This window comes from Salvelinus alpinus, chromosome 6 (genome assembly GCF_045679555.1).
Source record: "Salvelinus alpinus chromosome 6, SLU_Salpinus.1, whole genome shotgun sequence".
Lineage (NCBI taxonomy): Eukaryota > Metazoa > Chordata > Actinopteri > Salmoniformes > Salmonidae > Salvelinus > Salvelinus alpinus.
The window spans coordinates 46,827,222-46,898,497 of NC_092091.1; the positions used below are offsets into that span (position 1 = coordinate 46,827,222).

At 43.3% G+C, this 71,276-nt stretch overlaps 1 protein-coding gene across 1 annotated transcript; it reads left to right on the top strand.

Moving 5' to 3' along the window:
* The first annotated feature begins 17,837 nt into the window (after positions 1–17,837).
* Positions 17,838–60,640, top strand: LOC139579699 (protein crumbs homolog 1-like). Its single transcript, XM_071408533.1, is given in 13 exon segments — positions 17,838–17,871; positions 17,874–18,068; positions 18,990–19,185; positions 19,346–19,485; positions 24,001–24,183; positions 36,424–37,398; positions 48,034–48,584; positions 51,068–51,233; positions 51,630–52,539; positions 54,835–54,879; positions 55,375–55,494; positions 55,704–55,830; positions 60,458–60,640. Coding segments are annotated over 13 exon segments (3,825 nt in total).
* The last annotated feature ends 10,636 nt before the right edge of the window (positions 60,641–71,276 follow it).

The following is a 71,276-nucleotide window of genomic DNA, read 5'->3' on the forward strand; positions in this document are numbered from 1 at the left end:
AACTATGGTGAGTGTTGCTAATATAGCCTAAGCTTTTAAGTACCTTGTTCCGGGCTCTAGATTGTAGGAAGTGAATGAGAACCATTCTCGGGGGCCCATTCTCATCAGGCATGTCGAATGAGCTTCAATGGGTTCGTTCAATTTCGAATTCGTGCCAGTAATTTTCTGCCCACACAAGATTAGTCCACAGCCAGCCTCACTCCCCTCTTTCAGATTAACCAATCTCACCTACTTCTGTTCTGATGTTCTTCGACACGACACAATATGATTCCACAATATGTCCACCTTAATCTCGTGATTCGCATTACCCTTCCCCAGACTGGAGAGGGCATCCTCCAATGTCAAAATCCATCCTCTCTTGTATCGCATCAACTTTTTCCTTTAGCTCAGTAGTTGTTGTTTTTATCGTACAGAGACATCGGATACAACACTCAACAAAGTCTTATTCATCTTTCCCATTTTCTCAAATATATCCTTCAGATTTACCTATTTCTCCGTGCTTACGTGTTTATCCATGTCTTGGTGGGGAGATTCAGGAGGACTTTCTGTTTGTTTGCTAGTCGATGTGGCCTTCTGTGAATACAGCGTGTGAGCTTGGAGAAGTTTTTAGCGTGTCGACATTCCAATAACGGCACTTTATATTAAACTGTACTTCAAATCAATATATTAACACAAAAATGAAAGTGTATGCTGTTGCATTTCAATATTTACATGTGGGTTTTAGGAGCTCGCTGAAGTCCTGACATATTTTTCGGTGGTCCCACGTGACTCAAATGACCAGTATTTTAAGTCTTAACCATCATAACCATTACACTTTACCCCTCAGTGGCGATTTTAGCATGTAAATCTTGGTGCGGCAAACTAGTGGCATGCCAGCAAAGCCACTACACAACACAAAACCATACATTCATTGCACTATAACAGTGACGAACGGTTCCCACAAACTGTTAGGGCCTACTTAAAGCTGTCCCAACAGCAGAGATTTATTTTCAGCACCATGGAGGGAATCCTTACCACCGCTACACTTGGCTATCAGCAGAGCCTTGTCTGGCAGCAAAACAATTCATTCAGCCTCATTTACTGCATTTAAAAAAAAAACATGGCTGACTTGCTTAAACAAATGTGGTTTCTACTGACAATTGAGATGTACAAACTATGGCATATGGGAACAACGAGTGGATAAGAAGCAATCCGAGTCAGGATGGATGTAGTCAATATAACTATTGTTCAGCACTTTTGAAATGTACAGCGACAGAATTCAGAACAAGGGCCGTTCTTACAGTATTACACCAAGTCAGAACAGTAGGATAATTAAAGAGGGCATATAAGCAGACAATATTTAATGATTACATTTCTCTTAAACAGGCTATATATATATATACTCCCTCTGTCATTGGTCTTTGTCGGTCATTGCAAATGTTACTTGTTTTTCTGAGAGGAATCTCTCCTACTATTTCCTGAGCACTTTATATTTTGCACTTTGGGTTCGCCCTGTGCCTTTTTGTTTATGAAGATATATTTTGAGCACAACAGCTTTTGGGTTTCGTCCCGCTTTGATCTGTGGTGCTTAAATAAACTCAGTAGTTCTAAACCTGCGACTGCCTCCTGCCTACTCCTCTCTACACCAGCGACAGCGGCTTTATTAACTCTGCCCCACCTGCTCTGAATGACACGTCGCCACTGGACCCCGTAGCCCTTTACACGTGTACCCATATACGCGTTGAAAACATCAGATTTGGACACTGATAAGTGCCTAAATTGGAACGCAGTAGCTGTACAGTAGCATGCTATAAATAGCGTCAGAGCTCAGGCTCTGCGCTTCACAGCGATGTATGGGTTTTGACTGACAGCCATTCTGAAATTGGGCACTGCATGCAACAAGCATCCGTTCCGCTAATTGGGCAACCTTTACACATTTGTTGTCTGAGTTAGGGAAATGCTGTAAATTAAGAGGACCTGAGGTGTTTTTAAAGATGAGACCCTGAGCATGGTAATAAATACTGGTTTAAATGCCATACAAGCAAGCCAAACAGCCGTTCACGTTTCCTTTTCATAAAACGTATGTTATATACAGTGTCAATATTTTCGATCGCTATGTTTTGATGTACAGTTACAAGATGACATGGCGTCATACTCCGGGTTGTTCTGAACAGAATGAGCCTGTTTGTCTATTGTGAAGAAAATCTTACTTAGAACACGTACCTCATTAATCCTTTCTATGCGCACCAAAATTACGATCCAATTCTGTGAATTGACTTGTGAAAGCCTAACACTAAGATCGTATTTTATTTTAGATCGTATCGAGCTAGTCATGTTGGCATTAGATAAGCTTTCAAATAAAGCCCATCTGACCCGGATTGCGTAAACAACAACAGTAATTGTGTGATAGCGGGGATGCAGGGTTGTGTTCCAAACAAAACTAGGTGTGCTTGCTCTAGTTCATCAAAGGCAAAGCTACGAGAGCTCAAAAATGAACTTTTTTGGTCATAAAAGTGCATTGAACTGTATATAAACTTGTGAATACGTATATGACTTATGTATGTGTATACACCTTGGAGAAGTGTGTGGCCAATTGGAGACACCAGTTAGTCCTCTCACTCAAACCCTTGTCATTTTTTATCTTATGTTACATGATAAAAAATATTCCTGGAAAATGTGCGGTAGGTGCACCTACCCCACATTTTCCAGGAATATTCTTATCATGTTACTGAATGTATCCAGATATTTTTTGAGTTTGTTAACAACAAATGTGGCAAAAAGTAAAGTAAATGTAAAATGCACATAAAATCAACAGTGTTTGGATTCAGTCTTGTTTCAGGTGAACTGCTGTGTCCTCGACTGTGGTCTAATAATTTTCCCGTAATCTCCAAACTGTTTTCTTGCTTCATCAGTCACGTCTTTTTCATGAGTTTCATCTTATTACCAATGTTTTGTTTTAGTTGTATGACAAGCTCTTCCAAAATAAAGTAATTATACTGATCATGATGTTCTGGTTGTTGTTGTAGTAGTAGTGCCATACCAGAGCCCTGTTCTGGTCCTGCAGCAGAATGACCAGGAGAAAGCAGGCCTTAGTGAAGATGTTGCCTCCCTTGTCAGCCACCTTGTCTCCTGCTTCTCCCTGTAGATCTGCAGCAGATCCAGCAGCGTGTCCACAGAGTTCTCTACCTCATACACCGCCTTGATTGTCTTATCATACTGGTGGAGGGGGTGGGGGACACTCTTAGGGAAGGAAGGTAGCCACGAAGGCAGAGAAAGTTCATGTTTGGTAAAAATTGCTATGAAAAAAACATTTGACATTCTGAACATGGAAATAGTGAAAGTAATAAGAATTATATTTTTTTACCTGTATGGGATTGATATGGGCCTGGGCACAACACAACACAGTGGCTGTATGAAAGCACTGCATGAGTATGTGGAGAGGAGAGGTTGAGGAGGACCTGGATGGCATAGGTAATGACCCCCATACAGGGGATGCTCCGGTTGCATCTACGGATGAGCGCCGAAGATGACCAGCGTGGCGCCGCTCGTCACCAGACGCTCACAACACTCTGGGGACAGCCAGTATGCGCTCACGCACACAATCCGTCTACTGCCAATCAGTCTCCCTAACACAGAGTTCATCATATCAGTAGTCCAATAGCACCATCCAGTGTACTACTCTTGCTCACATAACTTGCTGCAACCATTCATAAAGTAAAGAGAAACATTTTATGTACACCAAGTGTACAAAACATTAGGAACACCTTCCTATATTGAGTTGCACCCCTTTTGCCTTCGTCGGGGCATGGACTCTACAAGGTGACGAAAGCATTCCACAGGGATGCTGGTCCATGGGGTGGTGTGGTCTGCCCAACGCATCACGGGAGCAAACTACCTGCCCTCCAGGACACCTACAGCACCCGATGTCACAGGAAGGCCAAAAAGATCATCAAGGACAACAACCACCCGAGCCACTGCCTGTTCACCCCCGCTATCATCCAGAAGGCGAGGTCAGTACAGGTGCATCAAAGCTGTGACCGAGAGACTAAAAAACAGCTTCTATCTCAAGGACATCAGACTGTTAAATAGACATCACTGGTTATGTAACCTGCACATTAGAGGCTGCTGCCCTTTAAACATATTCTTGAAATCACTGGCCACTTTAATAATGGAACACTAGTCACTTTAATAATGTTTACATATTTTTGCTTTAGTCGTCTCATATGTATATACTGTATTCTATTCTACTGTATTTTAGTCTATGCCACTCTGACATTGCTCATCCTAATATTTATATATTCAATAATTCCATTCTTTTACTTTTAGGTCTGTGTGTATTGTTAGATATTACTGCACTGTTGGAGCTAGAAAAACAAGCATTTTGCTACACCCGCAATAACATCTGCTAAACGTGTATGTGACCAATAAAATTTGATTTGAGGACAAAACAAAGACAGTGTTTCAATCTCGTTGTTTCTGAGACCACATTATAGAAGAGAAGTGATAGTTGGCCTCAGACAACAAAACACACTGATCCAAGGTCAGTTGACTTCATCCATCCTAATAGGAACAGTACTTAACTGTCATCTTAACTGATCCTAGATCAGCAGTTAAAGGTACAGTTGAAGTCAGAAAGGTTAGCCAAATACATATAAACTCAGTTTTTCACAATTCCTGACATCTCCTTCCTGACTCACATTAAGAATCTCCAATCCAAAATGTAATCTACAATTGGCTTCCTATTTTGCAACAAAGCCTCCTTCACGATGTAATTTACAAAATAGCCTCCAACACTCTACTCAGCAAATTGGATGTAGTCTATCACAGTGCTATCCGTTTTGTCACCAAAGCCCCATATACTACCCACCACTGCGACCTGTATCCTCTCGTTGGCTGGTCCTCACAACATATTCGTCGCCAAACCCACTGGCTCCAGGTCATCTTTAAGTCGTTGCTAGGTAAAGCCCTGCCTTATCTCAGCTCACTGGTCACCATAGCAACACCCAACCGTAGCACACGCTCCAGAAGGTATATTTCACTGGTCATCCCCAAAGCCTACACCCCCCTTGGCCGCCTTTTCCTTCCAGTTCTCTGCTGCCATTGACTGGAACGAATTTCAAAAATCACTGAAGCTGGAGACTTATATAGCCCTCTCTAACTTTAAGCATCAACTGTCAGAGCAGCTTACCGATCACTGTACCTGTACACAGCCCATTTGTAAATAGCACACCCAACTACCTCATCCCCATATTGTTATTTATTTTTTGCTCTTTTGCACCCCAGTCCCCAGTATCTCTACTTGCACATCATCATCTGCACATCTATCACTCCAGTGTTAATGCTAAATTGTAATTATTTCGCCTCTATGGTCTATTTATTGCCTTACCTCCCGAATCTTACTATATTTGCACACACTGTACATGGATTTTTCTATTGTGTTATTGACTGTGCGTTTGCTTATCCCATGTGTAACTGTGTTGTTTTTTGTCGCACTGCTTTGCTTTATATTGGCCAGGTCGTAGTTGCATATGAGAACTTGTTCTCAACTGGCCTACCTGGTTAAATAAAGGTGAAATAAAAAATTTAATTTAAAAAACAGTCGCGTCAAACAGCGTAGCCAGAATAACAGCAAAGTAGCTGCATTTGCGTTTGTTTAAGCTGTTTTCTTGTGACATTTATTTGGATACATCCATAACAATGAGCTAATGATGCACAATTTCACCTGGCATAGAAAATGTGCTCTCTCGTCAGGACACTGTTGTTCAGAGCAGAGGAGTTAGCCAACAACACAGCTAACACAATCACTTCAAACTGAAGCTGGAAAGACAGCTAACTAACTGCATTTCTATTGACATTTCTTTATATATATCTATAAAAATGATGCCAGCTGATTCATGATTTCGACGGCTGAGAAAAGCTGCTTGCCTGTCTCGTCCCGACTGCTGACACGTTCATTACTATGGGACAGCTGGACATCGAATTGAAATATTGAAACAATGTTGCAAATATCGGCGAGACAGACAGCAAGGTTTATAGAAATCTCCGCTGTTGAAAACTAACTGTTAGTTTAAAAGAAACGTGAGATAATGTCTAGATGATTTTTATAGTGGAGAAGTTTATAAAATGCCTGGTTGGGCTGATGAGACAATGGATTGCGCAGTCAGATGGAACAGTGTAAATAGGCATTTTAGCCATTGGTAACTTGTGGAATAGACACCAGCTGGAATATGGTTTTAACCAATCAGCATTTAGTTTCCCAAAGGCTGACGCTTCACCTTTCTCGCCAGCTCCAATTCCGCTCAATTCATGAGCTCAGAGCATACCCGGCCCAGCATGCATTTGTAGGCCATTTGTTGCTATAGCCCCTTGCTTTAGCTACTGTCATGGAGTTAGCTAAATATTTTCATAAAGAAATGTAACCTTTATTTAACTAGGCAAGTCAGGTGCAAAATCAAGGTGACTTACAAAAATGAGGAACAAGAGCAAGAGAGGGAGTGCTGTGATATAGTGTCCACAACTAAGGAATAATTCTGGAATCTGAAAGGACACCTATCCTGAAAGCATGATGGTGTTCTTACGACACTGATCAAAAATATAAACGCAACATATAAAGTGTTGGTCCCATGTTTCATCTTAATCAATAAGATTAAACAGCATGATCATTACACAGGTGCACTCTGTGCTGGGGACAGTAAAAGGCTACTCTAAAATGTGCAGTTTTGTCAAACAACACAATGCCACAGATGTCTTATGTTTTGAAGGACCATGCAATTGGCATGCTGACTGACTGCAGGAATGTCCCTCAGAGTTGTTGCCAGAGAATTGAATGTTAATTTCTCTAGCATAAACTGCCTCCAACGTCATTTTAGAGAATTTGGCAGTACGTCCAACCACAGACCAAGTGTATGGCGTCGCGTGGGTGAGCGGTTTTCTGATGTCAATGTGCCCCATTGTGTCGTGGGGTTATGGTATTGGCAGGCATAAGCTACGAACAACGAACACAAAGGAATTTTATAAAATGGCCGTTTGAATGCACAGAGATACAGTGACGAGATCCTGAAGGCCCACAAAACCGGGGGCTCAGCTTCCGGCGGAGCGGGAGGTTCCTGCCGTCTGGAAGAGAGTTGAATCTTGTGAGGTGTTATTTTGTAACGTACACGCCAGGAGTTAGAAAGCAGGTTCAGAAGGTGAGTTTAAAACGGTACAGATACAATTATGTTAGCACAGCTGAAAAAAGGTGGGCTGATTAAAGAAGCAATACAACTGGCCTTCTTTAGACGAGTTGAGTATCTGGAGCATCAGCATTTGTGTGTCCGATTACAGGCTCAAAATGGCCAGAAACAAAAACCTTTCTTCTGAAACTCGTCAGTCTATTCTTGTTCTGAGAAATGAAGGCTCTTCCATGCGAGAAATTGCCAAGAAACTGAAGATCTGGTACAGCGCTGTGTACTACTCCTTTCACAGAAAAGAGCAAACTGTCTCTAACCAGAATATAAAGAGGAGTAGGAGGCCCCGGTGCACAACTGAGAAAGAGGACAAGTACATTAGTGTCTAGTTTGAGAAACAGACGCCTCACAAGTCCTCAACTGGCAGCTTCATTAAATAGTACCCGTAAAACACCAGTCTCAACATCAACAGTGAAGATGCAACTCGTGGATGCTGGCCTTCTATGCAGAGTTCCTCTGTCCAGTGTCTGTGTTTGAGTACGGGGCAGTTTAATTTGGGCACGATTTTTTACAAAGTGAAAACAGCGCCCCCCTATTGAGAAACGGTTAACTTCTTGTGAATCCAACCACGGTGTCAGATTTCAAAAGGCTTTACGACGAAAGCATACCTTACGATTATTTGAGAACATCGCCCAGCAGACTAATCATTACAAACAGTAACCAGCCAAGTAGAAGAGTTGCACAAGTCAGAAATACAGATAACATTAATCACTTACCTTTGATGATCTTCATATGGTTGCACTCAGAAGACATTCATTTACTCAATAAATGTTCCATTTGTTCGATAAAGTCTCTCTTTATATCCAAAAATCTCAGTTTTGTCCGTGCGTTTTCTTCAGTAATCCACAGGCTCAAACGCAGTCACAACAGGCAGACAAAAAATCTAAATTGTATCCGTAAATTCATAGAAATTTGTCAAATGATGTTTATATTCAATCCTCAGGTTGTTTTTAGCCTAAATAATCGATAATATTTCAACCGGACAATAACGTTGTCAATATAAAAGTTACACAAGAAAGGCACTCTCTCGGCCGCGCGCATGAGAAAGCTCTGTGACACTGCAGGGTCCACTCATTCAGACTGCTCTTACTCCCTCATTTTTCAGAAAACAAGCCTGAAACAATTTCTAAAGACTGTTGACATCTAGTGGAAGGCATAGGAACTGCAATTTGAGTCCTAAGTCAATGGATACTTTAATGGTATTGAATAGAAAACTACAAAACAAAAATAAATCCTACTTTCTGGATGGATTTTTCTCAGGTTTTCGCCTGCCAAATCAGTTCTGTTATACTCACAGACACTATTTTAACAGTTTTTCCAATTATATGCATATCCTATCTTCTGGGCCTGAGTAGCAGGCAGTTTAATTTGGGCACGCTTTTCATCCAAAATTCCGAATGCTGCCCCCTACCATAGAGAAGTTAACCCTCCTCAGGACTTTAAACATCCCCACAAACCGCAGGCTCAGCTTCCAGAAGGGCAGGCGGAGAGGCAGGTTCCAGAGCCAGACCAGGTCGCCTGGAGAGAAAACAGGCGCCTCACTGCGGTGGCGGTCAGTTTGTTCCTTGTGCCGATGTACTGCCCGCTGGAGACGAGTGTGCGCAGAGTTCCGAATCTCCTCAGCATGCTGAAACCACTCGTCCTCGGTCTGGCTCGGATGCCAAGTTGCCAGGGCCGGCTGATATCCCAACACGCACTGGAAAGGAGTGAGGTTAGTGGAGGAGTGGGGAAGGGAATTCTGCGCCCACTTCCCCGGCCAGTCCTGACTAACACCTCGGAAACCTGCCCACTTCCTGATTGACCCTCTCCACCTGCCCATTTGCTTGAGGATGGTACCCGGAGGGGAGACTGACCGTGACCCACAGGCGTTCCATGAACGCCTTCCATACGCGTAAGGTGAGTGCCACGGTCTGACACAATATCCTCCAGGATCCCGTAGAGCCAGAAAACGTGCGTAAAAACACCCTCTGCAGTTTGCATGGCCGACAGGAGCAGAGGCAGAGGAAGGAGTCCACAAGCTTTGGAAAACCGGTCCACAACGACAAGAACGGTGGTGTTCCCCTGGGAGGGGGGAGGTCAGTGACAAAGTCCACCGAGAGGTGAGACCAGGGTCATTGTGGAAGGGGAAGGAGCTTTCCATAAGGGTGGTTTCTGGGTGTCTTAGACTAGGCACAGATGGAGCTGGAAGAAACCCGGACGTCGCTTGCCAAGGTGGGTCACAAGTTCTTCTTAGTCAGGCAGGTGATGGTACGGCCTATCTCATGATGACCCGACACAGGCACCGTGTGCGCCCAGGTAAGGAGGCGGTCCCGCACACCCGTGGGCACGTAGGCACGGTTCTCCAGGCACTGTGCAGGTGTGGGTTCCGTACGCAGGGCCTGCCGTATGTCAGCGTCCACATCCACCACATTCTGGGGGTGATCAGCAGACTAGACCAACATGTTGTATATGTAAACCACAACGCCCCGTCCCAGCATGTCCCAAAACACTTTGTTAATAAAGGCCTGGAAGATTGAAGGAGCAATAGACAGGCCAAAGGGCATTGCGAGATATTCGTAATGCCACGTGGTCATGGAAAAGGCTGTGTTCCTTTTGTCGCCTGCACGAATGCTCACCAGATTGTAGGCGCTCCTCAAGTCCAGTTTCGTGAAGTACTGCGCCCCGTGCATTTGTTTGATGATGGTTGGGATGAGGGGTAAAGGATAGCTGAACTTAACAGTGGCTTTATTCAGCGTTCGATAATCAGTGCATGGGCGCAGTCCCCTATCTTTCTTCTTAACAAAAAATAAGCTCAAGGAGGCTGGTGACGTAGAGGGGTGGATAAAACCCTGCTGGAGGCTCTCCTGTACGTAGGTCTCCATGGCCTCGGTCTCCACATAGGAGAGGGGGTAGACGTGTCCTTTATGGAGGGCTGCTTCAGACAGCAGGTCAATGGTAAAGTCCCAGGGGTGATGAGGCAGGCGTGTAGCCTGGGTCTTTGAGAAAACCCAGTGCAGATCCTGGTAATCCTCCGGTAAATACACTTGAGGGGCGTGGTCCGAACTTTCCACCGTAGTGGTGTTGACAGACATCGCGAGACACCTCCCCTGACACTCCTGCGACCAACCCAGCAGTCTCCTCTCACACCAGGAAGTAACAGGGTTATGCCAACTCAACCAGGAGAGACCTAAAACAGCGGAGCGTGGGGGTGTCTATAATCAAAAAGGTGATCTGTTCTAATTGAGTGTCATGGGTCAGCAGAGAAAGAGGAACAGTGATGTGATGTACGAGCCCTGTCCCAATTGGACGATTATCCAGGGCTCGAACCGGAATGGGTGCGTAAGCAATAGCCAGTCCCGGCAGCTCCAGAAATCAATCAGAGCTAACGGGAGTGAGCGGCTAGGATATTCATGGCATTTAATGAGAAAACACACTGGTTGAGTTGACAGAAAAGGAGAGTAGATCTTGCATCCTCCCTGGGTTGGAGCAGGGGAATTCCCAGGCTTGTCACCTTCTCGTCCTATTAGTGGATAGAGGGCAGGTCGGGGAGAAATGACCCTTTTCTCCACAATAGGAGCAGAGGCCCAGATTCCTCCTTCTCCTACGCACTGCCTCTGGCAAACGTGCAGAGCCCACCGACATCGGCTCTGACCACGGTGCAGGTGTAGCCATGGGCTCCGGATTCTGCGCAGGTCTTCGTCGGGACCGCAGCAGGTTGTCCACCCAGATTGCCATGCTGATGAGCTGGTCAAGTGACAGGTTGTCATCATGGCAGGCTACCTCCATCTGTACATCCTCCCGCAGTCCGCTGTGGAAAACGGTGACCAAAGCCGACTCGTTCCATCCGGTGGAGGCCCCGATGGTCCAGAACTCCAGGGCAAACTCCAAGGCGGTCCTAGATCCCTGGCGTAGTCAGAGTAGGCGCTCATTCCCCTCAGCCCTCCACAGGATGATCAAACAACGAGCGGAAGAGGAGGGTGAAGAGCTCGTAGGACTCGACCTCGGGTCCGCCCATTTCCCAGACCGCGCACCCCAGTCCAGGGCCGTCCGGTCAGTGCCGAGATGATGGTGGCAACCCTGTTTCTCCCGGAGACAGCCTCGGCTTAGCGAGTGAGGTACAGGTCGCACTGCAGAAGGAATCCCTTGCATCTCACTGGCACACCGTCAAAGCGCTCCGGGAGGGACAGGGGTATTCCGCTGATGGGATCAGATGGGACGGAGGCAGATAGTGGTGGTGTGGGGGCTGGTGCTGGAACCTGCAGACTGGAGGGACTGCACATTCCTCTCCAAACGCACGATGGTAGAGACAGTCCTCTTGATGCTGTTCCTGTCCCTACAATCGTCGCCAACTCGTCCTTTCTTGCTGTCTCCATTAGATGGGTTGATTATTCTGTCACGATGTATAATGATAGGAGACAGGTGCAGGAATAAGAAAAACATATTTTTATTTCCCTACCCAAAGTAGAGTATGTCATGAACATGACGGGGATGAAGCCCAAAACAAACACGTGTATGTATGTATGTAGGTATATATATACAGTGGGGAGAACAAGTATTTGACAGAATCCAGAAAATCACATTGTATGATTTTTAAGTAATTAATTTGCATTTTCTTGCATTAAATAAGTATTTGATCACCTACCAACCAGTAAGAATTCCGGCTCTCACAGACCTGTTAGTTTTTCTTTAAGAAGCCCTCCTGTTCTCCACTCATTACCTGTATTAACTGCACCTGTTTGAACTCGTTACCTGTATAAAAGACACCTGTCCACACACTCAATCAAACAGACTCCAACCTCTCCACAATGGCCAAGACCAGAGAGCTGTGTAAGGACATCAGGGTTAAATAAAACGTCCTAGGCTACAGCACAGTGCATTGAGGAATGTATTGTTGTTAGTACACAAATATTGTCCAACTGCAGTGATGTATGCTAATTTGAATAACCGCTCAAACGTCCTTTCACTTTTCATGCCGAAATAAAGCCCTGATTTAAACCCATCAGTTATGGGTTTATTTTCGACAGTTTGCAATGTCCAGAAAACTACATTAGGCCACTCATATGGTGTATTTTGTTGGGATGTATCAGCGTTTACAGATAGGCCTAGCATAGAAAAATAGGCTATAGCCTATGACACTGAGATGTGCTGTCTGTCGTGGATCATGTATCCCAAGTCTTCATATAATTAACGTTGCCACCAGCATATGCCTAAAATAATTCTAAATCCCAATCCTTCAAACAAGTGTTATGCAGTGCACACCCACAACATGACAGTCCATTCATCGTTTAGTGTCATATCCATCTTTGAGAATGGCCCACTGGAATGTACTAAAATTAAAACAGGTGTGCACTTCACACCCTGTGTGTTAAATGCTGTGGATCCCTTCATATGCATTCCACTCATTACATGGCATGCCACTGCTGGTGATCTGGTCCCATTGATTCTGCTGGGGGTGTTATGGTAAGTTTGGGTTGCCATGTTTGGGGAGATGCCTCTCTGTGATATCAACTCCCGTTGGTGTGTGTCCTAGAGCTAGACATGGCATGGTATCAACGGAGGGTATCTGAGGTATTGGGAGCATTAGGGTGAGGGTTACTTTGGTAACTTGAGGGTTAGTTTGGATGCACCTTTGGCAGCGATTACAGCCTTGAGTCTTCTTAGCTGTGACGCTACAAGCTTGGCACTCCTGCATTGTCTTGGCTGTGTGCTTAGGGTCGTAACCCTGTTGGAAGGTGAACCTTAGCCCCAGTCTGAGGTCCTGAGATCTCCTGATCTTCGTCAAGGATCTTTCTGTTCTTTACTCTGTTCATCTTTCCCTCGATCCTGACAAGTCTCCCAGTTCCTGAAAAGCATCCCCACAGCATGATGCCGCCACCACCATGCTTCACCATAGGGAAGGTTTCCTCCAGACGTGACGTTTGGAGTTCATTCTTGGTTTCATCAGAACAGAGAATCTTGTTTCTCATGGTCTGAGAGTCTTTAGTTGCCTTTTAGCAAACTCCAAGTGGGCTGTCATGTGCCTTTTACTGAGGGGCTTCCGTCTCGCTACTCTACCATAAAGGCCTGATTGGTGGAGTACTGCAGAGATGGTTGTGTTACTGGAAGGTTCTCTCATCTCTACAGAGGAACTCTAGAGCTCTATCAGAGTGACCATCGAGTTCTTGGTCACCTCCCTGACCAAGGCCCTTCTCCCCTGATTGCGCAGTTTGGCTGGGCGGCCAGCTCTAGGAAGAGACTTGGTGATTTATAACTTCTTCCATTTAAGAATGCCACTGTGTCCTTGGGGACCTTCAATCCTGCAGAAATGTTTTGGTACCCTTTTCCAGATCTGTGCCTTGACACAATCCTGTCTCGGAGCGCTACAGACAATTCCTTCAACCTCGTGGCTTGGTTTTTGCTCTGACATTTACTGTCAACTGTGGGACCTTATATACACACAGGTGTGTGACTTTCCAAATCATGTCCAATCAATTGAATTTACCACAGGTGGACTCCAATCATGTTGTAGAAACATCTCAAGGATGATCAATGGAAACAGGATGCACCTGAGCTCAATTTCAAATCTCATGTTTAATACATTTGCTAAAAAAATGTAAATCCTGTTTTCACTTTGCCATTGTGGGGTATTTTGTGTAGATTGCTGAGGAAAACATTTAATTCAATCCATTTAGAATAAGGCTGTAACGTAACAAAATGTGGAAGATGTCAAGGGGTCTGAATACTTTCTGAATGCACTGTATTTGTAAGCAGGGATTGTTTTTATGAGCTCGAGAGAACAATTAGAATTGGCTGAGTTTTTTTTCCCCACAAAAGGGCTTCATTACAGACCGAAATACTCCTCAGTTTCATCAGCTGTCTGCTTGGCTGGTCTCAGATGATTCTGCAGGTGAAGAAGCCAGATGGGGAGGTCCTGAGCTAGCATGGTTACATGTGGTCTGTGGTTGTGAGGCCTGTTGGACGTAATGCCAAATTTTCTGAAACGACATTGGAGGTGCCTTATGGTGGACAAATGAACATTAAATTCTCTGGCAACAGCTCTGGTGGACATTCCTGCAGTCAGTATGCCAATTACACACTCCCTCAACTTGAGACATTGTGTGGCATTGTTTTGTGACTGGCCTTTAATTGTCCTCAGCACAAGGTGCACCTGTGTAATGATCATGCTATTTAATCAAATGTCAGGTGGATGGATTCTTTTGGCAAAGGAGAAGTGTTCACGATCAGGGATGTAATTACATTTGTGCCCCAAATTTTAGAGAAATAAGCGTTTTGAGAGTATGGACATTTTCTGGGATCTTAATTTTTTTCAGCTCATGAAACATGGGACCAACACTTTACATGTTGCTTTTATATTTTTGTTCAGTATAAATGTGGTCAAGTACTGCAAAAAAATACCTAGTTAAGCTACAGCTGGCCAAGAACAGAGCAGCACATCTTGCTCTTCACGCCCTGACCTCAGAGAGCTTTTTATGTCTCTATTTTGGGTTTGGTCAGGGTGTGATTTGGGTGGGCATTCTTTTTTCTATGTTTTTGTATTTCTTTGTTTTGGCCGGGTATGGTTCTCAATCAGGGACAACTGTCTATCGTTGTCTCTGATTGGGAACCATACTTAGGTAGCCCTTTTCCCTCCTTTCTGTGTGGGAAGTTAACTTTGTTTGTGGCACATAGCCCTTAAGCTTCACGGTTGTTTTGTATTGTTTATTGTTTTCGTTGGCGTCACCTAAATAAAAGGAATATGTACGCTCACCACGCTGCACTTTGGTCCAGTTCTTTCAACGGCCGTGACATCTTCATTGTAATCAGAGGGAAAATATAAATACTATGCATGCCAGTCTCTCTTGGCTAAGAGTTGAGGAGAGACTGAATGCATTACTTATTTTTATAAGAAACATTATGGTGTTAAATTCCGAATTGTTGCATAGTCAACTTACACACAGCTCTGACACACACACTTACCCTACCAGACATGCCACCAGGGGTATTTTCACAGTCCCCAAATCCAGAACAAATTCAAGAAAGCGTTTAGTATTATATAGTCATTATGGAACATAATGGAACTCCCTTCCATGTCATATTGCTCAAATGAGCAGCAAACCTATTAAAAGAAAAACAGATAAAGCAACACCTCACAGCACAACACCTCTCCCCTATTTCACCAATATATTTTGTGGGTATGTATTAATAAGTGTATGTGTGCTGTATTTAAATTCATGTAGTTCTGTCCTTGAGCTGTTCTTGTCTATTAATGTTCTGTATTATGTCATGTTTTGTGTGGACCCCAGGAAGAGTAGCTGCTGCTTTCGCAACAGCTAATGGGGATCCTAATAAAATACAAAACAAAAAATGTGGAGGTATCATCAGCATACAAGTGCAGGTAAATTTTTTTACAGACAAGTCAATATTGTTAATGTAAACAGTAAATAGTACAGGACCCAGAATCGACCCCTGTGGGACACCTTTCCTTATGTCCAGAAAACCTGATCTAACACCATCAGTAGTTACACATTGAGTTCTATCTGTCAAGTATTTTTTTTACCAGTTATATGCAGCCTGGTCTAGGGCATTTGAGGACAGCGTCTGAATTAGCAGGGAGTGATTAACAGTATTGAAGGCTTTTGACAGGTCAATGAAGAGGGCAGCACAATGTTGCCTTTTATCCATACAGTTGACAACATAATTCATACTGTAGCTAGGGATGCAACAGAGATAGTGTTATGATCTGGTCTAAAACCAGACTGATGTATGTTTAGAATACATTTCAAAGTTAAGAAAGATCTTAGCTGAGAATTAATCAAGGATTCTACAATTTTAGCTAGATAAGAAAGTTTAGAAATAGGTCACAAGGGTCACAACCTTTGTGAAGGGGGAGTATATGAACCTACTTCCAAACCCAATTTTTTTATTAAGGTTTTTAGCCCATATATATTGTTGTAACTTTTTCAAATATCGCATGAATGCACATTAGACATGGCAAAATACATACAATTACAAGACAATTTTCTTTAAAACTGCAACATTTTCTTTCACCCCATGACAAAATGTGTAGAATTGCAGGTAATAAGCTTTAAACCTGCAAAATTCTCTCCACCAACAAGAGGCGTTTGAACAGTTTGGGTCATGAACAGTGCTTGTGCCCATAGAAATAGACGTGGTGCGTGCACGCGCAGGTGTGGCGCGGGATGTTCCCCAATGCTAGAAGGAGGGCCCCCGAGTGAAAAAGTTTGGGAACCCCTGAGCTAGAGAGAAAAACAATCGATTGACTGACCAGTGTCAAATAAACCACCATTTCTCTCAAATAAAAAGTCTGCCGAGATAAAATTATGATTAAAAGCAACACTTATGCCAGAGTCAGACAGAACTTGCTTAGGCAGAGAAGAAGATGAATTTGTATGTGCATTTACTAATGTTTTCCTAAATGTAAAAGGATCTGCAGCAGAGTCAGAGCTTAAAGTAGTAGCTTGATTTAGCTTACTTAATCGAGATAGTACATCTGCAATGTGCCGGGATGGGTGGTGCATGCATGTTTACTAACCTTCCGCTCCCATAGAAAGCTTTTGTTTGTTTAGTAAATGACATGGGTGCTATAGCATCTACAGCAGGGGTAGCCAATCCTCATCCTCATGGAGACCTACTGGGTGTAGAGGCTTTTGCTCCAGCCCTACTCAAAACACACCTGAGGTAACATTATCTCTCCAGGAGAAGGGTTGGCCATCCCCGATCTACAGTATGCATGATGCCAGCTCATCTGAGTGGAAGTTCTATATTCCTGTAAGCTGGGCATTAGGAGCCATGCTGTTCATTCCTCCCTCCCTCCCTCTAAGATGTGTTTTGTAAAAACAAATGAATGGATTAATCCACTAATTAGTATTGGAGGCAACATGTTTACAGCCAAACAAATGAAAAGAGGAAAAACATAACTGTGACTGACTGGCAGGCCAGGTGGTGTGTCATTAAGCTCTGCTGTGCTGTGTGATTAAGTAGACCCACAGCAGCTATGAGGCTGTGCTTCGAATGAATGGAATGATAAATACCTCAAATGAGTGACTTCTGTCTGCCTGCGGTCGCTATGGCAATAGAGGCAATGCAGAAATGGAACTGTGGAATTGGTTGCCATGGAGGCACGCTGTGATGCTTTGTGAGGCTCTTAAGTTTGCAAATGTCCTTGTACTGCAATGGATAATGGTAGGATACTTTTTTTCACAGGTGGAAAGAGAACCTTTTGTGTCATAGGCTATTATAGGACACAATGGTTGTGTGGGACAATGCAAAGCATGACTCATTGTAACACACTGCTAAGAGAATAAAATATGGATACCTTTCAGTTCACCCTCACTAAACACTTACCCTTTTCAATATCAATACAATTTTCTGGTGGTACTGACATATTGGTACGAGAATGTAATAAAGAGAAAGAGAATGTATGAAAGACCTATTCAAATAATATATACCAGAAAAGTCTGCTGTGACATTTCAATTTCCCCCTGGGGATCAATCAATATTAGTTGTATCAGAAATGTTAGTGCACGGACAGAACAAAAGCCAGAAAACCCTTGGCCCTCCAGATCTGGAGCGTCCCACCCCTATGCTAACAGAAACACGTCAGTCAGACAATCAATCAAACTATATTTCCTGTCTCCAGGTGCGTCTCGCCTGATGGCGAGGTCAGCGGTAACGGTAACGGACCAGTGTTCCCCAACCCCTGCTACAGCCAGGCCATCTGTCATAGCCGTGGTGATGGCTACTCGTGTTTCTGCGTGCCTGGGTTCCAGGGTGTGTGCTGCCAGATAGAGGTGAACGAGTGTGTGTCACAGCCCTGCAGGAACGGAGTCACCTGTATAGACAGGGTGGGCAGGTACGACTGCCTCTGCAGCCCAGGGTTTACAGGTAAGATGAGAAGAGACAGCTCCTTCAGGGCTTTGTTCAGTAGTTACCAAATGGGAGAAAATGTTTTGAAACAGGCATGTGTTATGTGAATTTAGGTCGCAAACCCCCTTAAATGGTTTAGATTCAAGGGGTGGCCAATCTTACCTGCAGAGGTCCGGAATGTGAGTGCAGGCTTTTGCTCCAGCCAAGCAGTAACACATCTCTTAATAAACTAGTTTTTAATTATAACTTTGATAAGTTGTATCATGTGTGTTCCCGGTCACAGGATGAAGATTGCGCACCACTGACCCAATGAGTAAAACAGATGCCATCTAGTGGCAATTTGAGTTATGTACTCTAGTCCTCAAATCTAACCCTCTGTTCTATAGCCTCTTCTATGCTATAGCTCATACATTTAAAAATAGAAATACAAAAACATAAAATCAGGATATCTATAGCCTTTCCATGCTTGATAACATCCAGTTATAGAAATAGAGATTTGCTCATTAAAGATAATCTACAGGTAATCCTAGCTCGTTAGAACATTTTAGGAAAGATTAAATACACACTTAGAAAATATTTTGCTATGTAGTCCATCGCCCTGTGTTCTGGTTTACAGTATGATTGATCTGGGATTCAGAATAACATGGTAGAACACAGATGAAAGCCACACAGGGGGGCTTATGTCAAAACTGACACAGAAACAAACAATAACAACAACACGAGTAAAGGAAACAGAGCCTCTAATAATCAGTACATGATGATCAGTAAGCCAGTCACACATGAAAGCATTTCACATTGAGTATTATCTCCACAGGTGCATGTTGATATTCCCCTTCGTGTTTCCCTAAACTGACCTGTCCAGATGGTTTGGCCAGTGTGTATTATACGACCAGAGCCCTGTGACTGACTGTCGGCCATATTGGATGTTTGATGTTCCAGATGCCACCTGTGAGGTCCAGATTGACAAGTGTCAATCACAGCCCTGCCTCAAGGGTGGGAGTTGTCATGACTACGTCTGCAGCTTCTCGTGCACCTGCATGTCCAGTTTCCAGGGAGACCACTGTGAAATCGAAATTGACGAGTGCCAAGACCAGCCATGCCAAAATGGGGCCCTGTGTCCTGAAGGTGTTGATGAGTAAGAAGTTTGTGTTTGTGTGAGAGAGAGATTTGTATTTTTTTGTGGAGTAAAACAAGAAACGCCTGCATAATGTTTGCTTGCATAGCTTCACTTTTTACTGGAAAAGTAATTGGCACTGAAACTGAAAGATCTGTAACTAAAAATTGTTATCGTTCAGGTACAGCTGCGACTGCTCTCAGACCACCTTCACTGGGCGACACTGTGAAACTCCTCTCCCTCCGTGCAATCCCCAGCCATGTGTCAACAGCGCCACCTGTCTGGAGGACGAGGGAAACTATACATGTGACTGCTGGCCAGGTACAGTACAGTACAGTCACACAGTTACAGAACAGAAAGCACTGTAGGCATGTCATTTGTTCTTGAAATGGCACCTGCAGCCCCTCTCTAGATGTCCCCTAAGAAGGTATGAGAGTAAGGTGGAGTGAGGGAAAGACAGGGATCTCATTCTAAGAACTTGGTGAGAGCGTGGTTGTCCTATGGTTATTTTGCATTCAAGCTTCCCACAACTTCCTGGAAATAGTGCAGGATAATTGCTTGGTTTTGGAACATTCTCAGCACATTAAGGAACTTGACAAAAAAATATATATTTTCTTGGTTTCCTAAAGATTCACAAATGGTTCAATTTATTTTTTAATTTTAAGTATTATTCTAGGAACACTAAATGATTTGACATAAGGAATGTTGTCAAAAAATTCGGAGAACTTTCAGAAGCAACATCCTTCTGTGGGAATTTCAGTACTTCCACACAACATTCCACACAAGTTTCCATGTGGTTCTATTCAATGTCATATTTTTACTACATTCTGGGAACGTACTCAAAAATGGTGGGACTTAACTGATGTTCTCAGTTCACCGGACGTGCTACCTGTCCCAGACCTGCTGTTTTCAACTCTCTAGAGACAGCAGGTGCTGTGAAAATCTATGAAAAGCCAACTGACATTTACTCCTGAGGTGCTGAACAGTTGCACCCTCTACAACCACTGTGATTATTATTATTTGGCCCTGCTTGTCAACTATGAACATCTTGGCCATGTTCTGTTATAATCTCCACTCGGCACAGCCAGAAGAGGACTGGCCACCCCTCATAGCCTGGTTCCTCTCTAGGTTTCTTCCTAGGTTCCGGCCTTTCTAGGGAGTTTTTCCTAGCCACCGCGCTTCTACACCTGCATTGCTTGCCGTTTGGGGTTTTAGACTGGGTTTCTGTACAGCACTTTGTGACATCAGCTGATGTAAGAAGGGCTTTATAAATACATTTGATTGATTGATTGATTGATTGATTGATTGCCTTGATTCAGAGAATGAATGGTTCTCTTTTATGTCAGTTCTTGGCAATATTCTGGGAATGTCAATAAGCTCTAAATTCTGTTCTCAGAACATAAAGAAAACTTTCCATGAAAACCACAAAAACGTTAGCAACTTTCATAGAATGTTCTTAGTGTTATTTAAAAACATATCCATTATGTTCTCAATATATTGAGAAAGCTATCCATTAAAAAAAAAAAACATTTTAACCTTTCGAACATGTTCTAAGAATGTTACTTAAAACATACATTCCGTTCGCAGAACATTAAGAAAACTTTCTATATATACCACAAGAAAACTTCATGCTGCTTTTGTGACCAAGTGGGGAGTGGGAATTTACCACCATAGAGTTAGATAGATGACTCTAGATTAATAATAACCTATTTTGGCATTGGCATTGTGGTCTTCCACCATTTTAAAGTAGTCAACTAGGTAGGCATTCCTATGGGTGAAGGAAGGATTACATGATTTCATCCGGGTCATCAGGAGGGATCAGCCAATGGATTATACACGTGAGCAAACATTCCATAACTGTAGGTGGCAGTAAATAGCCAACCTTGGCTTTATACCTGTTCAAACACACTCTAGCTGGCAGTATGCACCCTTTCAGTATGTTTCCCAACTCATAGAAGTAGTAAGGGAAAAAATTGACTACTTAAAAATGGAGATGGCCTCAATGGTGCTGCCCATGCGCTCACCAACAACATCATGGGAAAGGGTGATACCAAGTCAGTACAACCTAATGTCAGTAGAACCTAATGCATTCAACTGAAATGTGTCTTCCGAATTTAACCAAACCCCTCTGAATCAATGGGACATACATAAAGATGATTTCTCTATCATTCTCTATGTTTTCCACACAAGACTGGGTTAAATATATTTGAATGGCCCTTCAACTGGTAATTACTAGTGGGAAACTCTTAAATTCCCACTTTGTTACAAACGTAGCACTAGTAACATTCAGAAAACATTCCAAGAATGTTATTTAAAGGACCACTGCAGTCAAAAACATGATTTCCTGTGTTTTATATATACAATGAACAAAAATATAAATGCAACATGTAAAGTGTTGGTCAAATGTTTCATGAGCTGAAATAAAAGATCCCAGAAATTGTACATTATTTATTATTTCTCTAAATAGTTAGTGAACATTTCTCATTTCCAAGATAATCCATACTGTGGCATATCAAGAAGCTGATTAAACAGCATGAATATTACACATTTGCACCTTGTGCTGGGGACAATAAAGGGCCACTCTAAAATGGTCAGTTTTGTCACAGCACAATGCCACAGATGTCTGGAGTTTCTAAGGCTGGGTACAATTGGCATGCTGACTGGAGGAATGTTCACCAGAGCTATTGCCGTCTCCAACGCCGTTTTAGAGAATTTGTCAGTGTGTCCAACCGGCCTCACAACCACAGACCACGTGTATGGTCTGGTGTGGGCGAGCGGTTGGGCTAGCCAACATCTGGTGAAATTGGAGGGCGCGCAATTCAAATACATATTCGTATTATTAAACACTCATGAACATACAAGTGTCTTATCATTTAAAAGCTTAATCTAACTGCGTTGTCAGATTTCAAAAAGGCTTTACGGCGAAAGCATACCATGCGATTGTCTGAGGACGGTGCCCCACATCAACATATTTTTCAACCAGTACAGGCTTCACAAAATCACAAATAGCGATAAAAGACATCACTTACCTTTGAAGATCTTCCTCTGTTTGCGATCCCAAGGGTCCCAGCTACAACATGAATGGTTGTTCTGTTCGATAAAATCCTTCTTTATATCCTAAAAACTCTGTTTAGTTGGCGCCATTGATTTCAGTAATCCACTCGTTCAACATGCAGACAAAGGAGTCCAAAAAGCTACCGCTAAACTTCGTCCAAACAAGTCAAACGATGTTTCTATTTAATCCTCAGGTACTCTAAAATGTAAATAAACTATAATATTTCACACGGAAAGTAGTATGTTCAATAAGAAAGGCAAATTCGTAAGCGTGCGCCGAAAGACTGATTTGCCTCAGGTGGTAACTTTACAAAAACTCAAAATAATTGTTTGTTTTTCAAAAAACGACTGTTGACATCTAGTGGAAGCCATAGGAATTGCAATCTGGGTGACGGACATATATAGAAACAATAGGTTTACATAATAAGAGCCTGGGAGCTCAAAAAAAACAATTCTGGTCAGATTTTCGCCTGCCATATCAATTCTGTTATAGTCTCAGACATTGTTTTAGCAGTTTTAGAAACTTAAAAGTGTTTTCTATCCAATGCTACCAATTATATATTATATGCATATCCTGGCTTCTGGACCTGAGTAACAGGCAGTTAATTTTGAGCATGTCAGTCAGGCAGAAATTCTGAAAAAGGGACCCTAGCCCTAACAAGTCATGTCAAGGTTTTGAACGAAGTGCTCCATTGTGGCATTGGGGATATGGTATGGGCAGGCATAAGCTACGGACAATGAACGCAATTGCATTTTATCTATGGCAATTTGAATGCACAGAGATACCGTGATGAGATCCTGAGGCCCATTGTCATGCCATTCATCCACCGACATCACCTCATGTTTCACCTTTTATAATGCACAGCCCCATGTCACAAGGATCTGTACACAATTCCCGGAAGCTGAAAATGTCCCAGTTCTTCCATGGCCTGCATACTCACCAGACATGTCACCCATTGACCATGTTCGGGATGCTATGGATTGATGTGTACGACAGCGTGTTCCAGTTCCCGCCAATATCCAGCAACTTTGCACAGGCGTTGAAGAGGAGTGAGGCAACATTCCACACGCCACAATTAACAGCCTTTATGCGAAGGAGATTTGTTGCGCTTCATGACGCAAATGGTGGCCACACCAGATACTGACTGGTTTTCTGATCCACTCCCTACCTTTTTTTAAGGTATCAGTGACCAACAGATGCATATCTGTATTTCCAGTCATGTGAAATCCATAGATTAGGAATTTAGTTGAATTGACTGATTTCCTTATATGAACTGTAACTCTGTAAAATCTTTGAAATTGTTGCATGTTGCATTTACATTTTTGTTCAGTATATTTCCACACTATGAGGTTGGAATAATATTGTGAAAAATACGATAATGCCCTTTTAGTGTAGGAGCTGTTTGAAAAAACAGCCTGTTTTGCCAGTCACGAATCTTCGCTCCCGGAACCAAACCAAAAACACTGGTTCCCACAACTTCCAATGAACCAAATGTGCTAAGAGAGAGAGAGAGAGAGAGAGAGAGAGAGAGACAACACACACATGTACATGTGTACATGTGTGTGTTGTCTATCCCCTCTATATGCGTTACACTCTGTCTGTGTGTGTGTGTGTCTCTGTGTGTGTGCATCCCTCCCTGCGGGCCTGCATGTGTACATGTGTGTGTTGTCTATCCCCTCTATATGCGTTACACTGTGTGTGTGTGTGTATCCCTCCCTGTGTACATGTGTGTGTTGTCTATCCCCTCTATATGCGTTACACTCTGTCTGTGTCCTGTTCAGGTTTCAAGGGTTGTCAGTGTGATGTGGATGTGAGTGAGTGCAGTAGCAGCCCCTGTCTCTATGGTGGCTGGTGTATAGAGCTGTCCTGGCATAGCCTGTATGGTTCAGAGCCTCTGCTTCCAGACCACTACAACCCACAGCACGCTGCAGGATTCATATGCAGCTACCAACCAGGAACCACAGGTAATGTCCCATAGAAACATTATGAACAATTATTGAGAACTGTCAAAACTTGTCCAAGGTTCAAATTGCTGGGGTGCTTGATGATTCTATGCAATCCCATAACAAATTAGGGCATGCTCATTTAAAATGTGAAAACCATAAGTATGGATATGGATATTGGTCCAGCCTATTATTTAGGGCACGCCCAAGAGTCAATGATCAGCTCTCAGTTTGATAACTATATGACAGGTACCAAGCATGTGTATGTATGGTTGTAGCTTGGGTTTATTTACAGTTTTCACCCATTCACACTCTTCTTTTACAAAAGAGGAATATTCTAGTTGCCCTGCTGCTTACACAAGCCTGTGATCTGCCTGTAAGGCTCAGCAGGTAATACTAGTGGCTGCGTCTCCCAACACTGTTCTATAATTGACTCCCTAGCAGTCACCAGTCCACACTCTGTAAAATGGCACTAATTGCATTAGTGTTAATCCTGAGGATCTGGCTTTCCCAGACTCCTGCCTGCAGTAGGACTCAGCACTGTGTTTAGTTGTGCATGGCTGAAGACGAGGACAGGGACTGCCGGACACCCTGATGACCTATGGTCACAATGAGATTGTACACACAGTGGTAGTTCACATCTAGGCGTGCGTGCAATTACTGGTGGGAAACTCGTAAACCAACGCAATGCTGAAAGTGGAAGTATGGATTTCGAGCATTCTATTGCTAAATGCAGGTATGGTTACATGTTGTTCTTTGTGCTTTATGTATGTGACTATTTGTTTCAGTGACAATGCATGCTTGTAATGGCATTGCTATACAATCTCATTGAAGTAAATGGAATTAAGTGATTATTGTTGATCGTCATCGTGTTTTAAGCTTCCCATCTTTTCTGTGTGTTGTTGTAAACTGGATTGAGAAAATATCGTAGTCTAGTAAAATTTGTTGCTATGCGGTTGCTACTGTATATAAGATTGAATGGGTCTATTGACCTGAATAGAAGCCATGGTACTGTATTTTACCACTAACATATTCTATATTAACTTCTCTGCGCTACGGATCCCTTTTACGGGATCATTTTCCTAAACAACCGCTGAATTGCAGGGCGCAAAATATGACAAAAAATATTTATAATCATGCAATCACAAGTGAAATATACCAAAACACAGCTTAGCTTGTTGTTAATCCACCTATCGTGTCAGATTTTGAAAATATGCTTTACAGAGAAAGAAATCCAAGCTTTTGTGAGTGTATCAATCAATGCTACCAATGCTAGCCCCAAATTAGCATGGTCACGAAAGTCAGAAAAGCAATAAAATTAATCGCTTACCTTTGATAATCTTCGGATGTTTGCACTCACGAGACTCCCAGTTACACAATAAATGTTATTTTTGTTCAATAAATATAAATGTTATAACAAAAAAACGCCATTTGGGTTGCGCGTTATGTTCAGAAAACTACCGCCTCGTTCCGGTCCTGAAAGCCAGAAGAAAATTCCCAAAAGTATCAGATTCAAAAATATTACAAAAAATATTTATAATCATGCAATCACAAGTGAAATATACCAAAACACAGGTTAGCTTGTTGTTAATCCACCTATCATGTCAGATTTTGAAAATATGCTTTGCAACGAAAGCAATCTAAGCTTTTGTGAGTGTATCAATCAATGCTAGAACAGTTAGCCTTATATTAGCTTGGTTAGCTTGGTCACGAAAGTCAGAAAAGCAATAAAATTAATCGCTTACCTTTGATAATCTTCGGATGTTTGCACTCACGAGACTCCCAGTTACACAACAAATGTTATTTTTGTTCGATAAATATTACTTTTATAACAAAAAAACGCCATTTGGGTTGCGCGTTATGTTCAGAAAACCAAAGCCTCGTTCCGTTCGACGAAAATTCCAAAAAGTATCCATAATGGTCGTAGAAACATGTCAAATGTTTTTTTAATCAACCCTCAGGTTGTTTTTAACAAACATAATCGATAATATTTCAACTGGACCGTAACCTACTCAATAAGAGAGAAAAAGAAAATGGAGAGCTACCCTCTCGCGCGCAGAAACTTATCAGAGGACACCTGACTACTTTTGAAAAATCTCGCTCATTTTTCAAAATAAAAGCCTGAAACTATGTCTAAAGCCTGGTCACAACCTGAGGAAGCCATTGGAAAAGGAATCTGGTTGATACCCCTTTAAATGGAAGAAAGACAGGCCAGGAAACAGATAAAAAATTTAATAATCACTTCCGGGTTAGATTTTCTCAGGTTTTCGCCTGCAGAATCAGTTTTGTTATACTCACAGACAATATTTTGACAGTTTTGGAAACTTTGGAGTGTTTTCTATTCTAATCTGTAAATTATATGCATATTCTACGATCTGGACCTGAGAAATAGTCAGTTTACCTTGGGAACGTTATTTAAAATTTAAAACAATCTGACCCCTAGCGTCAAGAGGTTAAGAATAGATGCTTATGGTTTCAGAACCTATACTATTCTTTTTCTGAGATCAAATGGAATTGAAAACTATACCTGGACATTTTACTTTACTTTTAATTTGACTTAATCCTGATGTGACATACACTAATCTATATCAACGTTGACACTGCCAGTTGTTCCATCACAAACTCCCGACTACTATCCAATCAAAGCCACATTGACATTATCCCACCCCTGGTTAGCCACTATTGGCTTAAAAAGCCAAACGTAACACAATATCTGCCAATTAATTACCAGCATCATTTCCCCTCTGTCTTGTCATGACTGTCCTTTGAGAACCCGAATGGGTCAGATCAGCTTGGCAATGGATGGCAGTAACCAGACCCTCTCTCACCCACAGAGGGGAGGAGGGAGCTGCTGGGGGGTTGACAGTTCACACCCTGTTGTAAATTAAAGGAGAGGAGATCTAGGGTCTCCCTCTCCAAAATACACAAAGGAATGCGCTTTGTCTCCAGAGACTTTCCCGCTGAAACTTTAACACGTTCAAAAGCGAATACTGGAACAATATTTCTAACATTAACGTGGGGAATGGTCAGATGTGATCTAAAGAATAATAATGTCATATGGGATGTTATTTTAAAACTGTTATAAAGGAAATACTTTAACTTAAAGTATATACACTACATTTACGAAGTCTCAATCCTTAAAGTTGTATATAAAATATGAAAAAGTATGAAAGTTTTTTTGTTAAGATAGGAATGTGATTTTAGGAGCCAGGAGAGAGAATTTGTCTCCTATAAACTTTGCAGAGTAAGTAGCCACGCCCCAAGTGAGGTCAGTCTGACGAAACCGTCCCTTTCGACCAGAGTGCATAAAAGGATGGGTAAAGAAATTAACATTTAGACCAGAATTTCTCCAGGCTGCAGCTGCGTGTGTAAAGTGGTTTGAACTCTGAATACCAACACGACATGGAGAAGAAAACTCCCCTCTCAGACAGTCACTGGTACAGCTGATTAGAAAAAAGTATCTAGAAAAGTTAATTTAATTGGGACCATTCTACTACCCTTCACACCATTCTATTCTACTACTTTTCTCAAATCACTGTAGTATGCTACTCTCATCACCCAATGGGAACCATCGATACGGCTGGCTAGCCTATCATCAAAGGAGCATCATCCAGAGTGAACAACAGTAGACGAGACAGGTCTGGACCCCTTTCGGACAACCAGAGCCTTAAAAGCGTGCCGCTGAAAGACCCATCACCCTTCCTAAGGAGGGCTGGTTCTGACAGAGACCCACAGCGAATTAACCTTTCACGAGCCTCTACCCCGGGTCCGGGATCACCCCCCACCCCCCCCACACACTGATTAGCATAGCTAGCATAGCTTCACAAGTAGATAGTAGCATCTAAATATCATTAAATCACAAGTCCAAGACACCAGATGAAAGATACAGATCTTGTGAATAAAGCCACCATTTCAGATTTTTTAAATGTTTTACAGGGAAGACAAAATATGTAAATCTATTAGCTAAACACGTTAGCAAAATACACCACTATTCTAACTCCATCAGTTTCTTACTCCTTCAGGTGCTATCACCAATTCGGCTCAACTAAGATATTGATAGCCAATAACCTATAAAAAAAACCATCAGATGACAGTCTGATAACATATTCATGGTATAGGATAGTTTTTGTTAGAAAAAAGTGCATATTTCAGGTAGAAATCACAGTTTACAATTGCACCGACCATCACAAATCGACTAGAATTACTAGATAGAGCAACGTGTATGACCAATTTACTCATCATAAAACATTTCATAAAAATAGACAAAGCATAGCAATGGAAAGACCCAGTTCTTGTGATTTCAGACCATATTTCAGATTTAAGCGTTTTTCAGCGAAAACACAATAAATCGATAAGTTAGCATACCACATGTGCAAACGTTACCAGAGCATCGATTCCAGCCAAAGAGCGCTATAACGTAATCACCGCCAAAATATATTAATTTTTTCACTAACCTTCTCAGAATTCTTCCGATGACACTCCTGTAACATCATTTTACAACATACATATACAGTTTGTTCGAAAAGGTGCATATTTAGCCATACAAAACCGTGGTTATACAATGGAAATAGTCACAACTCAAGCCTCAAAATGAGGAACGTCAGCTTTCAGAGTGATCTAGTTTAATCGAAAGCTAATCATATACTTGACTAAAAAATACAGGGTTGACAGGAATCGAAAGACAAATTAGTTCTTAATGCAACCGCTGATTTACATTTTTAAAATTATCCTTACTTTTCAATACAGGGTTCGCCAAGTGAAGCTATACCAAACAAAATGGCGAAATATGCGTTTAAAATATTTCGACAGAACAACGATTTATCATATTAAATATTGTTTACTTTGAGCTGTTCTTCCATCAGATTCTTGGGCAATGTATCCTTTCTATGTTATAAACGTCTTTTGGTCGATAGATGTCCTCTGTCCTTCGAAATATCCACTAACGATCGAACGGGACCCCAAAACGTGTCCAAAGTTTCAGAGTGCACAACAAAGAAATTCCTCAAAATCGCACTAAACGGATATAAATTGCTATAAAACGGTTCAAATTAACTACATTATGATGTTTTTAACAACTATAACGACTGAAAACATGACCGGAGAAATATTGCTGGTTAGACAAGGATTTGGAATGAGGCAAGTCCGATGTCCTTCACGCTTCAGGCGCGCGACGAGAAAGGGCGGTCCCTATACATTTTGTGGTTTTATAATGGCTGGGATTGTGCAATAGACTCCATTCAAAACGTGATGACGTACAGACACCCAGAGGAAGACGTAGGCAGTGTCGGTTTCTTCATAGCATTCACTGTCGCCTTAAAAACAGACTCCAGATCAGGGGTAAAAATTTCTGAAATCTGACCCCTGTCATGAAAAGTGCTGTAGATATTGTTCTGTACCACTCAGAGACAAAATTCCAACTTCTATAGAAACTAGAAGGTGTTTTCTATCCAATAATAACAATAATATGCATATTGTACGATCAAGAATTTAGCACGAGGCAGTTTAATTTGGAGACCCAAATATGCTAATGCGGAACAGCACCCCCTATAGTTGCAAGAAGTTAAGGCATTTCAACGTAAATACATTCATGATTTCTTACTCCAAACGGGTGGCAAAGTATATGATTACTGTGAGAATAGTTTCTAAAATGTATCAACGATAAGAGTATTTTTGTCTCTATCTCTCTCCATGTCGTTGTGTAACAAGCCGCCATATGTTGTGTCAGTCTGCTAGGGACCTTTTCCTAATGTATGTTATCCTGTGTTATCATTTAGTTAGTTAGTAAATAAATAATTAAACACGTTTGTGTAGTACTAAATCATAAGTAAGGCTGGGGGTTTTGCAGATGCAAGGAGGTTACGACTGTTCAGAATGATGAACTGATAAGAGGTTATGATTAATACGTTGACTGTTTTATGGATGTGATAGGTAAGGATCTTTAGAGTTTAATTCGGGAGATGATAACTCTTTTAAAAAATGCTCCCGTGGTGCCCCGAATCCTTTAATTAAACATAGTTAGTTCATTGGATAAATAACAGTCATCAGATTAATGAAAGTAAAGTCACAACGGTCTGTTTGGTGCACGTGTTTGTCTATCCATAATCCGTATGTAGCCAGTTAGCGATGCTAATGATAACTGGGATCTTGAGGGTAGAAAGAAAGACTTTCCACAAAAACCTTCTCAATTAAATGTAAACTGCAAAGTCCCACTGAGCATAAACTGGTTGAATCAATGCACGTGTCACGGCCGTTGAATGAAGAGGACCTAGGTGCAGCGTGGTAAGCGTACATATTACTTTATTTATATGACGCCGACAAAAACAACAAACAATCCAAAACAACCGTGAAGCTAAAGGCTATAGTGCCAACAAACAAAGACAACCTCCCACAAAGACAGGTAGGAAAAAGGGCTACCTAAGTATGGTTCTCAACGATAGCTGTCCCTGATTGAGAACCCTACCCGGCCAAAACATAGAAATACAAATAATAGAACATAGAATACCCACCGCAAATCACACCCTGACCAAACCAAATAGAGACATGAAAAGGATCTTTAAGGTCAGGGCGTGACAGCACGTCATAAAATGTTTTTTATGTGATGACGTTAAAACGACGTGGAAAACGTAAGGGAATAATCAACCTAAGGGAATTTCATATTTTTTTCACCCAATTTTTACATTGATTTCACGTTCGTTGACATCTCAACCAAATGTAAATCAAAACCAGACATTGGACTGACGTCTGTGCCCAGTGGGTAGGCTTACCTGACGCCTGCTCCCGCTTTTCCTCTCTGGCGCTCGAGGGCACCAGACTGCCTATCATTAAACATACCTGTCCCTTCGTTACGGGCACCTGCGCCTCCATGGATCCACCTGAACTCCATCATGATTTGATTGCCTGCCCTTTATCGGTCTGTTTCCTCTGTTCCATCCCTGTGTCAGCATTGATGTCGTTATTTTGTCCCCTGTCCAGACGCTGTTGCTGTCCTGTTTCATGTCCGGTATTTATTAAATGTCTCCAGCGTCGATCCTCACAGTATGCTGACACCAAACTTGGACGCATCAGGGAGACCTTGTTTTTTGTTGGTGACGTTGGGTCCGGGTGCCATCAATGGTATTGGGGGTGCCTCAGCTAGCTCATCGGGCTTCCATGCCCTAGAGGCCAGAGGTTTTTCTTGCCCAGGCGGGCTCGCAAAACACCAGTCTCAACGTCAACAGGGAAGAGGCGACTTCGGGATGCTGGCCTTCTAGGCAGAGTTCCTCTGTCCAGTGTCTGTGTTCTTTTGCCCATCTTAATCTTTTCTTTTTATTGGCCAGTCTGAGATGTCTTTTTCTTTGCAACTCTGCCTAGAAGGCCAGCATCCCGGAGTCGCCTCTTCACTGTTGACGTTGAGTCTGGTGTTTTGCGAGCCCACCTGGGCAAGAAAAACCTGTTTAATGAAGCTGCTAGTTGAGTACTTCTGTTTCTCAAACTAGACACTCTAATGTACTTGTCCTCTTGCTCAGTTGTGCACCGGGGCCTCCCACTCCTCTTTCTATTCTGGTTAGAGACAGTTTGCGCTGTTCTGTGAAGGGAGTAGTATACAGCGTTGTACCAGATCTTCAGTTTATTGGCAATTTCTCGCATGGAATAGCCTTCATTTCTCAGAACAAGAATAGACTGACGAGTTTCAGAAGAAAGGTCTTTGTTTCTAGCCATTTTGAGCCTGTAATCGAACCCACAAATGGTGATGCTCCAGATACTAAACTAGTCAAAACAAGGCCAGTTTTTTTTGCTTCTTTAATCAGCACAACAGTTTTCAGCTGTGAAAGTACGGACGAAAAGTCCAAAAAGTTATATTACAGTCCGTAGAAACATGTCAAACGAAGTATAAAATCAATCTTTAGGATGTTTTTAACATAAATCTTCAATAATGTTCCAACCAGAGAATTCCTTTGTCTGTAGAATTGCAATGGAACAGTGCTCGCTCTCACGTGAACGTGCGAGATGGGCTCGTGGCTCTCTGGCGGGCCTCTGACTCATTCCCCTCTCATTCGCCCCCACTTCACAGTAGAAGCATCAAACAAGGTTCTAAAGACTGTTGACATCTACTGGAAGCCTTCGGAAGTGCTATTTGACCCCATAGACACTGTGTATTCAATAGAGTTGAAAAACTACAACCCTCAGATTTCCCACTTCCTGGTTGGATTTTCTTCTCAGGTTTTTGCCTGCCATATGAGTTATGTTATACTCACAGACATCATTCAAACAGTTTTAGAAACTTCAGAGTGTTTTCTATCCAAATCTACTAATTATATGCATATTCTAGCTTTTATGGCTGAGTAGCAGGCAGTTTAATTTGGGCACGCTTTTCATCCAAAATTCCCAATGCTGCCCCCTACCCTAGTGAAGTTAAACTGATTCTACTTGTTTCCAACGTGTTCCCTGAAGGAATACACACAAGATAGACAAAACAAAACAACCGTAATCCCTCTGCATCACATAGCATAAAATAACTAAATAACTAAAAATAACAATATACAGGAAAATTTACTATATATACATCATAAATCAATACGTTGGGCCAGAAACCGAAAGGTCGCTGGTTTGAATCACCCAGGTGAAAATCTGTCAATGTGCCCTTGAGCAAGGCACATAACCCTGCTTTGCTCCTGTAAGTCACTCTGGATAAGAGCATCTGTTAAATGTCTAAAATGTAAATCTATATCATTATTAATAAAACTGTATAACAGATAACGTGCCCACGGGGCCAAACCTCTGCCTTCACATTTCAGATCAAGATTACTTTAATGGTCAAAAATCCTAAATTTCTCTTCTATTTTTAACCCAAACCCTCCGAAAGAGACACATACAGATGTCGGATCTTAACTTGATCACTCTTTTGTTGCTGAGAATTTTCTTTATGTTTTCTGAAATGCAGCTATGCACATCAACAACCAACGTTTTATGTAACTTAATGACACAAGATAGATATTGGTCTTCACTAGGCTACGACATACAAGTGTCTAGTGTATCCTAAGGTTATGAATGAACTCAAAATGTAGTTCACTCGTGGCCTGGTGTGGATTAGTGGTTAGGGCCGCTGCCTTCAGAGCACACATATAGGCCTTACGTGTGGTTACCTAGGTTACTCCATTAGCTCACATCAAAAACTTGTCAAACACAATTTTCTTGTCCGCTTGCTTTAGTCAATTACAAAACTACATTTAAGACAAGTACAACAAGTCTAAAGATTACTTTTCAACATTGCCTGCGCCTGAGTAATGTAATGTTGTAGGGCTTCCCTCATACTGTACCTCTTTTCATGACGGTGCTAGCAGCCACGTGACCAACACAAACAAACGGACTATACAGATACAAGTAGTGAGTGGAGTTACTAAACGGACTATCTACCTCATTTTCAAACGCTTTCAAAACTCGGAAGCCAAACGTGGAAACTATGGATACAATTTTCTCTGCGCTCTCGCATTATCATAATTAATATGCGCACCACTAGAAGTCTCTGCATTAGCATGTTTCTGTTAGCCGATACATCCTGAAAAATAGTGTAGGCTACCTATGATTTCGTTAGGCCCATGTGATACTTTTTTTTAGCCTTGAGCTTATGAATTATGGGCTAATATGCATACGCTTCTAGTTTAGGCTATATGCTACAACCCAAGCATGTCAGTCTTTGTTTTGTTGCGCAATTACGCACCTAATAACGCAATGAATTCATTTTTTGGGGGAGTGGCTATGGCACTCCACGAACAGTGTTGCCTACCCCTGGGCTATAGGCTATGCAAGCCTCTCCTCATAGGCCATTCCTCTTCTCGTAAAGTTCAAGGAAAAGCTATAGGAAATGTATTTGTATAATTTTTTATACTAGGCCTATTCAGCACTGAGCTCGTTCTTCAGGGTCTCTGCTTTTTGCTGCCACTAGATGTAGAAGAAGTGTGTTTCAACACTAATCTTAGGAATGGAACACCCTGGATGTCACGATCATCGTATGAGAGAGACCAAGGTGCAGCGTGGTATGTGTACATTCTCTTTAATGAATGAACACTGAACAAAAAGAACAAAATCAACTAACGAAACGTGAAGCTATACAAATAGTGCAGACAGGCAACTAAACATAGACAAGATCCCACAACTAACAATGGGGAAATGGCTACCTAAATATGATCCCCAATCAGAGACAACGATAAACAGCTGTCTCTGATTGGGAGCCATATCAGGCCAACACAGACATACAAAACCTAGATGACCCACCCTAGTCACTATCACGCCCCAACCAACACAGAGAAAAAACAGCTTACTATGGTCAGGGTGTGACACTGGATAAAAACTTGTTTTTAAGTCTTATTTGATAGTGAGGGACACATTCAACCTGACAATTGATCAATTTGTTCCTAGAGATTATGGAAATGCCTCTGTTGACGTTAAACGTTTTTTGGGTGAATCCAAATAGTTTACAGTTGGTTAATGAAGGACTCCAGGCTATGGATCTTTTCACAACTAGTCATCTGTAACACTAAAAGTAAAAGTCAATATTGTTAATGTCAATGGTAATTTAAATGGCTAGTTGCAGGACGAATCTGCAAGCTTACCTGTCATGTCCACAACAATGGAGCAGCAGACCAAGCAATATGCGAGAGGAGGCCAATTATTCTGGTCGGTGTCAAATTCATTTATTTATTTTATTTAACCTTTATTTAACTAGGCAAGTCAGTTAAGAACAAATTCTTATTTACAATAACGGCCTACCAAAAGGCAAAAGGCTTCCTGCGTGGATGGGGAATGGGATTTAAAATTGAAATAAGTTCAATAAAAATATAGGACAAAACAAACATCACAACAATTAATTTATCAGGTACTGAGGCGATCGATTCTGTTACTTGTTATTCGTGTGAGATATTTCCATTTTGGGATAGACATTCACTGAATTGCTAGTACTAGTTGCTCATTCTGCTACAGTGGTTACAAATGTCTCGCTCTCGGTGGAATGTGAATGCATTATCACATGATACTGCCTTCTAATCCCTTCCCAAAGGGCAGTAACCTACTGGAAAAGTGCTACCTACTAAGGTAGGTGCCTTTGGATGCAGATAGGAAGCAGCTTTTGTATTTTGGATAATAACAGTATGCTACACCAACATTAGTTTCCATTCATACAAAGTGTCAAAACAAGTGCCCAGCACTGGGCATGAACTTGTGATGCTCGAAGCCAAAAGCATGCTGCTCAGACCACTGCAGTTGACAATGCAGGGTATTAGAATACGTGATGGTATGAGGTCGGTTGGTTTGCAGAGCCTTCCCCAAACCATAGAGCCCTAGGTACGGTATTGCATTGTATAGTCCACAAACACTGCTTCAAATCCTCCTTAACTTCTTTGAGGTAGGGGGCAGTATTTTCACATCCGGATGAAAAGCGTGCCCAGAGTATACTGCCTGCTACTCAGGCCCAGATGCTAGGATATGCATAGTATTAGTATATTTGGATAGAAATCACTCTGAGGTTTCTAAAAATGTTTGAATGAAGTATGTGAGTATAACAGAACTCATATGGCAGGCAAAAACCTGCGGGGCTGCCACACTGGGCAACGGGGGAGCTGTTGTTGTGGGGGATTAAGTGCCTTGCACAAGAGCATCTAGGATTTGAGCTCAGTAGCCCAATTGCTACTGTAGCTCACTTCCCACCATATATTTCCCGTCGGACCCAGGGTTCAAACTGGCAACCTTCCAGTTGCTGTTTCACCTCTCTAACCACTAGGCTAACTGCCACCAATGATGGAGCAGAGGCATAAATGCCATAAATACCTGTCAGTGACAAAGGTGTCGAAGTTGACCTGACAAGATGTCGAGGATGATGAGGTTCAGCTCAGAGATGGCATCATGGGGTATATGACACCGCAGGCAGCTTCCTCTAGTCTAGAACTTAACGTCACACCAATATAGACTATACACAGCACATAAACAACACATATATAGGGAAGGTTAACATGTCTCCAGTAAGAAGTAATAGTGTAGTCATGTACTATAATAAGTTACATACATTATTCATGATTCATAATAGACGATAGTGCTTTCAAAGATGAGGAGAATAAGTATGTTTTCTGACCTGAAATAGCAGGAAAGGTGAAGAGTGAATAATTCCCACCTGGGAGCAGCGCTTAGAGAAAAAGTTATAACGTCACTTAATTTCCACACCTTCACAGACTAAGCTGTACCAATCATAGTATCATTGACCCACATCATCATCCAGTCTCCCTTCCCTTCCAGGTACCCTTTGTGATGAGGTAGTGGACATGTGCAACCTCAGCCCTTGTGAGAACGGGTCTCAGTGTCAGAGCCTTGTGGGGGGCTATATGTGCCACTGCTCCCAGCAAAACCTCGATGAGTTCCTGTATGGGGGCCAGAACTGCAGCGAAGCGTTGGTGGGCTGCGAGGGCCATGAGTGTCAGAACCAGGGCTCATGCTCTCCGTTCCTAAGCGACGGGTATCATGGCTACTCCTGCCACTGCCCCCCGGGCCACACCGGGCTTCTCTGCCAGACCCCCACAGCCTTCTCCTTCGAGCAGAGCGGCTACCTATTATTGCAGAGCCCCATGATATCAACAGAGGCCTCCTGCAACATCACCCTGAGTTTCCGGACAGTGCTGCCCAGGGCCGTCCTCTTCCAGCGGGGCAGTGGAAGGCTGGTCCTGGGTCTGGAGCTGCTGGGGTGCCATCTGAGACTCAGCGTGAGGAGGGAGGCCTCGGTTGGGGGAATGGCAGAGGGAGAGGCCCTGCAACTTAGCCAGACACTGGAGCTCCCCCTTAACGTGACTGATGGGAGGTGGCACTCTGTGGAGGCCATGCTGGGGAACGGCCTACTCAGCCTCAGGCTCCTGGATGGCGGGGTCTGTCAGGAACAGGACTGTGAGAGAGAAGCCCAGGTCGCAGGCACTCTGGCTGGGACAGAATCTCCAGAGTCTCCCCTCCAGAACACCTTCATCGGTGGGGTGGTGGAGGAAGGTGTGGTTTTGGTCCCGGTCCCGGCCTTCATCGGCTGTCTGCGGGACATGTTTGTGGATTCCCAGCTGGTGGTTCCGGGGGAGTGGCTGAGCGACTCGGCAGTGAACATGACTATAGGCTGCAGCCACAGAGACAGATGCCAAGACAGCCCCTGTCAGAACAGAGGACAGTGCACCAACCTGTGGCAGAGCTACCAGTGCCGGTGCCCCCGGCCATATGAAGGCCAGGACTGCGCTGAGGGTAAGAATGGAGGAATGAGTGGACAGAGTGGATGGGGATGCTGAGCATAAGATATAGTCAAGATCTCCTTTAATTTCAAGGGTTCATTTTTGTCCATTACATGCATAGCTACGTCAGGGGCGAAAATCTGATATCAACCTTGGAGGGGACAATTACATTACATTTTCTCAAGAGCAATTCCTGAGGGGGACACCAAAAGTAGTGCTGTAACACATAGCCTACGTTGTAATATGTTAAATGTATATTGAGGAACCATAATTCCTACAACTGAATAATTGATAGGTACAGTAGTTAACTGAAGGGTTTAACCAACTTGTTCAAATGTTTAAATCATTATAATACTACTATTAATAATAGTTATAGCATTGCTCCTTACCAGTCCAGTATGTATGCAGGTATTCGTACTTACAACTAGCAATATCAAGAAAGGCCAGTAGGTAGCAATGGTACTGTACACTGTATGGGTGTAGTTTTCATAAATACAATGAACATGGTGTGATCTCATCTAAAATAATCTCCATTGAGAACCATCACAAAGTTAGTCTCCGTATTGAATTGACATTTTAATTTGACTTTTTCTGATACATTTATATAGTCATTAAATGTGCCACTGGCCTGAGTCTACTACAATATCTTTACAAGAACAAAAAGCTTAAAATAAGTACAGTTCTAAAAGCAAAATAACTACTTCAATGAAAAACCCAAATAAATCAAACAAAATATCCTTCAGTCAGTGTCTCAACTCTTCAAACAGCAGCTATGGACAAGTATGTCGCACAAAGTATGCAATTTTAAATAAAATAACAATTTGTAAGTGTACTGTCGTGTACTGTCATGTACTAAAAACTACTCTCCTCTAGGCTGCTTAGTACCCGCTCATACTGCCCTAGCACAGCTCTAATAGCAGTATTCCGCACAGTCCACCTTGTTGGACATAGGGGTTTCCGGGTGGGCAGATGTGTTTCTTTGGACGTGGCAATTGATTCAAACATGCTCTTAAACTTTCCTGACTGGCCATAGAGGACACCTAACTGATGGACCCAAGAATGGGAATCCCGGATTAGTGGGGAGGCTGAGCAGCCAGCCTGTGTAATCAGATTTACACAGTGTGCTCCACAATGGACATAGAGGGCTAATGGCTGCTGCCTTCTCACAATTGCCTGTGCACCTGTGTATTTTCCTGCCATGTTTGAGGCACCATCGTAACTCTGCCCACGTAAGCCAGACATGGGCAAATTGAGCCTCAACAACACTTCAGTTGCCACTTTCGCAATGCCCTCGCCTGTTGTCTCCGACACCCTGTATAGCCCAATAAACTCCTCGTGAGGGACAAGGTCATGGTCAACATAATGCAAAAAGACACTCTCCTGTTCAGCACCAGAGACATCTTGAGTACCATCAACAATTAATAAAAAATTGTACAATCGGAAGAGACCTAATCTCAGCTGCAATGCCTCGAATGATTGTATTGGCCATGATGTGCAGAATTTCATTCTGTGCTTTGGGGCCTCTTGAAACGTCAACACTGACTGATATGGTTTTGTGCCATCACTGAGGTAACTGGACAATGCTGTGCCACTGTCCCCTATACTGGTGCTGCTGGCAACAAGGGTGACACCTGGTCCTGCCGTGGCTGTGACATTGTTCTCTGAAGTCTCTCTCCCTGGCTCTTTCCCTTTCACCACCCTCACAGACTCAGTCTGTCTCCTAGAAAAGAAATAAGGTGTTTGCCGTACTCCTAACCCAAAACTACACAATTAATCACAACAGCAATACCATTGCCATAAACAAATCTTAGTTTAGTCATCAGTTTAAGTTGAGAGCGGGGGTATCCATGGCATTTTCCAATTATGTCCCTATTTTACAAGTAAAAAAAATTGAGAACCTTTCATAATGTTGCCAAACAAAGACTCAACAAACTTACCTGAGACTCCCTGTCTCTGCCAGTCTGTCCCTGCCTATCTGTCCCCAGCTCTGCTGTCTGTGTGCCATCTGTTGCCTGCTCTGCCTAATGACATCATTGTGAAACATTCCATTAGCATTTCACTTCTTTCTTATGAACATTTTATCAACTCGTCTTTGAGATATTAGGCTACTAGAGTTCTTACTTTGCGTTTTGGTGTACTGAAAAATACTCTGATGTCCGTCTTTTTACTTTTTTCTGCCATTTTTCTACCTGGCTGGCTGGCCGGTCTAGCTGCACACACACACATTTACACAACATATGCTACAACCTTTTCTAATTTTAATATAGTTTGTTTCATATTGGCTGGCTTCCAACAATAGCTGAATTTGTAAAGCTAGCGAGCACCAATTCCGTTTCTGTGGTGTTTGCTATAATCTTAAAAAAAAAAAAGGTGAAATAAAATAAATGTAAAAAAGTTCACTAGCGACAATTTAGCTTTTGCAACGAGACCATTAAATATATTTAAGACAATGGTATAAGAGAGTGTAGTTCTGTTCAGTTTGGACTTCAGTTTATAGCTAACCTTATCACAGGGACTTTGAAGCACTAAAGCTGCATGCTGATCTTGGAATAAATTGACGATAGCAAAGATTCCATCTTTGACGACGCCACATTAATGGAATAGGTACTAGCTAGCTTGCTAGTTAATGTTTGCTTTAGTTTGCGCGCTAGCTCTGCAAATTCAGCTAGTGTGTGAACCCTGCCAACATAAAAATGTAAACATTGCTATGGCGCGATTGACTGGATTAACCTCACGTCAGTTACGTACATGTGCCTTTCGGACAGTAGATACGAACCCTCTATTACCTTGCCAGCTAAAGAACTGGCAGTGGATCAAACCATTGTGAGGCAAAGGGCGGGGTGGTCGCAATCTTTTGAAACTTAAAAAGGCGCTATTAAGTGTCTATAATCAGCACAACTGCTTTCATTGCGTATTATTAATATTATTGAAATTACATAGTTATGTTTACAGTGATAGATTGGGGGGGACAAATCATATTTTTCCCAGGATGGGGGGGTCGTGTCCCCCCCGTCCCCCCTGGGATTTCCGCCTATGAGCTACGTACCGGCATAGCTACGTACCGGCGGGGTGGGGGTGGGGGGGGAGGGGGTTGTATATCAGCTTTAATATTACAGATAGATTGTGACTTCCATCAATGTTACTGTCTGCATAATTAACAATCCCCCATATATATTTTTTTGTAAACACAGTGCATTCGGAAAGTATTCAGACCCCTTGACTTTTTCCACATTTTGTTACGTTACAGCCTTATTCTAAAATTGATTAAATCGTTTTTTCCCCTCATCAATCTACACACAATGCCCCATAATGACAAAGCAAAAACTGGTTTTTAGAAATGTTTGCAAATGTATTAAACGTAAAAAACAGAAATTTGACAATAAAATAAGTATTCAGACCCTTTACTCAGTTCGTTGTTGAAGCACCTTTGGCAGCTATTACAGCCTCGAGTCTTCTTGGGTATCACGCTACGCTAGGCACACCTGTATTTGAGGAGTTTCTCCGATTCTTCTCAGCTCTGTCAGGTTGGATGGGGTGCATCGCTGCACAGCTATTTTCAGGTCTCTCCAGATATGTTTGATCGGGTTCAAGTCCGGGCTCTGGCTGAGCCACTCAAGGATATTCAGAGACTTGTCCCGAAGCCACTCCTGCATTGTTTTGGCTGTGTGCTTAGGGTCATTGTCCTGTTGGAAGATGAACCTTCAATCCAGTCTGAGGTCCTGAGTGCTCTGGAGTAAGTTTTCATCAAGGATCTCTCTGTACTTTCCTCCGTTCATCTTTCCCTCGATCCTGTCTACTCTCTCAGTCCCTGCCACTGAAAAACATCCCCACAGCATGATGCTGCCACCATCATGCTTCACCGTACGGATGGTGCAGGGTTTCATCCAGATGTGACACTTGGCATTCAGGCCAAAGAGTTCCATCTTAGTTTCATCAGACCAGAGAATCTTGTGTCTCGTGGTCTGAGAGTCCTTTAGATGCCTTTTGGCAAACTCCAAGCAGGCTGTCATGTAACTTTTACTGAGGAGTGGCTTCCGACTGGCCACTCTACCATAAAGGCCTGCTTGGTGGAGTGCTGCAGAGATGGTTGTCCTTCTGAAAGGTTCTCCCTTCTCCACAGAGGAAGCCTGTAGCTCTTTCAGAGTGACCATCGGGTTCTTGATCTCCTCCCTGACCAAGGCCCTTCTCCCCGATTGCTCAGTTTGGCCGGGCGGCCAGCTCTAGGAAGAGTCTTGGTGGTTCAAAACTTTTTCCATTTAAGAATGATGGAGGCCACTGTGTTCTTGGGGACCTTCAATGCTGCAGACATTTTTTGGTACCGTTCCTCGACACAATCCTGTCTCGGAGCTCTACAGACAATTCCTTTGACCTCATGGCTTGGTTTTTGCTCTGACATGCACTGTCAAGTATGGGACCTTATGTAGACAGCTTTTTAAATCCTGTCCAATCTATTGAATTGACCACAGGTAGACTCCAATCAAGTCTTAGAAACATCTCAAGGATGATCAATGGAAACAGGACGCACCTAAGCACAATTTAGAGTCAGCAAGATGGCACCAACAGAGATGGTCGTCTCGCTTCGAGTCCTTAGAAAACTATGCAGTTTTTTTTTTAAATGTATTATTACATTGTACATTGTAACCCCAGAAAATCTTAAGGGTTATTACATACAGCCGGGAAGAACTATTGGTTATAAGAACGACGTCAACTTAACAACATTACGACCAGGAATACAACTTCCCGAAGCGGATTCTTCATTCGGACCACCACCCAGGACATTGGATCTAATCCCAGAGGCCGACCCAAAACAACGTCGCCGCAGAAGAGGTAGACGGAGCGGCCTCCTGGTCAGGCCTCGAAGGCGTGCACACCGCCCACCTCTTCCCGAGTATATTACTCGCTAATGTCCAGTCTCGAGACAACATGGTGGATGAAATTAGGGCAAGGGTTGCCTTCCAGAGAGACATCAGAGATGGCCACCATTGTTCCTGTTCCCAAGAAAGCTAAGGTAACTGAGCTAAACGACTACCGCCCCGTAGCACTCACTTCCGTCATCATGAAGTGCTTTGAGAGACTAGTCAAGGACCATATCACCTCCAACCTACCTGACACCTTAGGCCCACTCCAATTTGCTTACCGCCCTAATAGGTCCACAGACAACACAATCGCAACCACACTGCACACTGCCCTAACCCATCTGGACAAGAGGAATACCTATGTGAGAATGCTGTTCATCGACTACAGCTCAGCATTTAACACCATAATACCCTCCAAACTCGTCATCAAGCTCGAGACCCTGGGTCTCGACCCCGCCCTGTGCAGCTGGGTACTGGACTTCCTGACGGGCCGCCCCCAGGTGGTGAGGGTAGGTAATAACATCTCTACCCCGCTGATCCTCAACACTGGGGCCCCACAAGGGTGCATTCTGAGCCCTCTCCTGTACTCCCTGTTCACCCACGACTGCGTGGCCATGCACGCCTCCAACTCAATCATCAAGTTTGCGAACAACACTACAGTGGTAGGCTTGATTACCAACAACGACGAGACGGCCGACAGGGAGGAGGTGAGGGCCCTCGGAGTGTGGTGTCAGGAAAATAACCTCACACTCAATGTCAACAAAACAAAGGAGATGATTGTGGACTTCAGGAAACAGCAGAGGGAGCACCCCCCTATCCACATCGACGGGACAGTAGTGGAGAGGGTAATAAGTTCCTCGGCGTACACATCACGGACAAACTGAATTGGTCCACCCACACAGACAGCGTTGTGAAGAAGGCGCAGCAGCGCCTCTTCAACCTCAGGAGGCTGAAGAAATTCGGCTTGTCACCAAAAGCACTCACAAACTTCTACAGATTCACAATCGAGAGCATCCTGTTGGGCTGTATCACCGCCTGGTACGGCAACTGCTCCGCCCACAACCGTAAGGCTCTCCAGAGGGTAGAGAGGTCTGCACAACGCATCACTGGGGGCAAATTACCTGCCCTCCAGGACCCCTACACCACCCGATGTCACAGGAAGGCCATAAACATCATCAAGGACAACAACCACCCGAGCCACTGCCTGTTCACCCCGCTATCATCCAGAAGGCGATGTCAGTACAGGTGCATCAAAGCAGGGACCGAGAGACTAAAAAACAGCTTCTATCTCAAGGCCATCCGACTGTTAAACAGCCACCACTAACATTGAGTGGCTGCTGCCAACATACTGACTCAACTCCAGCCCACTTTAATGATGGAAATTGATGGAAATTGATCAAAAATGTATCACTAGCCACTTTAAACAATGCCACTTAATAATAATGTATATGTATATACTGTACTCTATATCATCTACTGCATCTTGCCATCTGTATGTAATACATGTATGTTTACATACCATACATTACCCATCTCATATGTATATACTGTACTCGATACCATCTACTGCATCTTGCCTATGCCGTTCTGTACCATCACTCATTCACATATCTTTATGTACATATTCTTTATCCCTTTACACTTGTGTGTATAAGGTAGTAGTTGTGGAATTTATAGGTTAGATTACTCGTTGGTTATTACTGCATTGTCGGAACTAGAAGCACAAGCATTTCGCTACACTCGCATTAACATCTGCGTGTGACAAATAACATTTGATTTGATTTTAACATTCTCTGTTTCACGGAAACATGGCTCTCTCAGGATATGTTGTTGGAGTTTCTTCATGCGTCGCGCTCACAGAAATAAACATCTCTCTGGGAAGAAGAAGAAGGGTTGTATGCTTCATGTTTAACGACTCATGGTGTATTCATAACAACATACAGGAACTCAAGTCCTTCTGTTCACCTGACCCATAATTCCTTACAGTCAAATGCCGACCACATTATCTCCCAGGAGAATTCTTGCCAGTTATCGTCACAGCTGTGTATATACACCCTCAAGCAGATACCATAACGGCCCTCAAGGAACTTCAGTGGACTCTATGTAAGCTGGAAACCATGTATCCTGAGGCTGCATTTTTTGTAGCTGTTTATTTTAACAAAGAAAATTTGAGAACAAGGCTACCTAAATTCTATCAGCATATTGATTGCAGCACTCGTACGGGCAATACACAATCGCGATGTATACAAGGACTATACAAGCCCTCCCTCTCCTTTTCCATGGCTGACGTGAGTAAGGCATTTAAACGTGTTAACCCTCGCAAGGCTGCTGGCCCAGACGGCATCCCTAACCGCATCCTCAGAGCATGCGCAGACCAGCTGGCTGGTGTGTATACGGACATAATCAATCCCTATCCCAGTCTGCTGTCCCCACATGCTTCAAGATGGCCACCATTGTTCCTGTACCCAAGAATGCAAAGATAACTGAACTAAATGACTATCGCCCAGTAGCACTCGCTTGTGTCATCATAAAGTGCTTTGAGAGACTATTCAAGGATCATATCCCCTTCAACTTTCCTGCCACCCTAGACCCACTTCAGTTTGCACACCACCGCAACAAGTCCACAGACAATGCAATCGCCATCACACTGCACACTGCCCTATCCCATCTGGACAAGAGTAATACCTATGTAGGAATGCTGTTCATTGACTACAGCTCAGCATTCAACCCATAGTACCCTCCAAGGTCATCATTAAACTGGAGGCCCTGGGTCTCAACCCCGCCCTGTGCAATTGGGTCCTGGACTTTCTGATGGGCCACCCCCAGGTGGTGAAGGTAGGTAACAACATATCCACTTCGATGGCCCTCAACACTGGGGCCCCACAAGGGTGTATGCTCAGCCGCCTCCTGTACTACCCTGTTCACCCATGACTGCGTGGCCATGCATGCCTCCAACTCAATCATCAAGTTTGCAGATGACACAACAGTAGTCGACTCCTGTAGTGTGAGTGGACTGAGCAATCCTTACTACTCTCTACACCTGCCTCTTCTACCTCTACTCTGTCCCCTTCTTTCACCTGCCCTACCCTGTCCTTTGCCCATGCATACCCAGTCCTGCCTTTCCCTGCTCTGCACACAGCCATGCCAACCTCAGGAGGCTGAAGAAATGTGGCTTGTCACCTAAAACCCTTTCAAACTTTTACAGATGCACAATTGAGAGCATCCTGTCGGGCTGAGTCACCGCCTGGTACGGCAACTGCACCGCCCTCAACCTCAAGGCTCTCCAGAGGGTGGTGCAGTCTGCCAACTACCTGCCCTCCAGGACACCTAGAGCACCCGATGTCACAGGAAGGCCAAAAAGATCGTCAAGGACAAGAACCACCTGAGCCACTGCCTGTTCACTCCGCTACCATCCAGAAGGCGAGGTCAGTAAAGGTGCATCAAAACTGGGACCGAGAGACAGCTTCTATCTCAAGGCCATCAGACTGCTAAACAGCAATCACTAACTCAGAGAGGCTGCTGCCTACATAGAGACTCACTTGTTTCTTAAAGCAATTATACCGTCTATTGCATCTTGCCTATGACGCTCGGCCATTGCTCATTCATATATCTATATGTACATATTCTTATTCCATCCCTTTAGATTTGTGTGTATTAGGTAGTTGTTGGGGAATTGTTAGATTACTTGTTAGATATTACTGCACCGTCAGAACTAGAAGCACAAGCATTTCGCTACACTCGCATTAACATCTGCTAACCATGTGTATGTGACCAATACAATTTGATTTGATTTTGATTTGACTCTCATAGCTAAGGGTCTGAATACTTATGTAAATATTTAAGTTTTTTATTTTAAATACATTTCCAAAAATGTCTAAAAACCTGTTTTTGCTTTGTCATTATGGGGTATTGTGTGTAGATTGAGGATTAAAAAACATATTTAATCAATTTTAGAATAAGGCTGTAACGTAGCAAAATGTGGAAACAGGGAAGCGGTCTGAGAATACTTTCCGAATGGTCTGTATATAACATTCTATTGGTCGTAATATTTATTTATAATAATTTAAATTGAAAATTACGTTTTGAATTAAGCTTCATTCATAAACCATATGCCATGGAATCGGTACATCAAAAAACTCTTCCCAACTAATTTGCAATCTATATGGCACAGCTGTCAGTTTTTTGGTCCTTAAATTAAAGTGGTATGCCTTTTTTTTATCACAATTTTCTTCAACCAAATTTGTTCTTTAGTGCAGGGCTGACAGACAAGTTCCTTACTTTCTCTTCCTTTCACTTGTCTCTTTCATTTTTGCGGTAATGCTGCAATTAGTTGGTTGTAATTTTGAGTAGAGCAGACATTTCCATATATTTTGTCCAATTTATGATATAATTTACAAAAATTATACAAAAAATATTTATATAAATATATATATTGTATTTTTTAAATGTATTTGTTATATTTGTTCTGTCTTTTCTGGTGGATTAAACTGAAATTGCAACCAACTTCCTGTGACTTGTTTTAAAAATAGTGATATTTTGGAGATTATTTCATTTTCAAATAACTGAAAGTTAGAGGTTATAATCTAAATAAATGTAAAAAGGCCATTCTTGAACATGGGGTGAGACATTCTTACTAATCTGCTGGAGAAGAGGTTCGAATTTAAGTATACATTTTGTGTGACTGAAGCCTTCAGTGAAAGGTCTAATGCTTTAATATTTAATAAAAAATGAAACAATTCTGCCCTCCAAAGTCATTCATTACATAAGGTAGAACATCCTTAGTCGACCTACATAATAGAGAGAGCGTAGAGCAGACCAGTCAGAAGTCACAGTGAGAGATCAGCTCCCTGAATGGATTAAAGGAGAGGGAGAAAATCTGTGTTGGATACAATGAGGTATCCTTACAAGGACGCAGCAGCGCTTACGACACTTACAATAGTTACACAATACAAACAACAATTAATTTGCAACCATAGTCACACAAATGTCAGTCAGGGTACAGACCCTGGTAAGTCATTTTGATTCTTTCTTTTCAGAGAGGGATATTAATAACCAATTGCCAACTGCAGATTAACCAATTGCAGATTAGTAATCTGGCAGTACCCAAGAAAAGACACACAGAAACACAAACGCTGCACACACATGCTGAGATCTAGAGTTAAACTACTGCTATCCTAGATGGTATGGATAATTCAAGCCCTTTGCTCTTAAATGCATGCAGATCACCAACGTGTGTGTCTTTATGTAATACGCGTGCGTGTGTATGTGCTTGATTTTGGGGATGTGCAAGCAACGTGTGTGTGTCTCTGAAAGTAGATTCACAAGGATGTGGGGCAATTAACACACTATTACCCCCCTGCCTTATTTAATTAAGGCACCTGTAGCCTGCTATCTGCTATTGGAATGGGAAGTGGGTGACAATGAGAGATTACATTTGTTCTGTGTCTATGCACCTGTGTGTATGTGTGGCATGTGGAAAAAGGCAGACAGTGCAGGCTGTGAGTGCTATCTTAGACAGATCAGAGTGTGTACTAGATGAGTGTTGTCTGGGCTGCGTCTGTAACATGGGAACATATGGGCTACTGGCTGCTTACCACACACAATATAACATAGACTTCTTGGACAGTGAGCGAAAAAGTCATACCACTAGAAGTTGTATTTTGGTATTTTTGCCACACAAAACAAATGCATAATTTTTACTATTTGGGAACCAGGAGTTGAAACCGTGAATATGTTGTAATAAAACAATTACCCTCCTCTTCTGTCCTCTCCCTTCCTGTCCTTCTCTGTAGAGTATGAGACGGCCCGCTTCGGCAATGAGGACTCTCAGAGCTACGCCGTTTTCACCATCACAGATGATGCAGGAAGTGACATCACTGTCTCCCTCTTTCTGCGCACACACCGCCACGCTGGCCTCTTGTTGGTGCTCGCCAATAGCACCAGCCAATACCTGCGCCTGTGGCTGGATGAGGGACGGGTCAGAGTTCAGCTCCATAACTTTGAGACCTTGACCAGTGAGAGTGTGGTTAACGACGGGGACATCCACTTTGTGAGCGTGGTGGTGGACCGTGAGCATATGGTCCTATACGTGGCCAACCAGAAGCAGGGCTCGGTGGAGGTCAGGACGACGGATAGTCAGATGGGGGATGTGGTGTATGTGGGGGGTCTGGCAGAGCAGAAGGCGTCATCAGCATTCGGGGGCTACTTTAAAGGCTGTATCCAGGACCTGAGGATCAACAGTGAGAGACTGCAGTTCTTCAGGCTGGACACCACAGTGACGTCATACCCTCTGGTGCTCATGGCTAATGTCACGGCGGGCTGCGCTGGGGTCGACTCCTGTAGTGTGAGTGGACTGAGCATCCTTACTACTCTCTACACCTGCCTCTTCTACCCCTACTCTGTCCCCTTCTTTCACCTGCCCTACCCTGTCCTTTGCCCATGCCATACCCAGTCCTGCCTTTCCCTGCTCTGCACACAACCATGCCTTGCCCCTGCCCTACCAATTATGCCCCAATGTCAGACTACCCTGCCCCTTCTGATCCATTCTCAGCCTTCATTATCTTACTCGCCATCACTGCGGTTGACAGCCACATATGTCACCAATCCCACACAATCAAATTAAATTGTGTTTAAGGGTGAGGTTTAGGGTGTTAATTGGAAATGCTGTTACGTACTTAACGTGAAGTAGAGAAGACGAAAGAGACAAGAAGACAGGGAGACAATAAGGAACTGCCAACTGTTAGGGTGTGTTTACACAGGCAGCCCAATTCTGATATTTTGCCAAATGATTGAATTGATTGGTCAAATGACCAATTAGAGGAAAAGTTCAGAATTGGGCCGCCTGTGTGAACGCAGCCATAGGGCTCAGTTAGGATCAGTGCTAGGGCTAGATTACTTGACTAAAGCACTTGACTCCATTTAATAACATAGGCCGTAATGGCTTAATGTCCTCCATCTCACGAGGTTCGCACCAAGTAATTGAGGTGCTTAAAGTACTTGAATTTAGAACTCTGAAGTTAGTACTTGAAAAATACTTGAATTCAAAAGAGAGAAGAGAAAATGATCAAATACGTTAATATGAAAAATATTAGAAAAATGTATTGGTCTTGTGAATTAATTTCCAGGCATTTATTTCCTCACGTGTTTCGGCTCTGGTTGCCAGGCGAGCTCGCTCATTCCACTCACACTGCCACTCAGCCAGGCAGGTACAAAACTGACTGATTAGGCACCGCCAAACATCACATCGATAACTAAAATGCCAGGCAAATGTAGATTTGACCCTGCCTGGCAGTATAAATGGGTTACGCCAGACCCAACATTTTGTTACGTCACAGCCTTATTCTAAAATTGGTTAAATAAATGTTTTCCTCATCAATCTACACACAATATCCTATAATGACAAAGCAAAGCAAAAAAAATAAAAAATAAAGCATAAATTCCTTATTTACATAAGTATTCAGACCCTTTGCCAAAGACTAGAAATTGAGCTCAGGTGCATCCGGTTTCCATTGATCATCCTTGAGATCTTTCTACAACTTGATTGAAGTCCACCTATGGTAAATTCAATTGATTGGACATGATTTGGAAAGGCACACACCTATCTATATAAGGTCCCACAGTTGACAGTGCATGTCAGAGATGCGCTCTGAGATGTGATTGTGTCGAGGCACAGATCTGGGGAAGGGTACCAAAAAATGTAAGCAGCATTGAAGGTCTCCAAGAACACAGTGGCCTCCATCATTCTTAAATGGAAGACATTTGGAACCACCAAGACTCTTAGAGCTGGCAGCCCGGCCAAACTGAGCAATCGGGGGTCTGGCATTCTCTGGATTTATGGTGCTTTCATGACAATTGGGAACTCGGAAAAAAACAAGATTGAATCATGATGTCAGTGATCTTCAGGCCGGAGCTCTAGAAAGATGGCGGAGTTGGAATTCCGAGTTGGATGACCGTTCAAAATGTATTTTCCTAGTCGGAACTCAGTTCCAGTTGTTTGAAGTCACTGAAGTCTGAGATTTCCCAGTTCCAAGTTTCCAGTTGTTTTGAACACGGCAGAAGTCATGCTGGATTGACAGCACGGCCAATGTATTCAACCTTTTCTGGCCCATCGTGTTGAATTCTTATCCTTTTAAGCTTGGAAAAGAAACCCTTAAACCCAGACTTAGGCCACACACCCACTCCACTGAATAGCAGGCTAATGATTGCTTTGCAACCTTTACAGTTAGTCACTGATTCCTTCCAAACCACTCATTGTTGAATTTGCGATTTTGTCACACAACACAACGCCACAGAAGTTTTGAGGGAGCGTGTAATTGGCATGCTGACTGCAGAAATGTTTACCAGAGCTGTTGCCAGATAATGAAATTTTTATTTCTCTACCATAAACTGCCTCCAGTGTCATTTTAGAGAATTTGGCATTACATCTAACCGGCCTCACAACCGCAGACCACATGTATCCACACCAGCCCAGGACCGCCACATCTGGCTTCCTCACCTGCGGGATCGTCTGAGACCAGCCACCCAGACTGCTGATGAAACTGAGGAGTATTTCAGTCTGTAATAAAGGCCTTTTGTGTGGAAAAACTCATTCTGATTGGCTGGGCCTGACTCTCCAGTGGGTGGGCCTGGCTCCCAAGTGGGTTGGCCTAAGCCCTCCGAGGCTCACCGATGGCTGCGCCCCTGCCCAGTCATGTGAAATCCATAGATTAGAGCCTAATGAATTTAGGAATTATAAAAGATAACCTGAATGTCCCTATATCCTTTAGTAGTAGTAATAATAATAATAATAATATTAATAAACTGTATTTTTTTTCTCTCCCTCTCCAGAGGAACCCTTGTCAGAACGGGGGGATGTGCTACCCCATGTGGGACAACTTCACGTGCACCTGCCCCCACAACACTGCAGGGCGGCACTGTGAGAAGGTCAAGTGGTGTGAGCTAGCCCCCTGCCCCGCAAAGGCGGAGTGCCGCACCCTCAACCAGGGATACGAGTGTGAGTCATTCTTCCCTAAATCTGCCCGTCGGTCTGTGAGGTAGGACTGGGATTAGGACAGATTAGCCTGTGGTTGTATTAGTGATGATTTACGTGGCCGTCTGTCTGCCCTGTCACCCCTATGATTAGCAGTCCTGGAATGAAGACAGAAACAACACTGTCACTCAGAAAAAGCAGAGGAGACAGTGTCATTGTCTGCCCATCACACATTTGTTCATCATTCAGCCTTTTTGTGGTTGATTTTCTATTTATTTGTTAATGTATATTTTTTTATTGCTTTATTACTACTTTTATTCTATGGTCCATATTCCATCACATTTTGGACTGATGCTGAGGGTTAAAGCCTTTATTAAATGACCACATATTTACATACCTATCCCTTATTTTCCTTCCCAGGCTTTTCCAGTGCTACCTTCCTTGACGACAGCAGTGTACTGTCTTACCGCGGTAACGGCCGTATCCAACGTAGCCTGGCCAGCATCACCGTCAGCCTGCGCACCCGTAAACGCCACGTCGCCATCCTGCATGCTGAGCGTGGGCCGGAGTTTGTGACGGTGTCTGTGCAGCATGGCCTTCTCTTCTTGGAGCTACAGAGCGGGGAGGGCTCGTCCACGGTGTCCCTGAGCAGCCGCATGGGGGTCAGCGACGGGGATTGGCACAGCGTCCACCTCTTCATGGTCACCCCATGGGCAGAGGCATCCCGCTGGACCCTAGTGCTGGATGAGGAAGTGGATGAAGCTGGGAACTCCAGCAGCAAAGGGGGCAACCTGGACTTCCTCAGGGAGGGGGTGGACATCCAGCTGGGGGGGCTTGGGCCCAAGGCTGGCTGGAGCCTGGAGGGGTGCCTGGGTACTGTGGAGGTGGGGGGCATCGCCCTGCCTTACTACAGCCCCTTAGAGGTCAACCTGCCCCGGATTCAGGAGGAGCAGTTCCTTCGGACATCCCCCACGCCACCCCGTAGCGGGTGCAGTGGAGGCCCGGTGTGCCAGCCCAGCCCTTGCATGAATGGAGGTAGCTGTCAGGACCTCTGGAACCTGTTCAACTGTAGCTGTGAGGAGGGCTGGACCGGACGCCGCTGTGAGCGCAACACAGACACCTGCGCCTCCAATCCCTGTATCCATGGCAACTGCAGCATTCAGCGGCTGGCATATGAGTGTGCCTGTGAGTTTGGCTACACCGGGGTGGACTGTGAGGAGGAGGTGGATGTGTGTGAGAACCATCTATGCGCTCATGGAGGCACATGTCTACATGGAGTGGACAAGTACGCCTGTCTGTGTGCTGAGAACTACACCGGACCTTACTGCAAGTGAGTCACATGGGTGGGGTTAGGAATGGAATGGAATATTTATTTTTATACAAAGGAATGAACACACAACTAAACAGTCACCTTCCTTTTATCTGTAAAGTTTGTGTTCCAAAGTTGCAGTCCCTTTGAGATTAAACACAATTTGCTAAATATGGAGTATTAAGTCCACAAATAGGCTTTAATAACCAACAGTTGAAAGAATAGCATCTTAAAACAATATTTTATGTTTTGAAAACATGGATTCTGCATTTTGAATATGTCAATGAGATAAAAGTATAATCCAAGGATCTCAAAGCAATAGCACACCAGTGGGACTCCCTTTTAGCTTTATAACACAGTAAGGAAAAAGGAAACCATGTAAATGTTCAGATCTCTGTAAAGCACTTAAACCATGCATGAACCGTGTGTTTTAGTTGTAGCATTTCTGTTCTACTTAACGTCATATATGGCTCTAGTGTGTCGCTGTAGTCTGTGTAGTAACATTGCTGTAGTATGTCACCGTCGTGTACTGTGTGTGGTGTATTTATCTCCCTGGTGGTTCAGTGCTACTGCCTCTCATCTCCCGTTTGCCTCGGAGCATCATCGAGGGAATGCCTTCATCCATTTATCTTGTAAACACACACACTCTCTCTGCACTACCAACACTCTCTCTTTCTCTCTCTCGCTCACACACATTCTCTCACATCGCTCCTTCACAAGGACGTTTTTGAAACAACTTCCCTCTGTAAGCTAGAGTTTCAGACAAGATGTCTATCTTTACTGGAAAGTTTTCATCATAAATCAATCTTTTTATTCTAAACTCAGCAAAAAAAAGAAACGTCCTCTCACTGTCAACTGCGTTTATTTTCAGCAAACTTAACATGTGTAAATATTTGTATGAACATAACAAGATACAACAACTGAGACATAAACTGAAGTTCCACAGAAATGGAATAATGTGTCCCTGAACAAAGGGGGGGTCAATATCAAAAGTAACAGTCAGTATCTGGTGTGGCCACCAGCTGCATTAAGTACTGCAGTGCATCTCCTCCTCATGGACTGCACCAGATTTGCCAGTTCTTGCTGTGAGATGTTACCCCACTCTTCCACCAAGGCACCTGCAAGTTCCTGGACATTTCTGGGGGGAATTGCCCTAGCCCTCACCCTCCGATCCAACAGGTCCCAGACGTGCTCAATGGGATTGAGATCCGGCCTCTTCGCTGGCCATGGCAGAACACTGACATTCCTGTCTTGCAGGAATTCACGCACCGAACGAGCAGTATGGCTGGTGGCATTGTCATGCTGGAGGGTCATGTCAGGATGAGCCTGCAGGAAGGGTACCACATGAGGGAGGAGGATGTCTTCCCTGTAACGCACAGCGTTGAGATTGCCTGCAATGACAACAAGCTCAGTCCGATGATGCTGTGACACACCGCCCCAGACCATGACGGACCCTCCACTTCCAAATCGATCCCGCTCCAGAGTACAGGCCTCAGTATAACGCTCATTCCTTCAATGATAAACGCAAATCCGACCATCACAAAACCGCAACTCGTCAGTGAAGAGCACTTTTTGCCAGTCCTGTCTGGTCCAGCGACGGTGGATTTGTCCCCATAGGCGACATTGTTGCCAGTGATGTCTGGTGAGGACATGCCTTACAATAGGCCTACAAGCCCTCAGTGCAGCCTCTCTCAGCCTATTGCGGACAGTCTGAGCACTGATGGAGGGATTGTGCATTCCTGGTGTAACTCGGGCAGTTGTTGTTGCCATCCTGTACCTGTCCCACAGGTGTGATGTTCGGATGTACCGATCCTGTGCAGGTGTTGTTACACGTGGTCTGCCACTGTGAGGACGATCAGCTGTCCATCCTGTCTCCCTGTAGAGTTGTCTTAGGCGTCTCACAGTACGGACATTGCAATTTATTGTCCTGGCCACATCTGCAGTCCCCATGCCTCCTTGCAGCATGCCTAAGGCACGCTCACGCAGATGAGCAGGGACCCTGGGGGTCTTTATTTTGGTGTTTTCAGAGTCAGTAGAAAGGCCTCTTTAGTGTCCTAAGTTTTCATAACTGTGACCTTAATTGCCTGCAGTCTGTAAGCTGTTAGTGTCTTCTCGACCGTTCCACAGGTGCATGTTCATGAATTGTTTATGGTTCATTGAACAACCATGGGAAACAGTGTTTAAACCCTTTACAATGAAGATCTGTGAAGTTATTTGGATTTTTACAAATTATCTTTGAAAGACAGGGTCCTGAAAAAGGGACGTTTCTTTTTTTGCCGAGTTTATGTATTGTTCCTCCTCTCTCTCTCTCTCCAGTGATCGCATTGAGGAAATTCCATGGTACATAGACAGCAGAAAATTGTAAGTTTTATAATTTGATACTCCTCCCACCTATTTCAAGAAATGACATAACAACCAGCACCATTGTTTTCCCCCTACATATCCGGACATTGTAAGTCCATCAGAGCAGGACAGAGTCTATGATGTTTTAAAGTCCTATAGTAGTGGTTTAATGTCCTGTTCTTGAGGAGCAGTCAGGGGTCTAAATGTCTTTATCCTGATCGCCCGCTAAATCCTGTAGTCTCCCAGTGGGGAGACAGACGGCACATCCCACTCCCCCTAGTTCACACACACATATTAGTAGACAATAACACCCTTTACCCAATAACCCCTGCCCCCCATTGTTTAACGTCAGGTGGTGTTTCTTCTACGCACCACCACTCGCTCAACCACGCTTCCGGAAGCAAAACAATGTTCTGCCCCCTCCCATCTAAATCTCTCTTATGCACACACACCCTCTAGAGGAGTGTGCCTGTCTGATTGTGTGGTCTGTATGTGGTTCTCTCTCCTCAATAGGCCCAAGCTGCCAGTGTCTGTCTGTGGAGATGAGACCAGGAACTACATCTGCTTCAACGCAGGGAACTGCACTGAGAGGGACCTGTCTTGTGACTGTCTGCCCGGCTTCACTGGACACCGGTAAGAGAAATAAATAAATCGAGAAAAGGGAAGGATACAGAGGGGGAAAAGAAGGAAGGTGGTAGATTGGAGGGGAGAGATAATCTAAAAATATACCCAGAAAATAGGTGAACTTTGTAAAACATTCATTAGACACAGACCATCTTGATGTTGTGTGTTGTCACTTGTTTTGCCTCTGTCTCTATGTCTGACCCTCATCCTGTGTGTAGCTGTGAGCAGGAGGTGGATGAGTGCAAGTCCAACCCCTGCCTGAACGGGGGCTACTGCCGAAACCGCATTAACAAGTACCACTGTGTGTGTGACATGAGTTTCGCCGGGGACAATTGCCAGGTCGACGTAAGCGACATTTACTTTTACATGGCCGTTCTGTTCTGGCAGAACCTCTTCCAGCTGATCTCTTACCTCATCCTGAACCTCGATGACGATCCCGTGATCGACTGGGGAGGGCAAGACGACTGAGAGAGAGCAAGTGCGTGTGTGTGTGCATGTGTTTGTGCATGTGCGTTCGAGTGGTGTATAAACTTGAGACTTATGGTGATGGGTGTTTAAGGTGTTAAATGCCTGTTCAATGAAAAACAGCTATGTTCTAAATAGTGTGAGTGCCGTTATATCTGTGTCTGTGTATTACATTACCACTGGGGTTAGCAGAGAGGATTCTTTAAACCCGGTGTTTCGGGATTAAATCCAGCTGTGACAGCTGACCACTAAGTACTTGAATTAAGAAACAATAGGGGTTGTTCCTGAACTGGGCCCATGAGAAATTGGAGCCCTGGACAAGACTTAATGTCTCTGAGTGTAAAAATACAACTTAGCTATAGGTTTAATTGTTTTTCTATTGTTCAGGTGAGCCAAGTTTAAATGTATTATCTTCCTTTTCTGACAAGAGCACAGAGCTGTTTTTTGTGCCTTAAAACAACACGTTTCTTATGGGCAGAAATTTTTTATAAAAAGTCGTGTCATTTTGGAATATCCTCTCTGTTGGATATGACAATATGAATATCCTTTGGGCGATGTTGCTAAACTAACACAGATCAGGTAGCATTACATTGTACATTAGACTAAGCTACACAGAAACTATAATAATGGCTATTTTCCATGGACCAAACGGAAAACAAGACACTGGTTTTGCAATTACACAGAATCGTCAGTGTAGAACCACCATTTCCGAAAGGAATGTTTTGCTATTGGAAAAACTTTTTCACTTTTGGAGAAAAAAAAATATATATATTCTTGGATGAATCTTGTCTCTGAAAGCAAAATGTCTCACAATATATGGTCAGGCTCATGTCCATTTGGTGTTGTGTATTCCTTGAGGATAATGGTACTGTACATACTGATACTCTAAGTGGTGTAGCTAGATGGATTCCCCTAGGCCCTTGAAGGCAGCGAATCACACTTACCGTTTATCAATTTTAAACTAATCAAAATTCTGTCACACGTTCTCTGTTGTTGTATATACCAACAAATCTGTCTGTCTCTATGTCCATATGTCTCTATATATATCCACCTGTCTGTCTGTCTGTCTGTCTGTCTGTCTGTCTGTCTGTCTGTCTGTCTGTCTGTCTGTCTGTCTGTCTGTCTGTCTGTCTGTCTGTCTGTCTGTCTGTCTGTCTGTCTGTCTGTCTGTCTGTCTGTCTGTCTGTCTGTCTGTCTGTCTGTCTGTCTGTCTGTCTGTTATATACTATATATACAAAAGTATGTGGACACCCCTTCATATTAGTGGATTTGGCTATTTCAGCAACACCCGTTTCTGACAGGTGTATCAAATCGAGCATACAGCCATGCAATCTCCATAGACAAACATTGACCTTCCTGAAGAGCTCAGTGACTTTCAATGTGGCACCGTCATAGGATGCTACCTTTCCAACAGGTCAGTTAGTAAAATTTCTGCCCTGCTAGAGCTGCCCCGGTCAACTGTAAGTGATGTTATCATGAAGTGGAAGGTCCAAACTACCTCTGGAAGCAACATCAGCACAAGAACTGTTCGTCAGGAACTTCATGAAATTGATTTCCATGGCCGAGGAGCCGACCACAAGCTTAATGTCACCATGCGCAATGCAAAGCGTCGGCTGGAGTGGTGTAAAGCTCACCGCCATTGGACTCTGGAGCAGTGGAAACGTTCTCTGGAGTGATGAATCACGCTTGACCCAACTGGTAGTCTGACGGACTAATCTGGGTTTGTCGGATGCCAGGAGAACGCTACCTGCCTCAATGCATAGTGCCAACTGTAAAGTTTAGTGGAGAGTAATAATGTTTTCATGGTTCAGGCTAGGCCCCTTCGTTCCAGTGAAGGGAAATCTAACACCACAGCATACAATGGCATTCTAGACGATTCTGTGCATCCAACTTTGTGGCAACAGTTTGGGGAAGGCCCTTTCCTGTTTCAGCATGACAATGCCTCTGTGCACAAAGTGAGGTCCATACAGAAATGCTTTGTCGAGATCGGTGTGGAAGAACTTGACTGGCCTGCATAGAGCCCTGGCCTCAACCCCATTGAACACCGACTTCGAGCCAGGCCTAATCGCCCAACATCAGTGCCCGACCTCACTAATGCACTTGTGGCTGAATGGAAGCAAGTACCCGCAGCAATGTTCCAACATCTAGTGGAAATCCTTCCCAGAAGAGTGGAGTCTGTTATAGCAGCAAAGGGGGGACCAAATCCATATGAATGCCCATGATTTTGGAATGAGATGTTCGACGAGCAGGCGTCCACATACTTTTGGAATGTAGTGTATCTGGCTCTCGACGGGTCTGTGTCCGTTCTGAGGTGTTCTGTCATGTCTTACTTCTTTAAACCACTTTCTGTCTTCAAATAAACATTTCCTGTTTTTTCATCCTCGTCTGTTGTTTATCCTCCTTTCACTACCTGTCTTAATTTATCCAACATGACTACTCTTGGCTATTTTCTTCCAGTCCTAATTGTTTCTCCGTCTCAATGATCTGAGAAAATAAAGCAGCAGGTTTTGGAGAAAGTCGGATGGCTAAAGCTTGCCATCAGAAACGGCTCCAAAACATCCCACTTGGCAAAAACTGTTTGAATCAACGTAGTTTCCACGTCGTTTCAACAACAACAACAAAAATCCTACGCGATGACATTAAATCGGCGTGGAAAACGGATTGGATTGCAAAAAGTCATCAACATAAGGGAATTTTTTTCACACCACTTCAAACACGAAATCCAATGGCATGGTGACATTTGTTGTTGATTTCACGTTGAATTCAAGTTAGTTGACAATGAATCAAATGTCAATTTCAAAAAATGTTGTTCAACTGATGCCTGTGCCCAGCGGGAAGTGTCCTGTAGCTGTCACTGCTCTAGGACTGGTGACATTGGAAAGTCAACCCTTGAAGCTGCCACTACTCACAAAACTGGCCTCATAAATGTCACTTCAACACCCTGCCATGACTTTACCTCTCTTGTCACAGTTTCAGAGTGCTCTAACCACTTGCCAACAGTTATTCCACTGGTCATAGACTTGTCAAGTCCCGGGCAGAGGTGTGTGTGTGTGTGTGTCTGTCTGTGTGTGTGTGTCTGTTAATGTACGTATGTACGGGCGGGAATAGACCCATGGGTGTAAGTACTCCATGGGTTTGCCGGTGAGCTGTGTGGCACGGCTGTTAGAGAGAGATGGTGCTTGGCCAGCTAAAAGCAGCCTGTGTTTCCATCTGAAGTGCAACTCAGCATTGATCTGGTGGCGTACCTGCAGGTTGGGACTGTTTCACAGAAATGCACGAGGGCAGCTTAACTGGCAGACATGCTCGTTCATCGTTCACATGCTCGTCACACACACACACACGTATACTGTATATATAGGCACACAGTACAGGACACATCTACCTGTCAGACTCCTAGCTGCTGAGATGCGTACTGTGTAGCAGGGAGAGACTGTGTGTGTGGGCTTGCTCTGCCATAGAAACTGCTTAGAATGCAGACTGGTTAGAGAGTAGAGTACTGAACCTGTCTGCCTCTGACTGATGAAGACCCTTGGCTGTGGAGTTCTCTGGGTCTGGGTACTCTGTGTTACATTCACTCTGAGAGTAAACCCTTCTCATCTGACAGGTAAACAGACAACATATTATTTTTTAAACAAGACAGAGTAGTATTGTTCCAGAATTTTGTGGTGGTGTTATTGTTTTAAGGAATGTTTTACAGTAGCACCACAGGGGCATGTTGCTAACTCTTTATCTGTGTGAAGTGAAGTAACTGTTGACTTCGTTTAACTGGTCATATCTCCCAGCAGCTCCTCAGCAGGGCTCCAATATGATACCAGGCAATATGACATTTGTAAGGGCATTTTGACGGTGGCTCAGTATGATGGCACATTTTGTCAAAATCATCAGATATACAACACACAAATTAGTGTGAATCAGTATCAAAAACAGTGATTATTTCACTTACATATTCGGTCATTAGGAAAATGCTATGATTTTGCGTTGTTTGATGGTTGTCTGTGGTTTGGATTTAGATTGTGTTTACACAGCGTGTGCGTTTCCGGGTGTGTGATTCTCCTCTGACGGAGCGTACCCCAGGTGTCTTGCGCATGGCGGCGATGCTTGTGCCGTGTGTGGTTGGCATGATGATAGTCCTGTTGCTGGTGCTGGCGTTGGGGTCGCAGCCAAAATCTGTGAGCAGCAGCAGATGGAGGCAGGGTTCACCCCTCCAGTCTCCTACCCAGCCTGGGTCGGTCCCTGGTACCAGCTCTACTGCCTACGGGCTCGGGGACAGATCCCTCATGACGCTGGTACAGCACTTGGAACTGGAGCGCCTTGTGTAACGTAGCCGTGAGTGAGTGTGCGTGTGTCTGTGTTCCTTCCCTGGTCTGACCAGTATTTATCATGCTGTTAATGCACTTTTGCACCTTTTAATTGATGTTCATGTTTTTCCTGCTTCCCCATTTGTTGTGTACTTGTACTTACCCCTGTCTCCCCTCCTCCACCCTCCTCAATCCGTCTCCCTCTCCAGTTGACCTCTGAGGGTCTAACCTCTGACCTGTTGCTGTCAGTCAGTCTAGTGTCTGTTGTGCTGCTGCTGCTGGCCCTGGTCAGTACCTCCGTGGGCCTGGTGGTGGCGCTAAACCAGAGGGCCACCCACGGCACCTACAGCCCCAGCCGACAGGAGAAAGAGGGATCTCGCGTAGAGATGTAGACATAGCCCATCCGACACTCATGGAGAGACCCATATAGAAGACTGGGGCCAGTTCCAAACCCACCACTCAACTGTCCTGACATTGTTCCACTGGGAGACTCATATAGGAAACACTCACTGGCCTGGACCCAGTTCCAAACCCATCACCCAACATGGCGGAGAGACTGATATAGGAGACAAATGTCATGGCTGAGATCCCTCCTGTCCTTTCTTATCAAAGAATACTCCACTTGGGATGTCTACTGTTTCTTCTGAACGGCTTCCAACCTATCATTCTGCCTTAGCCTCCATTGCAAATACCTTTAGTTTGGATAGGTCTTAAAAATACTGTACTTGAATGTTGTAGTAAAACGGGAGATCCAAAAGACAGCTCTGCAGTAGATGAGGATATGAAGAGATGGCTAGAGATGTTCTGCATTACTTTTTGGTAACATAAGAACACACAACAATGTCAAATGATGTTGTTTGTATATATTGTTACGTTACTTTTGTATCTACACAGTGCTTTCCATAATTATTCATTGATCAGAAGTATAGGTTGTTGTACAGTACCAGTCAAAAGTTTGGACACACCTACTCATTCAAGGGTTTTTCTTTATTTTTACTATTTTCTACATTGTACTGTAGAATAATAATGAAGACATCAAAACTATGAAATAACATATATGGAATCATGTAGTAACCAAAAAAGGTTTAAACAAATGAAAATATATTTTAAATGTTAGATTCTTCAAAGTAGCCACCCTTTGCCTTGATAACAGCTTTTGGCATTCTCTCAACCAACTTCACCTGGGATGTTTTTCCAACAGTCTTGAAGGAGTTCCCACATATGCTGAGCACTAGCTGTTTTTCCTCCATTCTGCAGTCTAACTCGTCCCAAACCATCTCAATTGGGTTGAGGTCGGGTGATTGTGGAGGCCAGGTCATGATGCAGCACTCCATTACTCTCCTTCTTGGTCAAATAGCCCTTACACAGCCTGGAGGTGTGTTGGGTCATTATCCTGCTGAAAAACAAATATTAGTCCCACTAAGTGCAAACCAGATGGGATGGCGTATCACTGTAGAATGCTGTGGTAGCCATGCTGGTTAAGTGTGCCTTAAACTCAAAATAAATCACTGTCAGTGTCACCTGCAAAGCACCATCACACCTCCTCCTCCATGCTTCACGGTGGGAACCAAACATCCCACCGTTTATCCGTTCACCTACTCTGCGTCTCACGAAGATACGGCGGTTGGAACCAAAAATCTCACATCTGGACTCTTCAGACCATCAAACGGTGGCTACATTGAAGAATCTCAAATATAAAATATATTTGTATTTGTTTAACACTTTTTTGGTTACTATATGATTCCATATGTGTTATTTCATAGTTTGGATGTCTTCACTATCATTCTACAATGTAAAAATAAAGAAAAACCCTTGATTGAGTAGGTGTGTCTGTATATACAGTGCCTTCAGAAAGTATTCAGACCCCTTATTCTAAAATGTATTTATGTTTGATCGGGTTCAAGTCCGGGCTCTGGCTGTGCCACTCAAGGATATTCAGAGACTTGTCCCGAAGCCACTCATGTGTTGTCTTGACTGTGTGCTTAGGGTCATTGTCCTGTTGGAAGGTGAACCTTCACCCCAGTCTGAGGTTCTGAGCACTCTGGAGCAGGTTTTTATCAAGGATCTCTCTTTACTTTGCTCCATTCATCTTTGCCTCCATCCTGACAAGTCTCCCAGTCCCTGCTGTTGAAAAACATCCCCACAGCATGATGGTGCCACCACCATGCTTCACTGTAGGGATGGTGCAAGGTTTCTTCCAGACGTGGTGTTTAGCATTCAGACCAAATAGTTCAATCTTGGTTTCATCAGACCAGACAATCTTGTTTCTCATGGTCTGAGAGTCTTTAGGTGCCTTTTGGCAAACTCCCAAGTGGGTTGTCATGTGCCTTTTACTGAGGAGTGGCTTCTGTCTGGTCACTACCATAAAGGTCTGATTGGTGGATTTCTGCAGAGATGGTTGTCCTTCTGGAAGGTTCTCCCATCTCCACAGAGGAACTCTATAGCTCTGTCAGTGACCATCGGGTTCTTGGTCACCTCCCTGACCAAGGGCCTTCTCCCCCGATTGCTCAGTTTTGCCGGGCGGCCTGCTCTAGGAAGAGTCTTAATGCTTCCGAACTTCTTCCATTTAAGAATGATGGAGGACACTGTGTTCCTGGGGATCTTCAATGCTGCAGAAATGTTTTGGTAACCTTCCCCAGATTTGTGCCTCGACACAATCCTGTCTCTGAGCTCTACTGACAATTCCTTCGACCTCATGGCTTGCTTTTTGCTCTGACATGCACTGTCAACTGTGGGGCCTTTCCAAATCATGTCCAATCAATTGGATTCACCACCAGTGGACTCCAATCAAGTTGTAGAAACATCTCAAGGATGATCAATGGAAACTGGATGCACCTAAGCTTAATTTCGTAAATGTAAATAAGGTATATTTTTTTTAAATAACTTTGCAAAAATTTATAAAAACCTGTTTTTGCTTTGTCATTATGGGGTATTGTGTGTAGATTGCTGATGATTCTTTTTTTACTTAATCCATTTTAGAATAAGGCTGTAACGTATCAAAATGTGGAAAAAGTCAAAGGGTCTGAAAACTTTCCGACCACACTGTATGTAGAAAGATCTTGTTGTAGAAAGTCAACGGTGTTTTAGCCAACTTATGAACATGTGCTTGTATGTCCAAAGGCCTGTGTTACAGCGAAGAGAACATCCCATTCAAATGATGCCAGTCTTTTTTATTAACTTGGGACTGTAATGAGTGTATGGCGTAGGCTGGACTATTGTTGGTTTTGAATGTGACAGCATGCCAACCGGTTTGGTATCTCCTACATGGCTATCAGATCTTTATGGATCTCACTCTCGTATAATCAGTTATAATAATAACACTAATTTCACTGGTAGGCTCAATTGAATAAATCTTTGTCCCCCCTGAAATGCGTTTCGTTGCACTAATATGAAGCATTGCTGAGGATGCAGTAGCATGTCTAGCCACCAGATGGCAGTGTGTCTCCATGTTGAACTAACTATTAACGTTCTCTGAGATAGGAAACAGAGAAGAGTGAGGCAGATGTCTATTCACTGCTGCTAGTGGCTTACCACCATATCACCTGCAAACATCAGATTTGGTCAGATAAAGGCATACCTACAGTCAGTGGTGTGCTGCCTCATAGTCACCAATGGTCAAATAAGTACTGTCTTCATCTTATAGTGTGCGTGTGCATGTGTGTGTATGTGTTTGCCTTGCGTGTTAGCTGCAGTGGTTTGGGCTATCTCTGGCGGTGTGGTTGTTTGACTGACTGACAGACTCCTTAGGAGGACAGCCTAGAGCTCTGCCTCTCGCCCTGCATCTACACACTCCCTGTGTGTCGTCGTATCTCGACACAGAGAATGCTAGTCATGGCTTTGTTTTGCAGGGATAAATACAAACTCATACAATGCCACAAAATAGAGTAGTACCACACCACACAATACCACACACCACCTACACCTAGGAAACAGGCATTCGCGACCTAGGATACAGGGATAGGAATGACACACACACACACACAGTGGGGTTATTATAGACGGGAGTTACGCTGAGACGACATAGCTGGAGAGCTGAAGATCGGAACCAGGAGCAGTGTGTCCTCTCCCTCCATCTCTCGTCATCTCTCTCCTCTATAGGAGCTGAACAAAAGGTACGACAATTAACATAGCACGTCGATGGATACCCTGAAGAAAGACATACTTCCATGACACTCTCTCTCCCCACAGTGACAGATCTGTTACATTCACCGGAATAAAGCAGCTTCTTCTCCCTCCCAGCAACATTAAATGTTGATGTACAGTATCAAAAATATATAACAAGTATGGATGAATACATATTTCAGCTGAAACAGTAAAGCGCTATCATATTCACTCACATAGGCTACATATGCTGCTGTGTGTGTGTGTGTGCGTGCGTGTGTTGGAGGGATCCCATAAGGGATGCCAAACGTATTCCTGATACAGTGTGAGAAATGCATACGTTTTTTTACGTGTGCATACAGAGACGCGCAGCCATGCGTTTCTCTTCCATCATTCTATTCCTCTCCTTTTCTAGTAGAGGCCTCCCTGGAGATAATGCCTTCCACTGGCAGGCCTGATCCAACACACACAAACAAGGAGGCGCACAAACACGGGCGCACACACACATCGCAGCATTCTCGCTCGCTCTCTCCCTTCCTCCCTCCCTCCATCCATTCCTCTCTCCCTTCGAGTGGACACAGGGAGCTGCCAGTCATTCCAGCAGCAGCTCTTCTCTTCTTGTCAGACAATAGCTCTGCAGGATCCTCCACAATTCATGCCTCTTAAATACTGTATACTCATGCTCTGTAGCTCTCATTTATATCCATTCATATTTCACTACAACTGCCACCACAATAACAATGCACTACTGACCACACTGAGTATGGAACAAAGTATCTGAAGAGTTACAGTGCCTTCAAAAACTATTCACACCCCTTGACTTTTTACAGCCTGAATATTAAATTGATTACATTTACCTAGCCTACACATAATAATCCACACTGTCAAAGTGGAAAATCTGTTTTTAGTAATGTTTACAAATTAAATAAAAAATGAAATGTCTTGAGTCTTTGTTATGGCAAGCCTAAAAAAGTACAGTAGTAAAAATGTTCTTAACAAGTCACATAAGTTCAACCAAAAAGACCAGGGAGCTTTTCCAATGTCTCGCAAAGAAGGGCACCTATTGGTGGATGGGTAAAAAAAATTAAGAAAAAAAAGACATTGAATATCCCTTTGATCATGGTCAAGTTATTAATTACACTTTGCGTTGGGTATCAATACACCCAGTCACTACAAAGATACAGGCATCCTTCCTAACTCAGTGGCCGGAGAGGAAGGAAACTGCTCAGGGATTTCACCATGAGGCCAATTGTGACTTTAAAACAGTTACATAGTTTAATGGCTGTGATAGGAGAAAACTGAGAATCGATCAACAACATTTTAGTTACTCCACAATACTAACCTAATTGACAAGAGTGAAAAGGAACCCTGTACAGAATACAAATATTCCAAAACATGCATCCTGTTTATAACGTGGCGCTAAGGTAATACTGCAAAAAAATGTGGCAAAGCAATTCACTTTTTGTCCTGAATACAAAGTGTTGTATTGGATTTGCCCCAAACATAACACATTACTGAGTACCACTCTCCATATTTACAAGCATAGCAGTGGCTGGATCATGTTATGGGTATGCTTGGGGAGTTTTCAGGATAAAAAAGAAATGGAATGGAGCTAAGCATAGGCAAAATTCTAGAGGAAAGCCTGGTTCATTCTGCTTTCCGGAAAACAGAAAGGAAAATGCCGCACACTACTGCTCATGCTCCAAGGTGATATTTATTTACAACAACAACGTTTCGACCGTTAGGTCTTCATCAGGCATCCATATCCCATGTGGGGGTGGAAGGTCCTATATATAGGGGCAGTATTCAGTGACATCACTTCCTGAAACAGGAGGTAAAAAATGTATAACAGTTTCATTCTGCTTTCCACCAGACACTGGGAAATTAATTCCCCTTTCAGCATAACAATAACCTCAATCACAAGGCCAGATATACACTGGAGTTGCTTATCAAGATGACATTGAATGTTTCTGAGTGGCCTAGTTACAGTTTTGACTTAAATCGTCTTGAAAATCTATGGCAAGACTTGAAAATGGCTGTCTAACAGCCAGCTTGAAGAACAAAAAAATAAATAATGTGCAAATATTGTATAATCTAGGTGTGCAAAGCTCTTAGAGACTTAGGCAGAAAGACTCACAGATGGAATTGGGGGATTCTAACATTTTTGCAAAAATGTATGAAAAAAACATGTTTTCACTTTGTCATTATGGGGTATTGTGTGTAGATGGGTGAGAAAGACAATATATTTAATACATTTAGAATTATGAACACAACAAAATGTGGAATAAGTCAAGGAGTATGAATACTTTCTGAAGGCACTGTATATGAGTCTATATTATATTAGATAGGATTGTATTGCGGAAGTGCGATAATAGTGCAATTTAAATGCAAAGGTTCCTACATTCACGAAGACTGCATTCATGGTAAACGCTCATTTCTATTGCGGTATAATGCAGATCTTCCTCGTTACTGATTTAATCTAACCCCTAGTTATCAATTATAATGATTCATTTGAAATAAAATCAAGGTTTATTGGTTGTGTACACATATTTTTTTATTTATTTAACTAGGCAAGTCAGTTAAGAACACATTCTTATTTACAATGATGGCCTACCGGGGAACAGTGGGTTGAATGCCTTGTTCAGGGGCAGAACTACAGATTTTTACCTTGTCAGCTCGGGGATTCGATCCAGCAACCTTTCATTCACTGGCCCAACACTCGGACCACTAGGCAACCTGCCGCCCCAAACATTTGCAGATGTTACTGCTGGTGCAGCGAAGTGCTTGTGTTTCTAGCTCCAACAGTGCGGTAATAGAAAACAATACACACATAATCAAAAAAGTTAAAAATGAACAAATATCAGAACGAGCAATGTTATACATATATAATGGTGTGTTTTAGACAGTATGGACAGTATATGAATAGAAAATGTGTGTAAAGCAGTAGTTAAATATAGGTTCCTGCATATTACGATGTATTGAGACATATCTTTATTATTTATATAAATAATATTGGTCTCTCTTTTAAAACTTGATATATTAATTTTTATGCAGACAATAATGTTATGTATGCCATAGCCCCAACTGTAGACAATGTGTTGTTAGAGCTGCAATCTGACTTTGTTGCCTTACAAAATGCCCTGTTTGGTTTAAAACTTGTACATAATGTGTGCAAGACTAAATATACATTGTTCTCTAATTCTCGCAAAAAAGTTTTAGATGGACTACATAAAGTATTTATTAATTTAACTTCTTCGGGCTAGGGGGCAGTATTCAGAAGTTTGTATGAATGAGGTGCCCAAAGTAAACTGCCTGTTACTCAGGTCCAGAAGCTAGGATATGCATATAATTGGTAGCATTGGATAGAAAACACTCTAAAGTTTCCAAAACTGTTAAAATAATGTATGTGAGTATAACAGAACTGATATGGCAGCTCACCTATGATTACGATGGCTGGGAATGGGAATATAAAAGGAAGTCCTCCCAGATTGCAGTTCCTAAGGCTTCCACTAGATGTCAACAGTCTTTAGAAAGAGTTTCAGGCTTGTTTATTGAAAAATGAGCTAGAGTTAAGTGGCTCCCATTTTGGCTGTAGTGTTTGTTGCGCGTTCCGGTGAGGGCGTGCACTTCGTTATTTATCTCTTTTTTATCCGGTATCTCCAGTATTCTCCGTCTTAAATTGTATCGTTTATTTACATATTAGGGTACCTGAGGATTGATTAGGAACGTTGTTTGATATGTTTGGAAGAAGTTTATTGGTAACTTACGGGATTCATTTGTATGCATTTTGAACGAGGGAAACCGGTGGATTACTGAGTCAAGCGCGCCAATGAAACTTACTGTTTAGGGATATAAAGAAGGACTTTATCGAACAAAAGGACCATTTGTTATGTAGCTGGGACAATTGTGATTGCAACCAGATGAAGATCTTCAAAGGTAAGTGATTTATTTTATCGCTATTTCTGACTTTCGTGATGCATCTGCTTGGTTGGAAAATGTATGTAATGCTTTTGTGTGCGGGGCGCTGTCCTCAGATAATTGCATGGTGTGCTTTTGCCGTAAAGCCTTTTTGAAATCTGACAAAGCGGATGGATTAACAAGAAGTTAAGCTTTTAATTGATGTATGACACTTGTATTTTCATGAATGTTTAATATTACGATTTCTGTCATTTGAATTTGGCGCTCTGCAATTTCACCGGATGATGTCGAGGTGGGACGCTAGAGTCCCAATGATCCGTAAGAAGTTAATGGTTCTCCCATCGATCAGGTTCCCACCTACAGTGGGGAGAACAAGTATTTGATACACTGCCGATTTTGCAGGTTTTCCTACTTACAAAGCATGTAGAGGTCTGTCATTTTTATCATAGGTACACTTCAACTGTGAGAGACGGAATTTAAAACAAAAATCCAGAAAATCACATTGTATGATTTTTAAGTAATTAATTCGCATTTTATTGCATGACATAAGTATTTGATCACCTACCAACCAGTAAGAATTCCGGCTCTCACAGACCTGTTAGTTTTTCTTTAAGAAGCCCTCCTGTTCTCCACTCATTACCTGTATTAACTGCACCTGTTTGAACTCGTTACCTGTATAAAATACACCTGTCCACCCACTCAATCAAACAGACTCCAACCTCTCCACAATGGCCAAGACCAGAGAGCTGTGTAAGGACATCAGGGATAAAATTGTACACCTGCACAAGGCTGGGATGGGCTACAGGACAATAGGTAAGCAGCTTGGTGAGAAGGCAACAACTGTTGGCGCAATTATTAGAAAATGGAAGAAGTTCAAGATGACGGTCAATCACCCTCGGTCTGGGGCTCCATGCAAGATCTCACCTCGTGGGGCATCAATGATCATGAGGAAGGTGAGGGATCAGCCCAGAACTACACGGCAGGACCTGGTTAATGACCTGAAGAGAGCTGGGACCACAGTCTCAAAGAAAACCATTAGTAACACACTACGCCGTCATGGATTAAAATCCTGCAGCGCACGCAAGGTCCCCCTGCTCAAGCCAGCGCATGTCCAGGCCCGTCTGAAGTTTGCCAATGACCATCTGGATGATCCAGAGGAGGAATTGGAGAAGGTCATGTGGTCTGATGAGACAAAAATAGAGCTTTTTGGTCTAAACTCCACTCGCCGTGTTTGGAGGAAGAAGAAGGATTAGTACAACCCCAAGAACACCATCCTAACCGTGAAGCTTGGAGGTGGAAACATCATTCTTTGGGGATGCTTTTCTGCAAAGGGGACAGGATGACTGCACCGTATTGAGGGGAGGATGGATGGGGCCATGCATCGCGAGATCTTGGCCAACAACCTCCTTCCCTCAGTAAGAGCATTGAAGATAGGTCGTGGCTGGGTCTTCCAGCATGACAACGACCCGAAACACACAGCCAGGGCAACTAAGGAGTGGCTCCGTAAGAAGCATCTCAAGGTCCTGGAGTGGCCTAGCCAGTCTCCAGACCTGAACCCAATAGAAAATCTTTGGAGGGAGCTGAAAGTCCGTATTGCCCAGCGACAGCCCCGAAACCTGAAAGATCTGGAGAAGGTCTGTATGGAGGAGTGGGCCAAAATCCCTGCTGCAGTGTGTGCAAACCTGGTCAAGAACTACAGGAAACGTATGATCTCTGTAATTGCAAACAAAGGTTTCTGTACCAAATATTAAGTTCTGCTTTTCTGATGTATCAAATACTTATGTCATGCAATAAAATGCAAATTAATTACTTAAAAATCATACAATGTGATTTTCTGGATTTTTGTTTTAAATTCCGTCTCTCACAGTTGAAGTGTACCTATGATAAAAATTACAGACCTCTACATGCTTTGTAAGTAGGAAAACCTGCAAAATCGGCAGTGTATCAAATACTTGTTCTCCCCACTGTATAAATATCTGGGCTTTTGGATTGACAAGGAGACAACGTTTAAAAAACATACTGATGAGTTAGCTAAAAAGCTAAGATTTAAAGTGGGCTTTGTTTTAGAAAAAGACCTTGCCTCTCCATAACACAGGAGGTTGGTGGCATCTTAATTGGGGAGGACGGGCCCGTGGTAATGGCTGGAGTGGAATGAGTGGTTTCCATGTGTTTGATGCCATTTCATTTGCTCTGTTCCAGACATTATTATGAGCTGTCTTCCCCTCAGCAGCCTCCACTGCTCCCTAAACAGCAGGAAACAGATTGTACCATCAACTTTCCTGACAGTTCTTGACTATGGTGACACAATTTACCAGAATGCAGCAGCCACTACTCTTAAACCTTTGGAAGCCGTCTACCTTAGTGCCCTTTGCTTTATCACAGGTGACAGTTTTAATACTCATCACTGCATCCTCTATCAAAAGGTTGGCTGGTCCTCATTAAAGTCCCGTGGATCACTTCACTATTCCTTTTTTGTTTACAACGCTATACTAAACAAGCTTTCGAACCACCTAACTTCGTTTTTTAAGTATAAAAACATGAGTTACCAAACCCGCCAAGCAGTCATGGGTGAACATGGAGTACAGGAGGAGGCTGAGCACGCACCCCTGTGGGGCCCCCATGTTGAGGATCAGCGTGGCAGAGGTGTTTGTCCGACAGCCTTGCGAGGGTTATCATGCTTAAATGACTTACTCACGTTGACACGGAGAACCAGAGCACACACTTTATACCTGATTGTAAATAACAAACTGATAAATATGGACATTTTGACAGTCTTTTTACCCTGAAATCAAACTGAAAGAAAGGTTATACATTTCCTGCAGTAAACAGCAAGCCTGAGTGAGAAGATGCAGACAAACCCAGTGGTCTGATAGTAATACACACACACAAACAGCTCTGGTCTGAATGACCATTTAGAAATTTGGACAGCAGTTCACTGACCTATTACTAACAAGAGACACACACACACAGACACACACTAATGAGGCGCAAAGTCACTGCCATTCATCC